General features: G+C 35.7%; 3 protein-coding genes and 1 pseudogene across 7 annotated transcripts; 1 reads left to right on the top strand and 3 right to left on the bottom strand.

The window, feature by feature from the left end:
* Positions 1–2,689: 2,689 nt before the first annotated feature.
* Positions 2,690–12,199, bottom strand: LOC113107019 (RNA-binding protein 47-like; annotated as a pseudogene).
* A 17,729-nt stretch (positions 12,200–29,928) lies between these two features.
* On the bottom strand, positions 29,929–35,813 carry LOC113107009 (cytosol aminopeptidase). The gene is made up of 13 exons (XM_026269131.1): positions 35,608–35,813; positions 35,382–35,497; positions 35,208–35,262; positions 35,013–35,118; positions 33,892–34,051; positions 33,583–33,747; positions 33,340–33,498; positions 33,130–33,254; positions 32,968–33,056; positions 32,533–32,635; positions 32,368–32,447; positions 32,139–32,251; positions 29,929–30,728 (listed from the first exon to the last, which is right to left on the bottom strand). Exons 1-13 carry the CDS (start codon positions 35,704–35,706, stop codon positions 30,542–30,544), a joined length of 1,557 nt encoding a protein of 518 aa, XP_026124916.1. The 5' UTR covers positions 35,707–35,813; the 3' UTR covers positions 29,929–30,541.
* A 694-nt stretch (positions 35,814–36,507) lies between these two features.
* Positions 36,508–50,623, top strand: LOC113106984 (circadian locomoter output cycles protein kaput-like). Of its 5 annotated transcripts, none has more exons than XM_026269098.1 (22): positions 36,508–36,598; positions 36,681–36,888; positions 37,905–38,003; positions 38,881–38,940; positions 39,812–39,960; positions 41,265–41,356; positions 41,550–41,639; positions 41,761–41,878; positions 43,022–43,135; positions 43,265–43,383; positions 43,531–43,613; positions 43,701–43,807; positions 43,897–44,044; positions 44,133–44,208; positions 45,016–45,160; positions 45,246–45,340; positions 45,457–45,555; positions 45,669–45,815; positions 45,884–46,078; positions 46,973–47,082; positions 47,189–47,441; positions 48,361–50,623. In XM_026269098.1, the coding sequence occupies exons 3-22, from the start codon at positions 37,993–37,995 to the stop codon at positions 48,547–48,549; spliced, it is 2,400 nt and encodes a 799-aa protein (XP_026124883.1). In that variant the 5' UTR covers positions 36,508–36,598; positions 36,681–36,888; positions 37,905–37,992; the 3' UTR covers positions 48,550–50,623. The 5 variants fall into 5 exon arrangements, with proteins under 5 accessions (XP_026124883.1, XP_026124874.1, XP_026124905.1 ...); XM_026269089.1 differs by having other exon boundaries at positions 36,508–36,603; XM_026269120.1 differs by having other exon boundaries at positions 36,519–36,888; positions 43,948–44,044.
* Positions 49,251–64,114, bottom strand: LOC113106976 (mast/stem cell growth factor receptor kita-like). Its single transcript, XM_026269076.1, has 21 exons — positions 63,953–64,114; positions 61,839–62,102; positions 61,135–61,419; positions 60,356–60,495; positions 60,098–60,266; positions 59,664–59,850; positions 58,198–58,313; positions 57,993–58,107; positions 57,579–57,763; positions 56,175–56,281; positions 55,964–56,090; positions 55,223–55,327; positions 54,969–55,079; positions 54,467–54,605; positions 54,308–54,369; positions 54,117–54,217; positions 53,814–53,936; positions 53,324–53,435; positions 53,106–53,205; positions 52,516–52,621; positions 49,251–52,441 (listed from the first exon to the last, which is right to left on the bottom strand). The coding sequence occupies exons 1-21, from the start codon at positions 64,005–64,007 to the stop codon at positions 52,277–52,279; spliced, it is 2,874 nt and encodes a 957-aa protein (XP_026124861.1). The 5' UTR covers positions 64,008–64,114; the 3' UTR covers positions 49,251–52,276.
* Between the last annotated feature and the right edge of the window lie 5,222 nt (positions 64,115–69,336).

Genomic DNA, 69,336 nt, shown 5'->3' with positions numbered 1-69,336 from the left:
TTAGTTAAAAAATGGTAAGCAAAGAAGAAAGCAAAGAAAGAAGAATAGGAAAGACAAGCACAAGATCTTACTTTTCCTTTTGAAAATGCTTTATTTAACTACCTCTATAAATACAACAATGCCAAAAAAGTTTTAAAACAAACAATGCAAGATAGAAAACAATTCTAAGTAGATCTAAAAAAAAAAAGAGAAGAAAAAAGAAAAGATAATAATATTATGGCAATAACATTTTGCATTATCTAAATGTCCTCAGCCGAGGTCACCTTGTCTTGTTCATTTGTCTTTTAGTAACAAGAAACAAGTCTAAAATGGAGAGAGAGAAAAACGCTACACATGTAGTGTTATGAAATGATTGCAAAATAAAGCGTGTTTTGTCAATGAACGTGTGATCAATTTGGGCCAGTATTATTCCACACTGGCAACTTACAGCCACATTTATATATCCACACATAAACACATTCGCATTAGTTGAACACTTTGGCAAAAAATATGTTTTGTTGGTGTTAAACTTAAAGATGGAAAAATCTTCTTAAAATATATTATAGCATTTCCTCTTACTTCATACACACAATGTACTGTATATATTAAATATATCCTGACTGCTTTACTCATAATAAAAGATTAGATAACAGACAGAGAAAAACTACTGGGGATGGTTCACTTTTCTCAAAACACACAGATATGCCATATCCTAGATGATCGCAGCAGTGAGTAAAAATGTGTTTCCTAGCTTACGTGATGTGACTTGCATGGATTGGTCATTTCTTTGTTTGGTATATTGTGAAGTTTTCCCCAAACTTTCACTCAGTCCTCTTCTTAAAAAAAAAAAAAAAAAACAGGCTATACTTAATAAACATCAACTCTGTTAGAGCATGAAAGCGTAATACAACATAAGCAGCACTCTAACACTCAGAGCCCCCATAGAAACAACAGCATAACACAAAAAAAGAAAGAAAAAATGCCTTTCTGAAAAGAAAATAGGACAGAAGAGGCACTGTGGTATCACAGACAGTGTTTAAGAGGTCACTTGACAGACAGCAGTCTGAATAAAGGCACATGTGACATACGCAGTCCTGCTGAAGGCACAGTGTTGGCATACAGGAGGACACTGATGTGACACACAGCAGTCATTGAAAAGACAATGAGGATACAGTATTAACAGGTTCTCTGAGCTCCCTGGTTTCAGTTTGGTCCAGTTCATTTCAGTTCTAGGAGTATCAAAATACCCCTAAATAGACAAAAAGTGCCTGCTCACACAGCATATACACACACAAGAACTTCTAACACCCTAAAATATTTAAGTGCACCTCAAAACAGTCATCGCTGCTAACACATACCATACTACAGTAGCACAACTTGGAGTGTGATCTATAAAAATGCAGGGTTAGATCTACAAAAACTAAAACAAAACTCAGTGGTCAGTCTTCTGTGTCTACACACATCTATAGAAGGTTTTCAGATGGGGGATTGAGAGTATTGCGCCATTAACCTGATTTTATTCTGCAACTCAAGGTCTGCAAGTCAAGACTGTTAATAAACAACATGAACATAATTGGTTCAGTGGTAAATGAGACAGTACTTCAGGTGTAATTTGTATTATGGCACAAAAGTGGTTAAGGGAACCTCTGTTCCCCTAATGAGCACATAAGACTTCACAGAACTGGATGCTGGGAATCACAGTAGTGGTCTGAAAAAATAAGGGTTGGTTATCAACTAACACAACCTGGGAAAGTAAGCAGAACTAAGTCATCATAAAAAATGCTGCTTTTTCAACCCAGCTACTTTTTTGTCAGTCTGGTTTGTGCATTTAAAACATATTAAAGGGATAGTTTACACAAAAACATCTTTAACTCATCCTCAAGTCATTCCAAATCTGTATGACTTTCTTTCTTCTGCAGATTACAAAATAATATATTTTGGTTACCATTGACTTGCATTGTATATATGAAAAACAAAGACTCAAAATACCTTCTCTCATGTTCCAATGAAGAAAGTAAGCTATACAGGTTTGAAACGATTTCATTTCTGGGTGAACTATACCTTTAACAGAGTACTAATGTTATCCAGTTTTTATCCAACTGACTGAAAAAACTTGAACACTCGAACTTATTTCGCCTCTGAGAATGCGAATGCGAATGAAAACAGTGTTTGTCTATCTTCTAGTTAAGAGAAGAAAAATATCTTCTAAACAAAAACAACCTCTTCAAACAAACTAAACAGTAGAATTTTAAAATGATCTAAATATAAAAACGCAAAAGCAATATTAGAAGTTAAGGAGGAAAACTTTGCATATAGACTCGCGTGCAGGAAACCCAGTGGACGGAAGATTATGCATTTGGACGTCTTCAATGCATTTATGTTATAAACTCAAAATACAGCATTTTCATGAAACACTTCAAATCTTCTACTTCTGTGGTTGTTGAAGTTCCTGCTCAGCAGTTGTTTGTTCATTTTACAGTTTTTTGCCAATTTTGTTTTTCTTCACAAACAAAAGTAAATGCACTAAAGCATAGAGAGGCATTAAATACGTTCTCATTAAAGTCCACAAATACTACAACGTTCCTTCAGTATTCTTGTGGCCGTGAATGCAGAGGATTGGTATTAGACGCTCTGGCTCACGATTCTCAGCAGGAGTGTGTGGGGAAGACGGTGATATGTCAGTAGGTCTGCCTTTGCAAGTCTTATTTGAAGTTTCTTCAATATGAACATATCACTCGGAATCAGTCCACAGCTGTACTGGGTATCAACTAATAAAATGAATGATAAAATACGCAAATGAGTGTTAACTTGTCATTCATTCAGTCGTGTGATGGCTTTGGAAATCAGCAAGAGTTGTCGATGCCTTTAAGAAGTCGAACTGACAGACTGTTTCCTATTAATCTAAAGGGATAATAGACGAGGTTGTGGTCACATTGCAGGATTTGAGTCCATAACATATAACACAAAAGTCTACCTGTCTTGATAAGCTAATCAGTAGCATATAAATATGGTTTTGGTCTAGGTCATATGTCTGGATTAATAAATGTGGGCCAGATGAAGATGTGAGATAATTTAGCTTTGCCAGCGTCTAATCTAAAGGCTTCCAGGGAGCTTCACACGAGTCAGAAGGTGTTAGTTTTGTTGTATGTCAGTTTCACTCTCCGTGGTTCAATTAACCAGCAGAACTCATACAGTGGTGTAGATGTCTGATGGCCTGTGGTGATGTGGTGTGTGTAAGTGTAAGTCATTGTGATCTCAGTAGGTCTGGTATACATCATGAATGGGCATCTGGAAGGTGGCGGTGGCAGGGAAGGCCTGAGGCATGTACCCAGCGTACCCTCCATAGGTTGCAGCGGCTGCCATAGCAGCGTTCTTCTGCAGCGCTGCCAGTGTGGCCGTGTTGGCGTGGGTAGCGATAGGCATATAGCTGGCTCCATACAGACTGGCAGCAGTCGGGATCCTCTGGATATTGTGAGCCATGGCATAGATGGGGGTTATCGAACGACCCTATGAGGTAAAGAGAGAGACAGACAAGATAAAACAGCAATCAAATAAAGTGTTTTTGACAACGACAGTGATGGTGGGTCACTTTGTTTTTATTTCTGCAGTCTCATTCTAGGTAGAGCTGTCTCGAGTGAAATCTCACTGGTCCAAAACAGAAGATACTGCATCTGTTCACAGATAAAATAAACCCCAACCCCACTACAGAGCTAAATTTGCATATTAAAGGCAGGCATACACATTGGAACGTCATGAGCCCTTGCACATGACATGATTGAGTTTATCCGAAAATCGTACAGAGGCAGTCACGCACAACACAAATTTACTACAATTTGACAAACTCTAATGTAATCATTACGTTTTGAGCCATTCATAAAAATATGGATTCTGAAGATGAAATAGTTTTCTTTGTGGCAGCTATGGCTTGTGATGTCAAACAACAAACAAAAACTAAAGACATGACAAAGAATGGCTGAAAAGCAGAGAAAATCATGGACTTTCTGTTCTTCATGAAGAACTTCAGGTGAGAAGGGTATTTCTGAATTTCTGTTTTTTTGCCGGAAATACAACAGGTAAAGCCTATTCATTAATAAAGTTGAAAGGCAAAATTTGGCACAATTCGGAGCTGTAATATTAACTACAATTACTTAATAGACTATTTATCTACATAAAATGTGGGTTTTGTCATCTTCTGATTGGTCAGCTTCAGTCTCGTTCACCCGCACAAATTTAGACCGACAGTGTCCGATTTTTTTTACATGTTTGGAAATTAACGGGAGGTCAGGAGGTGCTCGTAACATTCTGTAACATCGTTGTAACATCGGATCGGCCCGTAATTATTCTCACACGGTGCGAGCCGTGACCATGCAAGCATCTGCGATTTTCTCCAGAGAGAAAGAAATTGTCTGTGAGCTCATACGACAGCAAAAATCACACCGTATATGCCCGCCTTAGAGGGTAAGTTTGCTGATTTTCAACCAGCTTTGTATTGTTACAATGTCTGTAGTACTATTAGTAAATAAACACCAAGATATCCCTGTTTATTAGTACACTACTGACGTGTTTGACGTAGACTTTTGATAGCTCCAGAGCTCTGTAAAGTACATGTTTGTATCCACGCTCATGGATTATCTGATTGAACCCAGTGCATTATGGGTGTTGACATTTTTCTTCCTTTTTTCAACATATCTCTTTTTCTGTTTTCTCTAGTCATGTAATTTTTTTTTCTTTCTCATAATGACCGCATGAACACATGATCCATGCAGTTGTGAAGGTGATATTCAATATATGACAATAGGAGTCTGACCAGATTTTGTGTATTTTTAGAAAGCATTGGTATTATAATATTTTAACGTGGTCTTTTAACCAAGTTGTGAATTCTTTAATTATAAGCTGTAACATATTTAGTTGTCAGGATTCATATTTTAAGAACTAGACACCTTTCAAATCATGAGTTGGAATTTGAACTGAACAGAAAGTTTAATTGGAATCTGAACTGGAATTACAGGAAGTGGAATTTACTGAATTACAATTCAAAGATTGCACACAGATATATTTTTGTCCTTTTAATAAATTAAAAGACTTTTCAAAGTTTGTCTTGACAACAAACTTCCTTTTCTAGTTACATTTATTGTAGTTACGTGAACTTTTAAACGTCAGTTCTTTTAACTCTACTTCTTTTAATTAAAATATTGAATAACGGCTACAGCAAATCAGCAAGTACTAGATGGATCTTGAAGTGTAAGAAAACACTGATGCTCGAGGCATAATCATGCTCTACATAGCTGTATAATAATCAAAAATGTTTCATTGGCTGTTAATGTGTCATACAGCACAGCATTTTCGCTTTCAGTGTCAAGCCACAAATAAGCTCATGGTGTTAGGATTGAAGAAGAGTGTTATAATGACTGTAAACTGTCTCATGTACTCAGGTGTAGGTGAGTACCTGGAAAGGAGGTGGTGTGGAGACTGCAGGTATGACCGCTGCAGTGGCCGAGGCAGCTGTGGGGTCATGCTGGAGGGCCAAAGGGTTTATCAGGTGCTCCACTGAGTGCATCTTCCTTCATCCATTAACTTAGTTGCAGGGGCAGCAGAAAACACAGCAGGATACTGAGCACCAAGAGCTGGAAGAGCCACTGCACATATATACATACAATTAGAACAATATATATGGTGAACATTACACTATAGCACATTTTGTATATTACTATGTGAGGTAACTAAATATTTTCAATATGAAATGGGGCACTATTGAAATGCAGGTAAGTGAAAGATAAGTCAGAAAGTGCAAGAATGGAAAGACTGGGACTTACACAACCTGTCCTCTTTTACAAGTGTATGACTCAGCTTAAGATTAACAACAACAAAAGAACACACCCACACACAGCCACGTACGCATTGTCCTTCACACACACATACATTGTTTCCATGCACAAAAACTCTTTTCATTCCCCCCCATTAATTTAGACTTAGGATCAGACGGTTTAAGTGACGTCAGAAAACTCCAGTCAGGAGTTCGCAGATCTCAGATCAGAATTGTGCAAGATCAGTCAGTTTCGACATAGAGCAGCCGATTAGTAAGAAAATAAAAGTCATTAAGAACCTTGAACTCAATGCCCAAACAAACTCTCGCAAAGCATTGTTATTAGTGGTATTTAGTTCCTCTGTTATGTTAATATCCTTAATAACAGTCTATTCAGATGACTGTACATTTGTAATATTTAATCTGGAAGTATATACTCATTTGAGAGCTTTTTGAGAATTGTGTGAACATTGTATGTACTGTATAATTCAAAGAAGGCATTTAAGCAATAAAATCAAAGCTTGCTTACTGGAGTAAGCCGTGATGGCAATGAAAGCTGTTCCACTCCAGGCCAGTAGAGGCAGTGGAATCTAACAAATGTATCTTTACATATTTTTAAAGTAAACCCAGTTTACTTGACTGTAATTTTTAAATTTTAAGTGTAAAACTAACTGGTGGATACATGTCAGTACTAAATATCATTAGTAAATGAAACAGAATGAACAGGTTTTAGATTCTGTTTCTAGATCATTACAGATTCTGCCTCTACTGGATGGAGTGGAGAACAGCAGAACTTAATTCTGTATGCATGTGGTTTATTTTCACACTGACTTGTGCCAGGCTTGATGCCCACTGGGTTCACAGCTGCCAGCTCTAGATTGGGCATGATCTCGTAAGGTTTGTCCGGCAATTTGCCCTTTCCTTCATGGTAGCGGCTGTAAATGCCTCGGCCAGCTGAATAACCACCAAGGTATGAGCCGCGGGGCCCTGGGCCCCTATTACTGGCCCCAGCACGGCCACGGCCTCTTACAGTACCTGCTTAAGATAGAAATGAAAGGAGGCACTGTTCAGGTACAGAACCACAAGGAGGCACATACCTATATATACTGTAAGTACTGGTAACCCCATTGTTTGAGGTGCAGCAGACATTTGAAATAAAGTCATTAGCTTTCTCTGTCAGCTTTCTATTCATGTTGAATATACTGAGAAATGGGTGTGGGACTATCACTCTTCAGCATTCTGATTCAAACTGCTGTCAGTGTGAACGCCTTTGAGATATTTGTAATCACCCTCCATTCTTTAGGATGGGAATGGTGGTGGTGTTTGAGCAAAGTTGAAATTAAAAGTAAAGATAAAGTTTTGTTTTAATCAGATAAAGGATGACCAAACATGTCTCAGATTGAGTGTGCAATCACAGTTCTTTGATCAGTTTGAAACCCAACCCAAAACCACAAGCATTTGTTATTGATGGTTATGGGTTAGGAAATGTAATAATACCAGATTCCCATCATTAGTTTCAGTATCATACATTTTGGGGATCTCAGCTCTTAAGCCTAAAACAATCTCACAATTCATGCCATCTAGTGGCCATGCTAAAGATGTGATTAGCAACAAAGAGGGCAGAGCTTCTTATTTTGGGATGCTTTTTAAAAGCAGTTGCTCTCAGCTGGTTTCGTTTCTGGATTTTACTTTAGATTCAAAGCAGCCAACACAGTACCGAAGCTGTTTATTGTAGAAAAGTAAGAATATTATTTCATTAACATGAGAAAATATGCAAAATTATGACAAGGCTGCATAGGACAGTTGATTTAGGTTTCTAAATGTTTTTCGAAATTCAATGGAAGGCAACCTCTTGGAAGCCAATAATTTTTTTGTCCAACCAAACTATTTTTATCTTAATTTTATATTATACTCTATTGTGACAAATCATAAATTATGAAAAGTACAATTTTCCATTTTTACTGTGCTTTAAAAAAACAAAACATATTTGTAGCTCAGAAAGATGATTAAATATAAATGTAATCACTGTCAGAAATTCTCCAAAAGTACTTAATATGCACACTGTCAAAAATGAAACTAAGAAAATTATCACATGAATAATATAAGGTTATTGCATTAAAGTATTACAAGAAGATACTATTATTATTATTATTATTATTTAACTTCAAATCAGAAGGAAAATAGTTTTTAGTGTAATTGGTAATGAAGTACAAAAATGAAATTACCCTACACCCCTGAATGCAGTCTGGGTCATATTATTATTTTTATTATTTTACGTTGTGTAGTTCATGGCCTTTGCTTTTCATGACTTTTTGCATAGTTTTTCCCCACCAGTTGAGAAACACTGTTTTAAAGGAGGTTCCCATATGAAAGCTCTGGGTTAAAGGGCACAAAGTTTTAACATTAATTGTTTTGTACAGATCAAGTCTCATTACGTGTGTGAATACAGATTGTAATCCAAGAGAGTTGGAAAACAGTCTAGTTTCCCAACTATATTTAACAGCATGATACTCAAGGTCATCAAGAAAAATCACTTGTTACCAATGTCTACATGTAATTCTGATTTTATCAAATGGTATTGACTTTCCTGTAGATCCTATAGATCCTGTTTTTTCTAATCAAGAATCACATTTCTCCCAGCGTTCAATCTGATCTGAGAAAGTAAAGAGAAAATAAGGTTTCCAACCTTTGATGAAGTACTCTCGGTTGGGTCCAATGAGTGTGTTGTAGGGATAGCCATAATAGGTGAGTGTATACGGGTCACACTGATACACGTAACTTTGTTGGGTGTTTTCAGTAGTTGTCGGAGCCGCTGTTCCCTTCGATGCTTTCTGATAGCGGGTGTACTGCTCCTTATCCACAGGCTTGGCCAGGGTCACTTCAATACGGGAACCTTCGATCTCCGTGCCATTCAGGTTGTCCATCGCAACCACAGCATCTTCTCGACTGGCGAAGTGAACAAAGGCGTAGTCTCTGATTTTTTTGACACGTTCCACGCAGCCAGGGTTGAACTGGCCGAAGGTTTGGCGTAGAATGTCCTCACTGGTCTCTATCATCAGGTTCCGCACGTACAGAATCTTTACTGTTTCCATGACGTCCTCGTCAACATCAATCTCAGGTTCTGCCCAGTCAACTGCAATTTGATGACCCCAGAGCTGTACACACACACACACACACACACACACATACGAAGAAACAGATATGCACTCATCAGGTTTAAAGTAAGGGAGATGTATTTACTAAATGATATCAATAAAGGAATAATTAACCTAAAAATAACATGAAAATAAAAATAAAATGGCATAATTTTTTTTATTTTGAGTGAACAGTTCCTTTGATTGTAGTGGAAAATGGTGTTAACCTGAATTCGTCCTGGCATGAGCTTTCTTCTGGCCATAGCAGCAGCGCGGTGAGACTCATACTCTACAAAGGCAAAGCCACGATTCTTCATCTTATCCGCAGCACTTGCATACACAATCACATCCAGCACCCCTTCTGTCACCTTGGAAACTTCCTCCAGGATCTCCTCACGCTTCTTGGTTTTTGGGATTCCTCCAATGAAGAGGCGGCAGTTATCTACGCTACAGCACACACCTAACAACCTTCCCGGACGAATTTCGAAGTTATTGAGATCACGAACTGCTCGCTTAGCTTCATGCTTCTGCGTGTACATGACGAATGCATAACCACGGTTCTTCCCGTCAAAATCCATCATAAGACGCATCTCGTAGATCCGTCCAACAGTCTCAAATACTGGCACCAGCTCGTCCTCGTAAACGTCACGTGGGATTTTACCCACAAAGATTTCACAGCCACGTGGAGGGGAGGGCCCTTGCCAGCCAGGTGGTGGGCCGTATTTGCGCTGTCCATTTTCTTGCACCATACCATAACCTGACCGCTCCATCAAGGCCACAAGCGCAGCTTCATTTGGGGCCCCAGCCACTCCATCGGGGATATCGCTGTGATGCTGCGGAAGCCCAGACGAGGCCTTAGAAGAGGAGGAAGGGCTAGGGTTACTCATAGCAACGGCAGAGGCGGAGTCTTCTGCTGTCATTCTGAGATAAGCATCCAATCAGGATTGGAGTCTAAAAAGAGCCAAAAGATTTTCATCTGGTCAGTATGTGTATATTACCTGCATTGAAAACAAACTACAAGCATCACCACATAATTAACTAATAAATCTATCTCCATAAGCAATATAATTTCAAGCATTTTTCTTTTTCATGTTTTGTCTTTATTGAAAATGGATTTGAAGTAGGGATGTAGCAATATTACATTTAGATGATAGCAAAGATTATCTAAATGTAATATATATATATATATATATATATATATATATATATATATATATATATATATATATATATATATATACTTAATTATCAAATAGAATAAATTGTAAGTCCTTTTTTCTCTGTATAACACACACATGAAGAAAAAATATAAATCCTCTTCTACACTTAAAGCTTTCTAATAAACCTCACTAAGCCGCATCTACATTCTTTAGCATGGAAAAAAAAACTCCAAAATGCCTAAATCCTACAGTCTAGAATTTTCCATAAGCAGAACACAGATGCACTGAAGTAAACTACAAGATCTTTGACAAAGAAATCATGTTTGACATAAAGACACTATGTTTTGTTTTTTGTGGGGAATTGGTGTGTTTACTGAGTAGTGAAAATTATATAGTATACTGTACATATTCAATCACACTGTTTTGCTGTTTGTTGGCTCTAGTCAGTAATTTAGCAGTTAGCCGGACCTTGCTGCCTGCTTAGACTAAGGTACAGTAGTTAGGTTTCTTAGCAATGGAATCATGGTTACACACGCAGAGCATGCTGACCCACACACAGCTTATCCTAGAGAACACAACTAAGTTCAAACAGACAAAAAAATGCATGCAAACATAACAAATACAGGACATACAGTAACAACAAATGTATAAAGGTTACTAATTAGTTTTTTACTCCAGGAATAAAGTTCAAACAAATGAACAACTACACGCACCGTGATTAAGTAGGTACCTGGTGTTTTCATGATGAGTTCTAAGAGGCTTGCTGAAGGAGCATGTGACTCTGACTGTGAGGTTGGAATAACAGGCAACTCAGCAGTACTAAACCAGAGCTCTCACACACACATCCACAAACACTTCCTCATTCACACCCTTACACACATACATATACTGAAAATCAGTACATGTGTGGCTCAAGGCCAAACTGAAACAGGAAGAAAAGCAGACTGACTAATCAAAAAGCCATGAGGACAGGCCAAACATCTAATAAACATGATTTAAAAATATACATCTGCAGATGTTTCTATGATCACTCATTTGAAAAAGGGGAACAGTGGACCCAACAGCTAACACAGCCTGAAATTAAAGGGTTAATTTGATAAAACCTAATAGTACCAACAAAGAAAAAAAAAAACATTTTCTGGAGAACAACTTACTTCCTAAACTAACTGCTGGTTGTCAGTTCGTTAAATTGGGGATAGACTCTTAGTAGAAGTGGGGTCAATGGAAGTGTGTGGATGACAATAAAAGACGATTCAGCAGAATTCGGGAGGAAGGAGAGGTCGAGATCATGGATCTCTGCCAGAAACTAAACAAGTAAAGAGAGAAAGAAGGCAAAGTGAAAAATGTGATTCACCAAGTAGTAGCAGAGTATAATAATCTAAGCCGAGCTGTCAATTTTCATGTAGCTAATTAATTTTAAGTGTAACAAAACCAAGACATGAAGTAAAAAAAAAAAAAAAAACCCGCAATATGTCCAGACTTGTTTTAAAAATATATATTTTAACTTGTTCAGAAAATACGCAGTTCTTGCGCGAGACGTTAGCGCATTAAGCGCAACTGCCCAAAGCACCGAGACTACAGTACAGTGCCTTCCAGCCACTCCAACTGAAGCATCAATTTACACAGTTATGAATATAACCGAGGGGTTCAGATTATTACCTGTTTTGAAAACGCAGAGCTCATGCATCAGCTGCATCAAAACGGACGGATGTGGACTTCAGTGACAGGTTTTTCTTTTGATATGGCTAAGTTGTCAAGCTTTACCTAGCAAACTGGAAATCTCTCTCTCTCTATCTCTCTCTCTCTCAAGTCAGTTTCTGTGAAGTTATTAACATCATCCCTGTTGGGGTTCTTAATGAATTAATCGGCATATCATGTAATTAATTCAGTTAAAATATTGATTGAACGTTTTAACATTAAGGTAAATCACTGGGGACAAATAAAGACTTGGAGAAACATTCCTCATGTAGCCTTCCTGATTTTCTGGAAGTGAGACTTTTTTGGATGTTTCCTTGTTCCGTACAGATATACAGAAAACTGCAGGAACTGAAAACCAGTGGCAAGACAGAGAAAATGAACGATCCAGAGGGTGGAAAAAAGATTATTCATTTTCCAGCCAACATTAGGTTCCATATCTCATTGTACCTGCCTGGCAATGGTTGACCTTTATAAGTCAGTGTGTGTGTGTGTGTGTGTGTGTGTGTGTGTACTTGGTGCAAGGAAACCTGAGGCAGCAGCAGGTGGATGATTAACCAACACAAATCACTAGCTGCACACACACACACACACATACACACACACAGACACAGAGTGCAATTCATTTGAACAAAGCATTCAAATAAAAAATTCTCACAAAAAAATTATTTTCTTAAGATTTCGAACACAAACATAACCAGTAACACTTTACAATAAATATTCCATTTGTTAACATTAGTTATCTACATTAGAAACAATAAAAAAATACTTCTAAAACACATTAAAATTGTTAGTTCATGTTAATTTCAACATTTAAGAATGTCAAACTTGTGTTTTACTGACTTTCATATGAGTTGAACTACTGCTAGAAAATATGGAAAAATATTGCACATAGTTTTTCAAGTCTCCATAGCATAAAGAAAGATTAAACTGGATGATTAAACTCATGGTAAGAATAATACTTACAGTTTGAAAACAAAATATAACACTGTTAGTTAAATTCAATTAATATCCTAAATATATAATAATAATAATTATTATATTATTATTATTAATTATTATTATATTATATAATTATTATAAAATTTATTTAATAATAAATATATTAAATCTTAAACAAGATTGATAAACAGTAAGTAATAATTAAACACGTCAACTGATTTCCAAAGTTTATATATATATATATATATATATATATATATATATATATATATATATATATATATATATATATATATATATATATATATATATATATATATATATTGTGTGTGTGTGTGTTTATAATTTTTTATTAACTAACACAAAGATCAATAAATATTATAATGAATGTATTGCTTATTGTAAAGTGTTACCACACAAACAAGTGGTACTTACATTTTGAGAATGAGGCAAGATACTGTAAATATGGTTGATTTCATATATTTTAAGTGTGTGTGCGTGTGTGTGTGCGAGAGAGAGAGAGAATTTTTCTTATAAAGTTATTAAATAATTTGCTTGTTACTAAATAACAAGCGATCTAAATAAATTATAAAATGAAGGAGGACCATTCTTAAAAAGTGTGAGGGTTTTTGTGTGTGTGATCACAAGATAATATTTTGTGATTATCTAAGATACTGATTGACAGAAGTACCTGATCTTTGACTTCTTTAACTCACAGGACAATATTTGACAATCAGCATGTGTATACTGACACACACAAGGCTTTTGTATGCACACAGATCAATTAGTATCTCTTGGGTGAAACTCCTTCGATCTCGGTGAAAGAAAAGCGTGAAATGTAGAAGGGTAGACGTTATACACGCTTGCCTCCCAGAACTGACAGCAAACACACAAACACCTGCTGTACAAAGCTGGGTCACTGTGACTTGGAAAATGGATCAGCGCTGACATTTTGCATGGGGGAAAAAAGTGCAGAGCAAATACCTTACAAAAAAGTAATTCACTGAGATTCTCATCTAGGTTTTTTGTTTTAGTGTTTTTGCTTGCCTATAATCGTGCATGTGTTTGTTCTCCAGTTTGAAAAGATTGTAGATAGTAGTGTGGTTATGCGGCTGTGGTGTGAATGAATAACAAGGTTGTGATTTTCACTCAGTTGCAAGAATACATCCATAAAGTGCAAATACACACTCTCTCACAACAGATAATAAAGAGGCATTTGAGACAATGACAAAGATCAAGTGTACAAATCTAAATAACACATTTTCAATTATGTTTTTCAAGTTATAATCTAACTTTACACATTTGTAAATATTTGTCATTTTTGGGAAGTCGCACCAAATAACATTTCACAAGCTGAATTAACCTAGCTTTTATAAAAAGATGTGCAGTGGTCTTATCTATGATTACTCTATATAATTTCCAGGTTTATATAAAAATCAATCATATAATTTCCTGTTCTATGTTTCCTGACTGTGTTTGCATGTTGGTCACACCGGAAAACTTTGATTTAAAAGACAGTTTTTCAAATATTAAAAAACAGTGTGTATATGATTTCCCCTATTAAAAAACTTCAGAAAAGTAAGAATTAAGTAAGAATTTCATCCCTTTTAATCAGGCATAATGCTACCAGGACAGTTGAATCATTCTGAAATTTTTGACTTTATGCCCCCCCCCCCAAAAAAAAAAATATAAACAATTTTAGTTATGAAATTAAGTTATATAATAAATATAATTGCCTGTTTTATGTTTCCTGCATGGTTTTGCAACATAAAAGATGTGTAGAAGTTATTGCACGTATGAATTGCATTTTTCTTTTTTAGTGCATTTTGTTTGTGTCTTTCTTTTTGTTTATGTGTAGATGGCTCTTCAAACAATACACACTCCATAAAGCAACTAAGAGAGCGATGAAAGCCCTCACATATACACAAAAGCTCTGCTGCTGTCATGAAGGACTCTCAGGGGTGAAAGGTGGCTGAAAGACATGGGTGAGAGAGCACTTGTGTGTTTTTTACTGTGTCTGAATGTTGGGGTGCCAGCAAGGTTTAGATTAACTCAATTAACACCCAACGTCCATACAAGGTGACCAGACCATTAAGAGTCAAAGTTTGTGGCCATGCTAACAGATAATGAGTTAATGTTTATTGCTGAAGAGACTCAGCTCATTTTGAGAAACCACTCACATGACGGACCGAAAGGTGCAGAACCTTGTGTTCTTCTCATTGACTAAGCAAAAGATCTGTATAATGGCATCCTATAATTATTAAACCTCATCTCTGAGAAACATTGACCTTTGCAACACTTTATAATCACTATACAGATCATTAACATTAAAGGAACGCTCCATAAAAAAAAATAGGCTCATTTTCCAAACTCCCCTGGAGTTAAACAGTAGAGTTTTACCGTTTTTGAAACCATTCAGCCGATCTCCGAGACTGTTAGCACTTTTAGCTTAGCTTAGCATAAATCATTGAATCCGATTAGACCGTTACCATCTCGCTCAAAAATTACCAAAGCAAAGTTTCTTGATTATAAAAAAAAAAAAATAAATAAATAAATAAATTATTACACCAGAATGAGATTATAGTTTCTAGCCATATTGGCCTAGAAAATCACAACTTTTCATTTTCCGTCGGTCTTAGTACATGATGTAGCTACAGAAGGGTCACGTTTTTAATTGGAAAAATATTGAACTGCTGAAATAAAATGTATAATTTTTTCACAACATTTACTTAAAGTACACTAAATTTAACTTTCATTTTAAAGAGATTATCTGGTGAAAAAGCTGCTGGATGATTTTGAAAGTGACACGAGAGGGAACTACCACTTCTGTTATCCAGCCAAACAGTTAAAGTTAAAGGCCAAAGAGGCCTGATGTCAGTTAAAACAGATATCTGAGCTTTAGAATTACTTTAGCAGATAAATCGTGTTTTCTGGCACTCTGAACACTTCATGATGTGATCCGAACAGCTAATGCACTTATATCTTAATGTAGATGGAGAATAGACCTCCATATAACAATCAATCTGAAATACTGAAAGTGACAGAAATGTGAAAATATATGAGTGAATCTCTATAAAGAGCTATCAAGAACATGTCACATCTCACTCCACAATCAAAATTAAACAGATTTAAGCTCTTAGATTTCCTGACTGTGATATAAAACATTTTTGAATTCAGTGATGAGAAAGAATCTAACAAGAATCAGCACTGAGAATGTTAATTCAACTTAATTTAACTCAAAATTAAAAGGACTGCATGTCTGTATATGGTTCTATAAATATGCATTGCACATGATCAGGTGATGGCTTTATGATATTTCATAAAGAACACATTGTGGTTCCTTAAGACAACACTGGCGTCGAAAGATGTCAGACGTTGGTAACCATCATGCCCACAACACCATTCTCAATTCCTGAAATCCTCAGTTTCAATTCCCTATGAAAACATGCTGCAGTTAAACTTTCCTGAAGTCATTCATTTAAAACACACACAATGATTTAGTTCTCATGACTTGGAACTACACAAAAACAGGCATTAAATAATCCAAACTATAAGTGTTGTGTTAGTATTATTTATATACTAAGTGTTCATTAATATTTTGAATTAGCTTGTATGTTAGCTTGTATAAACTAAAAATGATTAAGGAAAAGTGAATACACACACACAATCAAACACAACATCGCATATTGGACATTTTAGTGATTCACACACACATAATGAAGTAGACGAAGCACAAATGCACACACACCTGACCGTGACCTAAAACACTTCAATTATTTTTACCACAGTATCTACACTGAACAAGTGAGAGCATTGGGATGAACCACAAATGCTGATGAAATCTTGAGGTTTCTTATCTTGCATTCTGAACTCTTCACTCCTGAAGTTAATTTACTTACTGCAACACAATGTGACGAGGCCTGATCAAACACAATCCGCTGATACACACACACACACGGCTGATGATCTGCTCAAAAATGCCTCCAGGAAGCACATCACTGAAGTCTCATCACTTTCTCTTGATAAGGTTTCTGTGAGAAATCTGCACATGGAGAATCAAGATATCTGCCACTGACTGGAGAAATACGGGAACCTTTCTGATAACAGTAACACGCGCAGGTCTGGGCTCACCCTATTAGCAAACATAAGGCTGAAGAAGTCGAGTCCAAAGACCAACAACCAGCACTGTGACGCACAATTACATTTTACGTTATTTAACGCTCACTTGCATAAACACACAATGCTGCTAGTCAAATTACTATTTGCATTTCAACAGTATTTGGTTTTTGTATTACAACTACTCTTGAGTATCCTTACAACAAAGCAAGCAAATATATATTTTCATTTTTTTTTTAAGTTCCTCTGAAGGTCATAAAAGGTCACTCAAAAAGTACGTAAAGTAAACAAATCAGCCAGGACTAAACAAGTGCCCACAACCAGAAAAACAAACACATGCTTCAGAATCTCAGCGGTCACACAGGTGAAAAAACCCCGCATGCGTTACCTGCTTTTTTTCAGGTGAATGGATGTGTGTCCGAGTGGCAGTGTAGCTGGTGTGTGTACCATTCACACAGTCTCACACACACACACACACACTCAGGCCTTCTGTCTTGTCTGGCGTCAGCGGTTACCCTCTTCTCTCTCTCGGTCACTCTCTCGCTCTCACACACACTGTCTGTGGGGTAGAGGAACGGAGTGTGTGATTGGAGGTGCAGTTGGTAAAAGAGTGTTTACTCAGTGCATGCAAGGGGTGGGGCAGAGCAATGGTGCCCCCTCCTACACCTCTCTCCTGTATGTCTTTCTTTCTTTCTTTCTTTTCATTGAACCTTTCTCTCTCAATTTTCTGGGAGCAAATGTGATGTCTGTGCAGGAGCGTGACTGTGTGTGGTGGGCTGTGAATGAGGTTGTCCACTGACTGAGCAAAAGTTCATTATAAGTGTCTAAAAGACTGAAAACTATTCAGTCTAACCTGAAATCAATTTCCTGAATTCCTGCAATCAAAAACATTTGAAAGTTTGAAGCCCAGTGGCCCTCATGCACATTCAAACCTGGAAAGGTCTGTGAAATCTTCTCATTCCTGTTCCTAACAAACAGGTACTTACACGTCGCAGGGTGTTTTACTTTGCTTTAGTTACTTTGATAAGGTGGAAATCATTGATTTGCAGATGGGTGTGTGTTTGCGTGTGTGCTTGAGTGCATGTATCAAAAACTAAGACAAAAACTCTCACTGGCTATGTTTCATTTACAAGGCACTTCTTGGACTAGCTCCTACTTAACAAGTAATCATGGCCATTATGGATTACGTTCAAATGATGTACTACACTTGTTGGTAACCCGTGTCAAAACTGAATTAGGAAAAAAAAGCCTTTGTGTTTTTGCAGCACCTTCTGCCTGGAACCTTCTTCAGAAATCATTGAAATTGACTAACTTTATTTCTTATAGACAGTTTGTTTCAACTCTGAAGAATGTGGAGCAGGTGAACATTGGTCAGTGTAATTGTTAATAAAGTTATATTAAGCCTTATGCAGCACTGGGTCTTGTGATAGATATGTATGTGTATTTTGATGTGGTTTTTTTTATATGTTGGAAATTGTTCCTTATGGGTTTTTTTTTATGCTGCATCTTGGCCAGGTCTCTCTTGTAAAAGAGTTTTTCATCTCAATGAGTTTCACCTGGTTAAATAAAGGATAAAAAAAAAGATGTGATGCTAAAGTTAACAGATGCGAAAATGTATGTTACTGAAAAAAACATTAGATTCATTTGGATTTTTCTATTTTATATATAATATTATACAAGTATATTTATGTTTTCAAATGTTTAAATTCTTCTATATAGCATTTATTTATAAAGCAATTTATTTAGTCAGAATACAGAATACAATTTTAGGCCGCCATAATAAAATAAATATCTGACTGTACACTACTCTTCAAACATTTAGGGTCTGTAAGTATGTTTATTTATTTATTTATTATAAATTGCAACTTTTTTTCAATGGATGCATTAAACTGTTGCATTAAACTGAAGACATGTATGATGTTACAAAATATTTCAAAATTAAATTAATGCTGCATTTAAAAAAAATGTGGAAACCATGATTAAAATAATCATGGTTTCCACAGAAATATTAAGCATCATTACTGTTTTCAGCTTATGATAATAATAAAGTGTGTTTCTTGAGCACCAAAACAGCAAATTAGAATGATTTCTGAAGGGTCATGTGACACTGAAGACTGATGCTGAAAACTCAGCTTTGCATCACAGGAATAAATTACATTTTAAAATATATTAAAATAGAAAACTGATATTTTAAATTGTAATAACATTTCACAATATTACTGTATTTTGATCTAATAAATGCAGCATTGGTGAACAAAAGATAGAGAAAAAAAAACTCAAACCCAAAACCTAAATTATAATAAAAAAGCCACACTTTCTTTTATAGCCCACATACTAAAACTAAAATCTTGAAACATTGAAAAAGCAAAGTTCATGGACATGTTATTCATTCACTACCCAATTATATTTTCCTGCAGAGTCAATAAGATGTCATATGATGATGGTCACTTGTTACACATTCAGCTGTAACTGCTAAACATCATGGTGGTGGGATGAGGGAGGGAAACGAGAGAAGTGCGACGGGGGACGAGCATAAACAGGAAATGACAGTGTGGTTAAGAGGCAAAACAATTTTTGTTCTAGGTGGTTGGCTGATCACAAGAACCTAGAAGCCACACAAAATAAACACACACACACACAAAAGGGTGGCAAACCAGTTAGATAGATCCCTCAAATGTCTACAGTCTTGAGCTCAGAATGCTAGTGTACACACATTAATTCCTATGGAAACATTTCTGAAGTTTATCCCCAACGCAACCTTGAGATGTAAAATAGCACCACCAGTTATCTTTTAAATCAGCAACATTATAAAACCAGGGCACATGATGCATTGTGGGTAGGTCATAAAGCAGGGGGAGGCTGTATAGAGAGTCAACATGCCTTGAGAGGGTGCAAAGTCTGCATTTACAACCTTATCAGCGCCTATTATACACATCTAAAACCTAAGACCTTTATTGAGTAAGTCTCTTACATTCATTTCTTCCTCAGGATGAGTGTGTTTGTTACAGAAAAAGAGGGACAGAGTGTTAGATACTGTAAATATGAACCATATTAAATATATCAACAAGTGACAGTGGATAGAAAAATGTGTATTTTAGTTTAGAACATATCATGTCACACATTGCCGGTGAAGGTAAGTGGCAAAACAGGTTTAACTCAAACTTCAACACTTAATACAATAAAGACACACACAGATACGCAAACAGACATGTAATCTGACTTTCTATTCTAGTAATACGTTTGACCTACAGTAGATCTCTGAGTCAAGGTCATCTGATGGTGACTGCGCCGAGAGCTTTAAATAACTCCAGACAGGAAGAGCCATATCCAAGTGTAATACACAGCGTGATTTCAAACCAATGAGATTTCACTGTAGGCAGGGCTACAAAGTGCAATGGTGCACCATAGCAACAAAATCTCAGATTTACAAAGAAGACAAAAGTTTGATATTGGACCAATGAAGGCTCTAAGCTTCATAGATTTAAAGAACACAAACTTCAAAGCTGTATTTGTTTTTTATTATTATTACAGCAAAATGGAAAAGATGGTATATTACCTCATTTTTTAATAATTAACTTTACAAAAATTTCATAGATATTGTAAAAGTAGTCAATTTGACTGCTTGCAGTTCCAAGTCTTCCAAAGAGTCTTTATTATTTTATATTGAGCAGATATAATTTAGGCTTTTATTCACATATAAACATCAATGAGGAGCAGATCAAATATGGTAAACAGAAGCTCAACCATACTACCATCCATTTACCCATATATTATGTGCTCTATAAGTCAATGTTTATTTATATGATCAATGCCTGTTTGTGAATAAAAGCCTAAATTATATCTGTTCGTCATCCAATACGACCACGCCTCTTCAGAAGACTTGGATTAAATGGTGATTCACATGGATTACTTTACTATGTATTTAAAAGAACGGACAGAAATCTCCCAGGTCAAATTAAAAATATCTTTATTCGTGTTTCAAAGATGAATTAAAGTCTTATGTGTTTGGAACAAAGGTGTGTAAAGGTCACACTTTAGTTTGGGGACAAATTCTTACTATTAATAACCATTAATTAGCTAACACTGTTGCCTCAATAAACTGTCTATTAATAGTTAGTAAGGTAGTAGTTAAATTTAGGTATGGAGTAAGATTACGGCATCTAAAATATGGTTATAATAAACAGCCAATATGCTAGTAAAATGCTAAATAATAAGCAACTAACTTATAGCGAGAATTGGCCCCCAACCTAAAATATTATCTGTGAAAATAATGATTTAAATAATTAAATTAATTTACCTACTTTAAACTACTGCAGACTGTCTCTGTTGCTAATATTGCCTCAGATTGTCAACTCTAAAAATGAGTAACAGCTTTTTCTCATTGCACATCGATTGAAGTCTCAGACAAAACTAAAACCAATTTTTGAGAGGTTCACACTTCATGTTAAACAATGATGCAATGCATTATTTATTAATGTTCAGAGAAAAGTGTTTAATTTTTGTACTAGTTTGTTTTTCTGCTTAAAATGCCAACGTTGAAGGTCTTAGGGGTAAGACAGGGTGTACTTACAGAAAAAGAAACATTTGTAAGTTTGTCACTATTCAATATCAGTGCAAGAGTTACATTGAAGACAGACTGCTAGGGACCATTACGTTCTCTCACACCTTCATTCCACACAAACACACACTATAGCAAATTTACTGTTAAGGTTATTAACATCCATGTACTATATATCAGTATTCACACAACATTAGTTAACTACTTGAGTTAACGTGAACTAAGAATGAACAATACTTCTACAGCATTTATTCATCTTAGTTAATGTTAATTTCAACATTTACTAATGTGTTATTAAAATCAAAAGATGTGCTTGTTAACAATAGATAATGCACTGTGAATTTACATGAACTAACAATGAATGACTGTATTTTCATTAACTAACATTAACAAAGATGAATAAATACTGTAATAAATGTATTGTTCATTGTTTGATCGTGTTAGTTAAAACATGAACTAATGCAACCTTATAGTAAAATGTGACTGGTTTAATGAACGGGGGTTTATTATTACTCTCTACAACAAAGAAAAGAAGAAAGGGGAGAGAGAGAAGTGTGTAATGAAGCGGCATAAAAGCATTAGCAAGACAGAGAGAAATTGAGCGACTTGATTCAGACATGCAGAACTTGTGTCACTAAGGAGACTAGTGTGTGTGTGTGTGTGTGTGTGTGTGTGGCACACGGTAGTATATCCCAAATTAAGTCTTAGGTCTAAAAGAGCTCCTCCCCTCAGGAGTCACTATTAATCAAAGTAGGAGAACCATGCACACACACACACACACGGCTCTAATAGTCCTTTCTATAGATACAGTGTAAGAATGCATTCATTGTGAAGTGCAGGTATTTGGTGTGTGTTAGGGAGAGAGATGGGAAGAAAAGCAGAAGGGAGAGAGAGGAGATCCTGTTTCACTCACTCTCTCACACACACACACACACACACACTTGTCCAGATGTCTGTCAGGGTTAAAGTCTTGCTGAGGAGGTCACATGATCAGTCATATGACTTTAAGAACACAGAAAGAGAGGTGGACTGTCTAGATCGTTCTCTTTTTCCTTCTTTATATTTAATAAGTCAGAAAGGCTGACTGAAGTGCTGAAGGTGGATGAATAAGATTTGTGTGTTTCCCACAAAGAGGAAACAAAACTACTGAGTCAATAAAAGATGTAGAATTGAGAAATGTCCCTAAGACCTACAATTCGATTTAATTTAGAGTTTTTGGGGATCAAGAAATGAAAGCAGCAGACTGATTTTAAGAGTTTGTTTGTTTTACAAATAAAGACATTTTGAGAATAAGACTGGATGATATAGCAAAAAAAAAAAAAAATTAATATTGACAGCTAAAAATTTTTGTCATCAAACAGAATTAATTTTTTATGCAGCAATGTAACAATAAACTAACAAAAAACTATAATTATGAACTTATATTTTTCTATATTAAATTATTTTTGAGAGATGACAGTTTGATTGAACTGATTAAGGGAAATTATCCAAATGCTGCAACTTTGCATGGATTTTTGCTCCTGTCTTAATGATATACCTACCAAATGTTCAAAATGTTAAATCAGTTCATTAAAACAGAAAGTTTGAATGGATTGACAGAAACTAACTAATCTCAGCAAGAGAGTTTAAGCCAGAGATACAAGTAAAGCATCTCTGTCTCAACGTTCACTCTAACAATTCATGAGACAAAAAGTATGAAGTCTTTAGGAATTTTTTATCACCAATATAAAAAGGAAATTTGAAATATTTGAATGTTTACTAAATGAATGAAAGTGAAATGCATATAAATTCACATAAAACACATATGGACCTAAACATGCTGCCTTCTAAGAAAGCAGCTGGAGTCAGTGAGAACTGGTTGAAGTCAGAGCCACACATCAGATTTCAAACACACACACACACACACACACAAGCCAAAGTGTATGCACTAGTGGGCCCCTAAAGGTCTGTCACCAAATAAACATGCCTACACATTTAACAGATGCGGTATTTAGAGTAATAACAGAGAATCACATGACCATGGAGACACGCAGACACAGAGGCAGGTTGTCTTTTCTTTTCTACTTCGTTTATTTCTTTTAAACTACATCCCCCACAATGCAAAGCCACAGCAGGTCGGCTCTCAAGACCACTGACCTCTTTACCCCCTACATGAAACAATCCATTCAAAGGCACTCATAGACATTTACCTAGATATCTAAACAGGGACATAGACTATGATCTCCATACAAAGATATAAAAATTACTACTGCTAACTAATAGAAAAAGTTTTAATAAATGAAAAATGGCTTATTTATGAATCATTTTTCCAATTGAAAAAGTCCCTAGTTGCCCACAAAGGGAGGTTTTATACGATTTAGCTCTCTTCTGCGGGCAAAATTATACCTCGAGTACAGTTAAGTAAACACTCCCACCCACACGCACGTTTAGCTAGTTATCTAGCTATTCTTCTTACATAAAGCTAATTACAATTGAAACAAACTAACTCTAACCCTAAAATATACATTTGTGCATGGCATACAGTATATGAGTCATTTTTACCTTTAAAGAATATTTTGGGCATTTCTAAAATGAGGTCTTTATCAGATGTAGCTACATTTGGCGATTATTTTAAAGACTAAGCTGAAGCTGAGGCACTTCCCTCTTACATGCATCAGGACTTCATTTCCACATATTGTTGGTAAAAAAAAAAAAAAAACATTCTACTGCTCTAGAAAAATTATTTGCTTATGAAACAGAGTTTAATCTTTAAAGTGAAGTGCGTGTCCTGTCCGTTCATGTTGTGCCATTCCCATCTGAAAAAAGTACACGTCTACACTTACAGCACGGGATATGCAAAGTCTTACTGTACACTGGCTAGAACGGGCCTTGACGTCTCTCAATAGATTTTATTTATTGTTTTTTCTCTTAGACTGAGCCATCTCATTGTCAGAAACCTGATTCTTTCACACACACTAAATTATAGCACACCCCCTGAGTGCAGTTACACAACACACACACACACACACAAAAGACCAGCAGAGCAACTTTCAACACAGTTTTCGCAACACCTTACAACTGTAAGATGGAAAAAAGAAAGAAAAATGGAGTGAGGGAAAGACAGAGAGAGATGTCAGTTTAACTCTATGAAAATAAATAAGGTCAGAGGGGAGAATGTGATCACTGGACCATCTGTGAGAAGATGACACACAGAGAACAAGGACGGAAAACAGACAAAACATAAGACACTGACGGAGAGAATCACAAAAAGACATGCCTGGGAATGTACGCACCTGTGCTTTTAAGTAGCTGTCAAAGAGAATCTGTGCGTTGCATTAATCAAAGGTACAGCAGATCAGCCACATTCATCCCTGATTCTCTGTACTTCACCCGATGCCGTGTCTGTTCACACAGGTCGTGACAGTCCACAGTGGTGAAAAAACGTTTAAGTTTCTCTTCTTTTTCTCTTTTGGTTTCTGTCTCCAAACTGTTTCACTTCCCCGTCCCTGCTGTTCATTCCCCTGCTTCTCTCCTTCACTGGCAAGGAGGAGGAGGGAGAGAAAACGAGGGAGACCGGGTGGAGAAAGAGAGAGAGAGAGAGAGAGAGAGAGAGAGAGAGAGAGAGAGAGAGAGTAATTAGCAGCCGTCTCTGTACCTGCCTCTCACTGACATAATCTTCACATTCCAGGAGGAAAAAATATTAACAAAAAAACCTGTAGAAATACTGAACCAGTCTGAAATGCCAAAGGTCAAAAACAAAATTTTCATTAACACTACATATGTAAGGACACTGATGAAAAGAAAGTGTGCGTGCGTGTATGTCTATGTCTACAGCAGTACCAGGAAATGTTTCGTCTCACATCTTTCTCACCGGTCTAGTCCGAGCAACCTGTTCCTCTCTCTGTGTGTGTGTCTGTGTATGTGTGTGTGTGTGTGCCTCTCAGAAACTCACCAAACCAGAATCCTTCCAGCCTCTCGGATTGGAAACGCTATCCCTCCCTTAACCTGGAAACCTGGAGACAGGCCAGAGCAGCATTCCACACACACACACACACACACACACACACACACACACACCTTACAAATATCAGAGCTTACCATCCCATTGAGTTTCTCTGATTTATGCAATAAAGACTTCAAAGTGACACAAAGATGAACACATACTCTGTTCCTCATAGAACTCTGGGAATGTTTGAATGAAATTGCCTCCAAAATAACAATTTCACCAGTTTACTGACCTCTAGCTGGTGTGTGTGTGTGTGCATTTCAAATTTAATGAATTCAGTTTTTTTAAATGGTCATGTCCACAATAAATTTGTTAGAAAGAAATAAAATAACTTATACATAACAATAACACTTTAATTTAACAAAGTTAAATTCTCATTTCTCATTAACTTGCAGATAACACTTAATTTTATTGTGACATAGTTGTTACATGCACTTGTAGTAATAAAGGTAAATTATGCATAATTAAAAGACATTAACCCAAAACCAAACCATAACCCTGTATTAAGTAGTTCTTTAATATTTAGTTAATTAAAATAACTGACTAAATTTATATATATATATATATATATATATATATATATATAAATATTTAAAATATATATATATATATATATATATATATATTTAAAATATATATATATATATATATTTAAAATATATATATATATATTTAATATATATATATATATATATATATATATATATATATATTTAAAATACTTCAAATATGAATATTTAATTATTTATTTACCTTTCAATAAAAATCGATACTTCTGAACTTGCGAAACATGGAAACATCTTTCCATCTTTTAGTCTTTGTAAATCTAAGATTATCGGAGTATGCTTCAACAAGAAAACAATATTTCAGTCTTTCTTTTTCAAAATTTCATATTCAGTGTCTAGTTCAAAGTGTACCATTTCTTTGTTTTTTATTAAAAGATAAAGATAAAAGATAAAATTTATTCTACACTATTTTTCTTCTTCATTTTTCAGTGTACAGAATTAAAACAACTTGAGAAGTCTCATTTTTTGGTGAACTGCCCCTTTCACTTATATATGCCATCATCTTCCCAGGCAAACAAATTATTCATCTAATAACCATAATCACTAATTAATAATTAAAATGGTTCAATAAACCATAGATTCCCTAAACTTGACTGTAAACAAAAATAAATGAACCAACCACAATGTGTGAAATACAAGTCTCTGAGAAGAGTTTATTCTATTTATTCTCACACACAGAAACACCTTTCATACAATCAATGCATTCAACACACCTTCTTCTTGCTCAACAGAGAGACAATGCAAAGAGAAAACAAGACAGACAGAGAGAGAGAGAGAGAGAGAGAGAGATCAGAAACACTTCCTCAATGCTGTGCATGACTTGCAGGTGAATTGCACATACCTGTAGGTAAAGCAGTAGGAGTGAACAAAATCACATTCCTCATCTCTGGTTGCAGAGTCATTATGCACTTAAGTGACACAGCAAAAATCAACATGAACTAGACCAAGAATGTTTATTATATTATTATATTTTTTTAATGATATTGCTATGAAAGCCTTTTCCAGCCTCAAAGTGAATAATAATAAAATAATAATAATATATACACATATGTATATAAACAAATGACATGTTAGTCTAGTATTGGACTTTTAATTTACTGTAATATGAGAGGGAAGTTGAAAGTTGCATTACAAAAATAAATTAATACAGTCAAACAGTTATCTTAAGCCGAATGTGTAGGCATGCTGCAGCTGAAACAAAATGATAACTAAGATATAAATGTGTGACTAAATATATACTCATCTGAACATAAAGGCCAGGTGGAGAGAAAAATAAAAGAAATATTCATAGGAAAAAGAGGGAACATGCGGTAGGGTCAGCATGCTTTAATGAGCAGTTTTTGTTCTTTGTTACCGGGTGGATTTGAGACTCTGACCGTTAGAATGTTAATCTGTTTAAAGCCAATCACAGTCCTGTCTGAAGAGGGGGAGTACGGTCACACACGCTCTCTCAAACACACACACACACATTAACATGCAACCCAAAAACATACACACAATAGGTAATTTGCAGGCCCAAAACATACATGCACAACCCCCTCAACCCAAAACACACACACACACCCAGAAATTTATATTATTGCTCTGAGGTTGTGCTTAAGTGGCCCAGGCTTAATGGAGTATTCATTCAAGTTGCATTTACTTTCAAATTGGTGGTCAGTAAGTGTTTTTAACATTTTTTAAAAAGAAATCTCAGGTTCAGCAAGGCTGCATTTATTACAATAAAAAAACATTGAAATTTATAATTTTGTAAAATATTAGCACATTTTACATTTATTTCTGTGATGCCAAAGATTTATGCTGATTAGTGCACAAGAAACAGTTGTTACTTACCACAGTAGAAAAACGCTTGTTTTTTTTTTGGGGGGGGGGGGGGGGGGGGGTATTTGATAAAAATAAAAAAAAGTTTAAAAGAACAGCAACTATTTTTAATAAAAATAAGACAAATCTAAAATATACAATATTGTAATGTTTATTATTTCATACAGTTCCCAAATTCACATTACAACACAGTTTAACATAAATAAATAAAAAAAGACACATTATTGTAACATTATAAATGTCCTTACTTTCAATTTTGATCAACTAAATGTATCTTTGATATTTAATAGTATTAATTTCTTTGGCAGGAGATGTTAAATGTTTTAATATTTTAAATATTGAAATCTCTGACATTTGATTGCAGAAACTGGTATTTTGGCATAACTTGAAATTTATGACATAGCAGAAATGTAAATGTAAAATCTAAGGTAAATTAACAACAACAACAAAAGATCTAGAGAGACTTTTACAAAATTGACAAATTTCTTTGTATTTAATAACAATGCTGTCTACAAAATATTTAGATATTTAGAAATACTGGACAACGTGTCTGTTGAATTATTAAATGTAAGCTATTTTTCAGTCCTCATCATTGCACATTTTCATAGTGTCATTAAAACAATTTAACATGTTGCAAACGATTTTGTGAGTTGGATATCAGCTCTACATTTATTACAAACCCTTCCCACTTTAAGAAAAGAAGAACAAAGTGGCAAAGAGTATATTTTGACTGTATGAGGGTGACCTTGTCCTCTGGCTGCACTTTTGAACAAAACTGTTATCAAAGCTGTTAGTGCTTTCTCTCTTCCTTCCACAGATCTCATGCATATAACTCTATACTCTCAAATACACATACACTGACTCTCCCAAGATGGGCATATCACAGAATCTCAATTCATCACCAAGAAACTTTGATGACTTAATATGATTCACACCTTAATGACTAAATGAAGTCTGATTTTGTCCACCAGACTATAAATCAACTACAAACTAAATGCAGTAAAATAGATGTCATCTGCAATACTGTCTAAAAAGTACATTTACAGAAATACTGCGAGTAAAAGTTACTTGACAATAAAAATTTTTATGTAGAAAGGTGACAGTGCTGTGCTGTTCATTAGAATCTGTAGGTAAGGATGGTGTATGCTTGTAAAGGGGATATTTGGGTTGTGTGTGTGTAGGGGGATTGTGGGGGTGCGTGCGCACTGTTAGAACAATCGTTCTCCTCTCTATCTCGACCCGCTTTTCAGATTAAGTTTATTGCACAAATTCCACATCAGCTTACAGCACAACTTCTGTTAAACCTGACTGAAAATAAAAATGAATTCCAACCAAAATTCTAAAAGACAATGATTTTTTTCTTTTAAAAACACCTTCACATTTTTGACATTTACTTTTATCTTTGAGGATGTGATCAAATTGTTTTTGTGAGATTTTGCCAATTTCTGGATGCATCTTTTAGTAACTTTTAGTGTCCCCAGATGATAGTTAGAATGTTCCTAAAGTTAGAAACACACACAGAGGCATGGTGTGACTGAGAGGGCTTCATTCCAGTAAATTGTCCTGTTTTGTGTGTAAATGAGTGCGCAGGCCCAGCTGACACAACACTGAACATTCTGAGATAACACAAGCCTTCCCTTTTTCCTCCATTCACTTTCACAAAGCCATCTAGTGGTGTGCACAGTGACTCACTTGTCTTTTTTTTTTTTTTTTTTTTGGACTTTTCCAGTTATTGAGTTCAAAAGTTTCAACATAATGACCAAAATCACATGAATAGCCTTTGTACAGATTTTTTTTTTTAAACATTACCTCTTCATAGGACACAGTGTCAATCTTAAGACATGGGTGGGAATATACTAGTAAGCAGCATTTAAAAGGATAGTTCGGCCCCAAATTTTAACTCTGTCATCATTTACCCACCCTCATGTCATTCTAATCCGGTTTGACTTTCTTTCTTCTAAAAATATATTTTAAGAAATGTTTTTTTAATCCATTTAATGGAAGTCAACGGTAACCAAAACTGTTCGGTTACCAACATTCTCCGAAGTCTTAAGTTCACGCAGAAGCCAGTCGTTCAAGTCTGGAACAACATGAGGGCGAGCAAATCCTGAAATAATGACACTTTTGAGTTCATTTCAACATTAATAAGGCAACACAAGGCGGCACATGTTTTAAGCATAAATGAAGTGTTTAATGAAAGATCAAATTAATGAAAAATGTTCATTTACATAATTCAACGTATGTTTTCAAGGTAAATAGAGTTTGGGCAGCACATCCAGACTCAATGCTAACACACCAGTCTTTCACCGTGACATTTATCACAGTCTTCATTGCCACATTACTTTACTGACCTTGTATTTTGTGCATTTATGCATGGTATAACACTGCTACCATGTAATCTTATTACACAAATATGCAGAATTTAAAAAAATTCCCAGAAACTTGCACCACCGGTTTATACAATACCATTTTAAAAAGGAAGTCCAGCAAACTGGTCTTTTCTATTCTACAGTTTCATTCCTTGCTATTCAAAGTAACTAGATTTTAGATACAGTGTGTTCTAGCAGTGCTTGTCCACAGTTTCCATTAGATATCGTTTTCTGTTCTTGGCACTGAAAGTTTCTTCTTGTGCCTCCAACATTGACTTTTTTGATTCTTTCACTGCGTTGATCACTTGTCTGCTAATTTCAGCAGCAAACATATTAATAACACAAACTATCATTTCGCTGAACATCATGGATATACTTCTGATGCAGCCAGGTCAAAGGTCACAATGTTCACATTAGGGTTCAGAAGCCAAACCAGCAACGAACTCCACCAGCGTACGTGTAGGTCTTCCAGACATTCCTTTTCTCAGGTATGGGATTTCATCCTTATTGGTCATGACCCCAGCAATGTCGAGATGAGCCCAATGATCAGCGGTCACAAACTCTCTCAGGAAGGCAGCGGCAGTGCAGGCTCCACCTGAGCTGTGAGGTCACAGACGGTTCAACATCACGGCACCCAAAAACAAATACAGTAATAACCACAGATTATAGAACAAACACACTGCTGTTCGAAATATTGGGGTCGGTGATAGATAGATCTCTAATGCTCACCAAAAATCCATTTATTTGATCAAAATTTAAGTAAAATGTTTTAACTGTATTGTACTAATGCATTATAAAAAGTCATTTATTCCTGTGATGAATTTATGGCAGCCATTACTGCAGTCTTAATTTTCACCTGATCCTTTAGAAATCAGACTAATATGTTAATATGGTGCTTGAGTAAAAAAAATTTTTTATTATGATCAAATTTGAAAATGGTTGTGATGCTTAATATTTGGCAAACATTACTGTTTTCAGGATTCTTCGACGAACAGAAAATTCAAAAGAACTACAATTATTTGAAGTATTATTTTTAAGGGATAGTTCACCCAAAAATGAAAATTCCATTCCAAAACACCTATTTTGGGGTGAACTATACTGTACCTTTAAACCTCTTTTACATTTTTTTGTTTTTGTTTATTTGTTTTTTTTTTTTACCAATTTAATGCATCCTTGCAGAATAAACATATTCTTAATAAAGTAAAAAATAAAATAAAAATGTAAAAAAAAATAAAGCTTAGATAACTCAATGGGCAAACGAGGATCGAAGAAACTGCATTTCTCTTACCGGTATAGACATTTTTTCTATTGAAACAAGTTGTTGGGGCAGGACATACTGAAAATTGCATTTGGTCCGAGTATGTAATATGCTACGCATTTAATATATAAACATTATAAATGCACTACAAAGTATAAGTGTGTTTTGTATAAATAAAATTTGGTCGTTAACATTGTCTTTTCACATACCGTATTTTTCTGACTATATGTCACACCTGAGTATAAGTCGCATTAGTCCAAAAATACGTCATGATGAGGAAAAAACATATACAAGTCGCACTGGACTATAAGTCGCATTTATTTAACCAAGAACCAAGAGAAAACATTACCATCTCCAGCCGCGAGAGGGCGCTCTATACTGCTCAGTGTAGACTACAGGAGAACTGAGCAGCATAGAGCGCCCTCTCGCGGCTGTAGACGGTAATGTTTTCTCTTGGTTCATGTCTCTTAGTTCATTTCTCTTGGTTCATGTCAAATTAATTTTGCTAAATAAGTCGCACCTGACTATAAGTCGCAGGACCAGCCAAACTATGAAAAAGAGTGTGACTTATAGTCCGGAAAATACGGTAACTTACATAGTGAAGTTGACATTAGGACTTCTTTGTTTTTGTTTTTTTATATCCTTTACTTCACATAACTAGTAGTAACTAGTCCAGTTGAATTTGAGGAAGGGAACATTTGAAGAAGAATAATACAATGTGTGAAACAGTATGTTTGAGTGTGCATACGTACCGGCTGTACTTTCCAACGTTGTTCAGATCTGCCAGAGCGCACTCAGTTATTTGTTTGGTGTAGTGCTGAAAGAGTGGCATCCTCCAAACCCTGTCACCAGTAACAATGCTTGCCTAGGAGAATACACAAAACACATATGACGACATTAGCTCACACAAAGCCTTCCAATCTGAAAGGATCACGTCAATGAAGAATAGTATTCAAGTCATTTTATGACGTTGCTAATTACCTTTTGCAGCCGCTCCCACAGCCAATCAGAGTTTGTAAACACTCCTGCAGCAGCAGAACCTAAGGCCACATCCACGGCACCTGCCAGAAGAACAAAGACAGAGAGAAACCATCAATAGGAGTCTATGTTTACTTAAAAGCATCAATGCAGCTTGTGTGTCGGTACCTGTAAGTGTAGCCGCATTGATTATTGCTCTGGGCTTGAAACTGTGAGCATAACACAGAGCATCAGCCAAAATCAGTCTGCCCTCCGCATCAGTGTTGTCAACCTACCAAAGAAAAAGAAACTAAATACTTATTCACCAAGGACACCAGAACGATAAAAGTAAAGAATTTGGAGATTGTCACAAAAACATTTTAAATAAACAATTAAATAAACTCTTTTGAACTTTCAATTAATCATATCAAAAATTTATCACAATTTCTGCAAACTTATTACACTTTTTTTTTCAACATTGCAAATAATAATAATAATAAAAAAAAGTATTGAGCACAGAATGATCTGAAAAATCAAATCTAATTTAACTCCAGATAATGTTGGCAACATTAGTTATGTAAAACAGTAATGCATATCGGTATTGTATGTGCGAGTGCAGAATACCTGAATGGTTTTGCCATTTTTGGCACGGACAACGTCACCCGGTTTGTTTGCTTTTCCACTTGGCATGTTTTCACAGAGTGGTGCCAAACCTGAAATAAGGAACATGAGATTAGTTTGTGTGTGAATGGTTGCAGTGGCTAGTGTCTAGTGCAGTGGACGGACCAATGATATTGATTGGGAGTTTGAGAGCGGCTGCCGTCACGAGAGCAGAGCACACAGTGGCTGCTCCGCCCATATCTGCTCGCATGGCATCCATGCCCGAAGACGGCTTCAGAGAGATACCACCACTGGAATTAAACAGACAATCAAAAATTATCTGAGATTCAAATTCCCAACTACTCATGTTTCTAGGTTCTCTACAGATGCAGTTACCTGTCAAAGGTGATTCCTTTTCCCACTAGCACAAGAGGAGGCTGTGCAGAGTCTAAACTGCCTTTGTAATGCAGCTCGAGAAAGACAGGGGGCTCCTCTGAGCCTTTAGACACACTGAGAAAAGCCCCCATTTGCTCACTCTCAATCCAAGACTGAGGCCTTCAAGAACGAGAGGGAAACGAACGCAGAAATGTGATGTGTCGAGTCAGCATTAATTAATAGAGCGATTGATTTTAAGACTACCTCTTGTGGACGGTCACTTTATGAGCAAAGGGTGAGAGTTTCTGTTCTATAGTGTTGGCGAATTCTGTGGGAGTGATGTGATTTGCTGGAGCTTCCATTAGTTGCCTGGCCAGGTTCTGCCCGTCCCCATACAGAACACCTTTCTGCCATGCTGCTGAATCCACACTGCAAAGAAACAGGAAAGAAGACAATAAAGAGCCAGAATTCTTAGGATGAGTGTGAGGTGCAGCATGTGTGTAACTTTATTACAATTCATGCTATAAATGTCCTAGGAATTTGTGAATATCTAAACATCTGCGTTTTATGTACCTCCCGTATGGTTGGGTCGTGACACGGACCTTCTTCTTGGTTTTGAACTCATCATACTCAAAAAGTCCGAGCACAGCGCCCTCTGCTGCTGACTGCCCATCTCCACAAGGGTCCACCTCCACATGAGCCACCTCCAGATCCTGAAGCTGCCTGCATCCCGCTGTACAAAACACAGGCAAACTTGTTTAGACAGGCAATTTGAAATAGTGCATTAAAAATCATGTTCTCAATTTCCAACACATGTATTATGAAAACACAAACTACTTCAATGAACTCAGAAAAAAAATGCTGTGGTCACTATTAGACATTTTTTAGCTTACTTTAGGACCATTTATGTAGATCTATATTTTTTATGACAGTTAAGCACATTGTGTCTATATAATTTACATTAGAAGTTTTTTTTGCAATTCAAATTCTTTTCAGAAATATTATACTATATTTTAATCATTAATTATAATATAAAAACACACATATGCACACACACATATATATATATATATATATATATATATTCTATATAAAAATTGTGATCTAGTTAAAAATATACATACAGACCATTTTGAATGATAAAACAATAGCATTTTAGCACAGAGGACCTAACGTATTTCCAGATTTATATTTATAACTTGTATAAGGTCTTAGAATCCAAAAAGTATTTTTGATAATTTTGATAAAAACTATTGAAAACTTGTTGAAATAGTTTCATGAATAGCAGGAAATAGTAATGGGTAAATGACATCATGACATTGAAATGGTCTACACACACACACACACACACACACACACACACACTAGTTTAAACACATTAACAAATAATAAAGCTATATAAACAGGGATTTTAATGACATTGCATTCTATATACAAAGAAATTAATATAGAGACGGTTCCACTTTGCAGCTATTAACAGCTTCCACTCTTCGTGGAAAGCTTTCCACAAGAATACAATTAAATTGTGCATTACAGTAATAGAGAGCAGAATAAACAACATTCCAAACACATTGATTCTTAATTTTCTTTAAGCAAAATCTAATTTCTTCTGATTTGGGGGCAAAATCCTAACCTGACATTATGTTCCTAACAGGGCCTTGTGAGATTTAGCCGAACAAAACAATGGCATTCACCTGATACAGCTGCACGGATGCTTTCCTTACAGTTGTCCCAGTTCTCTTTTCCACACACACCTGTGCCGCTCTTACCAAGACCAACAACAACCACACTAGGGAAGTCCTTTAAAAGAAAAAAAAGAGTCGACTGATATTAATCTTGTCATCAGTTATCTAAAGGACATCCAAGATCATTCAGATGTGGGGTCAGACCTGATGTAAACCATAGAAGATCCTACTTTTGCCTTTTTTCAGTGGAGGTCCAGATCTGCAGAACAGAGAAACAAATGAAAGAATAGATGGCGGGGGTGGGAGAACAGTAAATATGCTCTATAAGTCAAATCAGCACTTATATATGCTCTATAAGTCAATCATGTAAATGCTTACATCGTCAGCATTTCTGACAGTTTTCCTGAGATCGAGCTGTCAAACGAAGCAGCAGCCTCCGTCAAAAGTATCCCTTCATCGTCTGACTGTTTCTCATACACTCCAAGAACTAAACCCTGAATGAACCCATTCAGATATAACAATAAAAATAAAAAGAATGACTTGTTAAATACATGATGTGTGTAAATAAAGACATTTAGCTGATGATACGAGAACTGAAACCTACTTTTCTTGTATTAATGGAAGTGGCATGAGACTCCGAGAAAAATCTATAGTTGTGTTGTCGGACTGCCTTGAGTAAAACTCTTCTTAATGGTAACAACATCGTCTCTGAATTTCTAAAAACAGACTCAACCGTGATTCAGGAGATAATTCTGAGAGAGCCTCGTGTACACGTGACATTAGAAGGTTGAAAATCGCACACAGTCGCAGATACCGACGTCATCAAAAGACGACATTCTATTCCAAAATAAAAGTCTCGTTGACCTTAAAGGAACTTGTGACCTGCTTTGCCCTCTGTAACGATAAATATGAAAAGATTAATAATAATAAAGCAGTGGTGTAAGTAAGAGATAATCTCATGTTTATTTAAACTGAACCAAACTTATTTGTATTTAATATGAAATTGAAACAATAACTCCTCATACTGTCAATGAGAATAAAAACCAACATGTTTAGCTCTAACCTGTACACATTTTGATCTTGAATGATAAAACAACACATTTAAATGAAATGTTTAAAAAAAATTGTTTTCATAAAGAATGTTTATGGCCGACTTAAAATCAAGCCACATTTCTCACATTTCACATATCTTAAAAAAATCAGTATAAGACCAGTATTTGTGAATATGTGCAAACAAACTAATATGGGTTTATACATACATGGAATAAAAACTATAATATGAAAAATACATAATGAAAAAAAGTGTGATTAATCTCATCAAACATTATAATTTAAGGTACCACTGGAATAAAATGTCTTAAAACATAATGCAGAAAGTGTACAAAAATTAAGCATACAACACAGACCACTTGCAACACTATTTAGCTGTTGCACACAATTTTATAAGTTAACAGATTATAAGTTTAAGTTTATAAGTTAACTGATGTTTGTGCGTATGTTGCAGGTTACTGCGCATGACTTTTGGACTGCTCGCGAGAAGTAGGCTTGGCCTAAATGTTTTCATCCTGTTCGGAACCAAAATAGCACTCTCCGATGTAAGGTAAAATCTAAGAGAAGTCTGAACTGCCCATGTATATGGCGTTTTGAGTATCAACTGAATGCGTTTGGATTTTGCAGCGACCAGGAGGAGCTTCCGTTCGCCTCGCGTGACACTTTAGGCCCGTTGACCCACATTCATGAGAGCGCTCGAGGAAGTGCGCGCATGAAATTCAGCATTGCTTTTCTCGCTATTGCACTGCTTACTCAACCCAATGAATGACTGCACGGAACCGTAATCTCGGAATCACAGGGCACCTGTGTCTTTGAGTGTGAGAGTGTTTTTTTGGTAGGTACCAAATATGTTTATATTTTGATAAAGGCGGTAACATCAGTTTCCGGGAAACACATGCTGCTCCTGCTGTGCAGGAATACCCAAAGGAAACAGTGTAACATTTTGTCAAGTATTGAAAAGTAGTCTCTTTAAGTAGTTTAGATGTGACAGTTTATCCACTGACGTGACATTTCAATTTTCATTGCGACACACGTTTGATTTAATCAGGATGTTTTCGCACAACGTCAGCGTCCTTTTTAAGAGTCTTGACAGACTCGTGAAATTAATGGATGGTATGTTTTTTATAACAGCAGTTTGCATTGGTTTAACTAGAATGACCAGCATAATGTCAAGTCACCTTTATTTGTATAGCGCTTTATACAATACAAAAGCTTTACAGTGTCAAACAGGGAAACAGATTGTTAGGAATGCAAGAGGACAATAACAAAGTCATTTTTCATTGTTGATTCAGTGATGTCATCATCCAATAGTGTCTCTGCGATCAAGCCTACAATATTGCCCGAAATTAAACGTTCCCAAGTAAGGAATCCAAAGGAGACAGTTGTAGGGAACTATAGCTCTCATCAGTGACAGAGATAGAGGAAAAATCTTGGGACAAAATCAGACAGTTCTTCTCTGGCCAGATGAAACCAGCATGGCAAGGGTTAATTCCAGACTGCAGCACTGGTCAGATAGTGCAGAGGACTCGTCTGGTTCCCGTGGTCTTGAGGTGATGAGGTCTTCGCAGGGGATCTGTCTCTTTCAGTAGAGGCTTTTAAATTCTATAATGACCATGATTAGTTTGATGCATAGAACTGTGTGACTTTTTGAACCAGCAACAATTCCTATATATGTTTTGTAAATTAGAATATTTATGCTGAGTTAGTGGTCATGCGGCCTCATGCTCTATGTGCCCATTAATTAACCTATCACCTCTGACTTTAGCTACAGTGACCAAAAAGATTCAGAGAAGTAATATTTAACAACACTGTTAATTTGTCATTCAGTTATCTTCTGTTTTGTGTCTGCAGCCTTTCAGATTGGCAGGTCCTCTTCACCAATGTCTTCCCAATGCATCAGGTTTTTTAACCCCAGACTGATCCATGAGACGGCGTTATCATGAGCTCCAGGTACAGCTGAAATGATCTTCACATACAGTATCGTTAAAAAGAAGTGGGCTCAGTAAGATTTTATTGAAGGTTTTGAATGAATACTGTTATTCTCAACGAGGCTGTGTTTATGTGATTGAAAATACAGTCAAATCTGTAGTGTTGAGAGAAGTATCAGTACAGTTTAAAATAACCGCTTTCTATTGCAACATATTTTAAGCTGTAGTTTATTTCTGTGATGCAAAGCCGAATTGTCAGCATCATTACTCCATTCTTCAGTGTCACATGATCCTTCAGAAATCATCCAGATATACTGATTTGGTGATCAATGTTTAAAAAATTCTGTGCTGCTAATATTTTTGTGGAAACTGTGCTACTTTTTTCAGGATTCTTTGATGAATAGAAAGTTCAGCAAGAACAGCAATTAAGTTGAAATAGAAATCTTTAATTTCTGTAACATTATACATTTCTTTACTGCCACTGAACATATGCATCCTTGCTGAATTAAGATATTCTTTTAAAAAAAGATCTTACGGACCCAAAACTTTTAAACAGTGGTGTACTTCTTCAGAAATAATTCAGTAGCACAACAGAAAATGTGGTTTAATATAATTCATGCATGCATATGTCAACAACATCCCTATTAAAATGTAATTACAATTGTATATTTACATGCATTTTCAGTGTACCACATTCTGCATTTACATTTTAAAGGACTACAGAGGAGTTCATCTTCAGACTTAGTTAATTTTAGAAGTATATGGCTTCTCTGTTTCTCTCTCTCTCTCTCTCTCTGATATGCAAAAAACACATAATTCTATTAAATAGACATGTAATTGTTTTGGAGAAAATTCAAATGGTTTTCCATCACAAAGAATAAATGTGTGTCCTGTTTTAGGGATGATGATAGTGTCTTTGATGGGCTGATGGAGGAAGAGGGGAAAGATAAGGCCAAAAGGTGAGTTAAATTGCTGATGATTTTGTTCTGTTTAGGGCTGCACGGTTATGCCAAAAATCATAATTTTTGATTATTCCTTGAAATTGCAATCGCGATTATTATGATTATCACAATTTACATTGATTTTTATACCATTGTTTGAAGCAACCACATGCTATATTTTTAAGATGAAAACAAACAAGCTATAAAAACCCACACTAAAATTTTTTAATGCTTTTCAATAGTATTAAGCCTCAATACATGGGATTTCTTTAAATAATAAAAAAGTAAAAAATATGCATGGTATTGTACTATAACTAATATTAAAACCATGGAAAAACTCTAAAGATAACCTGTAGAGAGTAAAAAACACATCTTAATCACACACAATTACATAAGTGGACTTTGATCAAATCTGTTATTGTAATCACGATTAGAAATTGAAATAAATTTTGCAGCCCTACTTCCTTTTTATACTTATGAAATATTATCGTAGTAGAAGTGGGTACAAACATCATTCAGATCTTATAGTTGAATTGATGGAATGGTCCCAAATAGCAGATTACAATAAACATGTTTGGTTTACTTGTAGATTATTATGATTATTTGTATGTTAAAACCACATTTAACAGGGTTAAACTTTTCTTATTATGGCTTATGTTGTTCACTTTTCTCATGAACCATAAAAAGGATAACATAGAATGTCAACATCATAAACTCATCATAACTCACGCTAACTAGATTAAAAAGCACTGTTTTATGCTTCCACTGTTGGTCTAAAGGTTACTGTTTACAGTAGTAGTTTTCATCTGACAAGTCTGAAGTCATGAATAAGCATTTTCCAGCCTTGTGTAATGCTTTGTTTTCATGTGTTTATTATCTTCAACCACAGAGTTTCGAGAAATAAGTCAGAGAAGAAAAGAAGAGACCAGTTCAATGTCCTCATTAAAGAACTTGGCACCATGTTGCCTGGAAACACACGCAAGATGGACAAGACAACAATATTGCAGACAAGCATAGACCACCTGCGCAAGCACAAAGGTGAGGCAAAATAATTACTGGGAAAATTTCAGATCTGTGTTATTGTTTTGCCATTGCATCCATGTGCACAACAGATGTGTGATTGGTTTATAATGCTCAACTGCTGTTGCAAAAAATAAAAAAATGTTGCCATGTGATTTAGATGGTGGAAGTGGAATGCTGTATTCATCAATTTCATTATTAATTTATCACAGCAATAATTGTAATCTTGATTAAACCCTCTCAAGGCAGGCGTTGCTGATTTGCAACAGTTAAAAACTAAAAACCTTATTACTCCAGATACATATTTTATGTATCTGGAGTACTAAAAACTTTACTAAAGGTTACTAAAGTTACTAAGTTACTAAAACTTAATTTGAGCCTGAGAGGGTTAATTATACAGCTCTACCATCATGCAACTCATGCAGTTTCTGCAGTATGTGTATTGTGAGCTATATGCTAATTTTCTGTATGCATTGTATACCTGGTTGACCTAAAAAAAAATGCCAAAAGGGTGCTTTATAAATGCCATCGTACTACACAGAATCCCACAATGCAATGCTTAAACTCCCACTCCATATACATGGTTGTATCACCACTGTGTTTTTTGTTTTTCTTTCAGACATTTTAATATTCAAGTTAAATAAAAATGTATAGTTATACCTGGACTTAAAATGCAATGTAATGAGGTCATTTGACAGCAAAGCTGAATGCTACCACAGTATTTTCTATGCCACAGCACAGGATGTAATATTTCAAAAAAATACATACTGTATGAAGCATTGTACTCTTCCTTGATTATTATTATTATTGTTTTTGTATGGAATATTTAATTAGCTGAAGCTAATTTGCTATACTACTGTTCCATTCAATGATCCAGTTAAGTTTCAAGCGACTCAAGATACTATTAGAATTATTTCAGTTCTTTTATATGCAATACATTTGCAGTGTTATTTGCAGTTTTTTTTTTTTTTTTGCTTTGTCATTGCAGTGTATGAAATGTAGTTTGTAGTTAAAGCAGTTTTACATAGGGCTACAACATAAAATGTGGGAACAAAAGAGGTAATGATTACTTTTGCAAGCCAATGTTTCTTTTATAAGCCATTGAAACAGGAGACATTTATAATTTTAATAATATGTCACAATGTTACTGTTTTTGCTGTCTTTTTCGTCAAATAAGTGCAGCCTTGATGAGCAAAGAAACTTTTTTAGAGGTAATGTTTTACAGACCCAAATTTTTTCAAAGGATGTGAAGTCTCAAAGCAACTGAACCCTGCAGATCCTAGGGAAGCTGCTTACTGTCAGTTGTTTGTGTTCACATGCAGAAAGTGCTGCACAGTCTGAGTCGAGCGAGATCAAGCAGGATTGGAAACCCCCGTTTCTTAGCAATGAGGAGTTTACACAGCTGATGCTAGAGGTACGATTCTGCATTTTGCAATATATGTGTTTGTGTTTGTTTTACTCTTTCTGTTTCTTCCTGTTGTGAAAGATGTTTCCACTCCAAAAAAAATGTGTGCATCCTCAATCATGTTTAAAGTTGTTTTTTCATTTTACACCCACCACTTCTACATTTTCTAGCTGTTTTAGTAATATGTTTGAATGTTTTTAAGGCACTGGATGGGTTCTTCATAGTGATGCTGACAGACGGCAACATCATTTACATCTCAGAAAGCATAACCTCCCTGCTTGAGCATCTGCCTGTAAGTGAGAGAGGATGTGTGTTCAGGTGGCAGATCATTTGTAGGCCATTTAAAGATTTATTTTGGGTTTGGAGTCACATTTTATATCTGTGATGTTCATATATAATCATGTTTGTTTCAGTCGGACCTGGTGGATCAGAATCTTTTGAATTTTCTTCCATTGGGGGAACATGATGAAGTGTATAAAGCGCTGTCGTCACACCCGGACATTGAAAACCTCAACTCTGATAACCTCAAATGTGAGTGTCCAACCTCAACCCCCCTACCACGTATCTCTTCTGCTTTGGTATTTTTTTCACTGCTCAATATGGCTGGGCAATATACCAGTTATTCATGACGATAACGAAGCAGCATTGTGAATATTGCATTGCACTCTTCATATGGTCATTAATTGTTTATTTGATTAATTTGTCTGAGGCTAGTTGTGTGATCCTTTCTTGACTTTCATGTATGCGAGCATTAAAAAATGGTTTAAGTGCATTTCTCATCTACACTTCAGCAACAAAAAGAGCATTAGGAGTTTTACTGGTGGTCTTGTACCATTTTAAAATGTCTATGAATCGATTTGGGGGGAAAAAATTCATAAACACTTATGTCTCTGATTTTTTTTTTTTAAAGAAAAATGTTTTTCATCAAGGTATGTTTATAAGTATTGTTGTATTTTGTGTCAGTGTTGTATATTAATATTTTCAGTTTTCTTTCATATCATCATTTTTTTGTAATGTTTAGTAGTTTTATGAATTTTTCTGTTTACAAAGGCAGCATTTCTTAGTTTTATTCTTTATTTCAATTCAAGAAAACTTTTAAGTTTTAGTTTATTAAAAACGAATCTGTGTTTATTACATTTGTAAAATTAAAATTCTTCAGTTTTATTTCATATTTTTTCATATTCTTTTTTGTAGTTCATTTTTAGTAACTTTATGATTTTTTTCTGTTTGCAAAGGCAACATTTCTTATTTTTATTCTTTTATTTCAGTTCAAAAAAAATATTTTTAAGTTTTAGTTAATTAAAAACAATTCGGTGTATATTACATTTGTAAAATAATTAACATTCTTCCTTGTGTTTTGTATCTTTACTTGTTTTACTCTTTACTTGCGTATTTGTAGAATTTAATTTGTCATACTTTTTGGCATTTTGGCAATAGTTGTTGTTTGGTTGAAATGGTTCATTTAATAAAAAGAAATGTTTTATCACCCTTTAAGTTATTTTAGAGCAAATCAATGAGTATGAAGATATAGAGTGAATATTGTTAAAAGAGTGAAAGCTTTATCTCTCTATAGTACTGTCCTGCTTTCCACTGAAATGGTAAAAGATTACTCTTAATATTTACATTTTTATTATGTTTTTATTTATTTATGTTGTTGTTGTTTGTTTGTCTTAGCCAAGAGCCAGTTGGAGTTTTGTTGTCATATTCTCAGAGGTTCTGTGGATCCCAAGAAACCGCCAGTGTATGAATATGTCAAGTTTATTGGCAACTTTAAGTCCCTCATCAACAGTAAGTGTTTGTTTTTTAGACTGACTGAGTACTCGACCATATGTTAACTGCATTTGTTACTGCCCAAAGCACAGCGTGTGCTCTGCCACTCTCCTTTAACACAAATCTCCGCTTTGAATGCTCTCCCAGTGCCTCTTACAACCCGAAATGGCCTTGAGGGGATTTTGCAGCAATCGTTGCAGCCAGCCTTCGATGATAAAGTCTGCTTTATTGCGACTGTGCGGCTCGCCAAACCCCAGTTCATCAAAGTAAGCTGATAATCAATCAAGGAAAAATAGATCTGCATTACAAATACTCTCTCAGAAAGCAGACAGCCATGGGCGAGCATCATAACAAAGCATTACAGGCATTAACATTCTGATATTAACCTGTTTGTTGTTATTGATGGTGTGCAGGAGATGTGCATGGTGGAGGAGCCCAACGAAGAATTCACGTCTCGACATAGTCTGGAGTGGAAATTCCTCTTATTAGATCACAGGTTTTCATACTTCCTGACAGAATCACTTTCTCTGTGTTTGTAACTCATCGTCCAGTTTTCATTCAATTAGATGTCTGTGTGTTGCAGAGCACCTCCTATCATTGGCTATATGCCCTTTGAGGTGTTGGGAACATCAGGCTATGACTATTATCACGTAGACGACTTGCATTTACTAGCCAAATGCCATGAGCATTGTGAGTTTAAAACAAGCAAACATTTTTTTGAAACTTTCATTTGGCTCCATATCCTTCATATGTCTCTCATATTCTCTGTCTCCTTGAAGTAATGCAGTTTGGAAAAGGGAAATCTTGCTATTATCGCTTTTTAACTAAAGGGCAGCAGTGGATTTGGCTCCAGACTAGCTACTACATCACCTATCACCAGTGGAACTCGCGACCAGAGTTTATCGTGTGCACACACACCGTCGTGAGGTACGCCGAGGCACAGACACACCAAACAGAAAAAGACGAATTGTGACTTCAACAATGCTTTTTTTATTTTTATTCTTTTTGTCTCTAGTTACGCCGAGGTGCGAGCAGAGCAGAGGAGAGAGATGGGTATAAAAGAATCTCCCCCTGAGCTGACTGGAGACAAGGTGAGATGTTTCTGAGACAGTAACCTCTCAGAAAATGTTCACTGATGTGGTATAATGGTCAGTCTAATGGAGACTAAGTTTCTACAGCACTGCTGTGAAAATGACCATGTCCATTTATCATTGCAAGGTTGTCAGTGTTGGTGGTTAACTGTGACTGAATGATTAACAGATTCATGTGGGTCTCGTTTGTGATAAATTACATTTCTGTTGTAAAAACACAGATTATTTTTTTTTAAGAAATTAATACTTTTATTCAGCAAAAATGCATTAAATGAATCAAAAATCACATTTAAGACATTTACATTTTTAATTAATGTTGTTGTATTTTAACTTTGTATTCATCACAGCATCCTGAAAACAGTGAATCACGGTTTACACAAGTATTAAGAGCTACAACTGTTCTAATAAGAAAGTTTGAGCACCAAATCGACACATTAGAATGATTTCTGAAGAATCATGTGACCTGAAGACTGGATTTATTGGCTGCTGAAAATTCAGCTTTGCATCACAGGAATAAATTACATTTAAAAATGTATTAAAATAGAAATGCTCATTTTAAATTGTAATAATATTTCACAATATTACCGTATATTTGATCAGACAAATGCAGACTGGGTAAGCATAACAAACTACTTGAAATAATCTTACTAATTTTTTATTAGGTCTATCTATATCTGTGTGTGTAACAATAAAAATGATTTAAATAATATATCACAATTTCTCTCAATACATCATTCATTGCAAAACAGAAAGCATTGATCAACAGCTACACCACGGATGTTTCTTAATTCTCCTCTCTTTCTGCAGCAGTGTCAGATTTCTGGCTCTGAAGCACAGTTGAACTCGTCCAGACTGAAGGAGGTTCTGGAGCGTTTCAGTAACAGTCGCTCACCCTCCACCTCCTCGAGGAGCTCCCGCAAGTCCTCGCACACCGCCCTCTCTGACAGCACCTGTAAGCATGAAAAGCAGAACCAAACGTGTGCTTTTCTACTGTGTCTTCCGGTTTAAATCTCTTCATATCTATTTGATTTCCTCAGCGACTCCCTCTAAACTACAGATGGATGTGAGCACTCCACCCCGGCCCGCCACTGTTGATATGATATCCCAACGTCGTTCCTCTGTCAGCACCCAGGTGAGACTTGCATCGTCATCGACGTCAAGACTTGGCTTTAATTACAAAACATTCCCATCTCATGCTGGTGCCTCATAGCAGCTGGGTAATGACAGAGGTCTTACTTGTTTTTACAGTCCGTGAGTTCTCAAAACACAAATCTGACCGGATCTCCGATCCAAACCAGCCAACAACAACCACCTCCGGCACAGCAGCAGGTTCAACCCAACACCCTTGTGAGAATCATTTTGCTTTGTTTGTAGTGTGTTGTCCAATAGATCATTTAAGCCAGATTTTTTTTTTTTACTTGATGCCACAATGTTTATTGTTCTATGCTCTCTGAATGTAGTTCTCTGCGCAGTTGAACGCAATGCAGCACCTGAAGGATCAGTTGGAGCAGAGGACGCGCATGATCGAAGCTAACATTCAGAAACAGCAGGAGGAACTGAGGCAGATTCATGAGCAGCTCCAGAGAGTGCAGGGACAAGGCACTCAGGTACACACATGCACTCTTGGTAACTTAAACTGGAAACTAAAGCATGTGATTGAAATGGTGTCTTTTAGATGATACTGCAGCAGTCGGGTGGTGGACTGAACGTACAGTTGCCGCAAGCTGGAGGAGCACAGACTAACATTTTAGGGCTTGGAGCACAGACTGGGGTTGTAACTATACAGGGTCAAAATGTGACGAGTACAGCACAGAGTGGAACTGTCCCGCAGCATCAGCAGCAGAATGTACAGGGCTCCTCTGTTACACAGGTGAGCTTCAGTCATCTTTCCAGTTAGGGGTTGAAATATTTGCTCTGACAGCTATTTGATTTCTATTTTGATTCTTTATCAAACTGTGAAATGTGAATTTTGGTCACAGTTCAGTTTTCAGTTTTAGTCAACTGAAGTCTTTCTTTAAAATGTTTAGGTTGTGTGTACTACCATTCAAAGGTTTGAGGTTGGTAAAAGTTTATGAAAGAAGTCTCTTACGTTCACCAAGGTGTATTTATTTAATTAAAAACACAAATATTATTATTTATTATTTGATTATATTCTAATATGTAATTTATTCCTGTGATGTAAAGCTGAATTTTCAGCATCATTACTCCAGTCTTCAGTGTCACATGATCCTTTAGAAATCATTCTGATTTGCAGCTAAAGAAACTATTATTATTATTATTATCAATGTAAAAAAAAAAGAAAAGAAAAAAACGGTGGTGCTGCTTAATATTTTTGTGGAAACTGATGCATTTTTTTCAGGATTCTTTGATTTAATAGAAAGTTAAAAAGAACAGCATTCATTTTAGAAATGTAAGAATATTTATTGTCACTTTTGATCAGTTGAATAAAATTATTTCTTTAAGTCATACTGACTGGCAACGTTTGTATGGTAGTGTATATACATATAAAAAGTTAATTATATGATTTTTAAATCAAATCTATTGCAGTTGGATTTAAAATACAGCTTGATTGACAGTTGTTAACATTGTAACAGTACCTATACTTGTGTATTGCCTAGAAGTAAGTAATAAAAAAAGAACCCAGTGACATAATGTCTTGTTCTCCACTTCATATGGTGACATCATCTAAATGAATGACATCATTTTGTCTCTCTCTCTCTCTCTCTCTCTCTCTCTCTCTCTCTCTCTCATTCTTTTCCCTCAGCCTGGTCCTGTATATAACACCATGATGATCAGCCAGCCTGCCAATGCCAGTGTTGTGCAGATACCCAGCAGTCTGGCACCAAAAATCAGTCAGGGTAATGCAATAAACAGGTACATGTCTTTTTCCTCATCTCTCTTTCCCAGGACACCTTCTACAATATTAATATTGTTAATTAATGACTTACATTTTTTAATCGTCTTGCTCTGTCACATTCAGGTTTCCTGCCGGGCAGCAGTTGGTCACTAAGATTGTGACGGCTCCGATGGCGTGTGGTGCTGTCATGGTACCGACAACAATGTTTATGGGTCAGGTGGTGACCGCTTACAGCCCGTTTGCACAGCAACAAGGCCAGACACAGACCATAGCACTGCAGACTCAGTCAACAGCGCCTGCAGAGCAACAGGCTCAAGCTGCCACATTACAGTCGAGTCAACAGCAGGGGGCGATGCAGCAGCAGCCGTTTCTACAGGTAACAAAGCATGCACATAGTTTCATTTAGAGTCTAATCAGAACTGTGTTTCAGTGATAACCACTTTGATATGCATCGGCATGCTTCACCACGTGATATTTTACATAGTCTAGTTGACAAGCCTTAAGGAAGTTGACCAAGAAGACCACGAAGATACTGGGTCAAACTCCGTACTGTCAGCTGATAATCAATCTAAACAAGATTTTTGGCTCTATGCATAATTTATGTTATGTAACTCTTAAAAATAAATTTAAAAAATATATGTGTGTGTATATATATATATATATATATATATATATATATATATATATATATATATATATGTGTGTGTGTGTGTGTGTGTGTGTGTGTGTGTGTGTGTGTGTGTGTGTAAAGTTGTATATATTTATTTTTTGTCATTTTATATTATAAATTATTGTTAATATAACACTTTTTTTTTGTTACGTTTCAGAACATTTTGTTGAAACATTGATAATAAAATAACTGGTATTAATAAATAATCACCAGTATCATTTGATAGTAATTGAGCAGCAAATCAGAGTATTAAAATTATTTCTGTATGATCATGTGACGCTGAAGCCTAGAGCAGTTCAGCTTTGCATCACAGGAATAAATTACAGTTTAAAATTTTAAAATAGAAAAGAGTTAAATTTGAATAATATTTCACAATATTACTGTTATACATGATCAGCGTAAAGGGCTTCTTCAAAGAACAAAATAATTTTCATTCTCTATTTTTTTTTTCCTTGCCATGTGTATAACCATGGTATCTGACATTGCTTTAAATTATAAAGAAACTAACAAATAATTTTAAGAAATCGCTGATCCTAACAAACTAATGTCCATCTAGACACCATGTAAAACTGAAATATATATTTTTAAGTGTTTGACTTTTGATTGTCTGCTGTGTATTTGTCAGAGCACACGCCTTCTTCATGGCAACCAGTCCACACAACTGATCCTGCAGGCTTTCCCTATTCAGCAGCAAGGTACATTTCCTCCATCACAACAACAACAACAGCAGCAGCAACTCAAACCACTGACTCCGAAACAGCAGAAAACACCCCCCTCTCTTCAGACGGACAGCGCTAGTGCCCAATCTCAGTAACATGGATGAACACAACAGCCAGTTAGATGGAGGAGCCATCTATAATATTCGCTTCTAGGATTTTATCGGTGCATTATATCATTGGAAAGCTCTATGCTAAAACAGCTCTTTCTGGCAGCATTCCTGAAAGCCTTTATGACAAGGAACTCCCTCAACATGGCAGCTGCGTGGAACACAACACCACCAGATGGACTCTGTGGCAACCGTACGGAGCCTTTCACCCAACCAACAGGTGGTTGCCAAATTCATTATTTATTTCAGCAACCGAGAGCATAGGATTGCTAGCCTTTGCATGGTCTTTGCCAAACAGAAAACCCTGTTCTCAGTCTTTCACTGAAAGCAGCCCAAAGAACTGTGTTTATCTGTACAGTCCTGTGTACTGTAAAAGGTAAAAACACAACCGTAAAGACACAAGACAAGATACTGAATATTTGATATGCTGCATGAAAAGTGTAAACTTTCATTTGTTATTCCTGTTTTATGATATACATTTAAGTATTATTTTAATTTTAAGATTTTTATATTGTGCATATAGTGATGCTTTCCATGTTTAACCCTTACACGACAGTGGTCTCTTCATGTATAGTTAGTGTGCTGCACGTATAGATAGATAGTTTGTTCTGGAGGTTATTCTGAGGCACTAGTTTTTTGGGAAATCGTTATACCCCTTGTCTCTGACGTACAAAAGTACCCACTTAAAGTTTTTTTTTTTTTTTATTATCTTAGACATTTGATGCACAACAATCAAATTTGACCGTTTTTAATCAAATTATCTCAACTTTGGCACTTAAAAACGATCTACTTTTCAAATGTAGTTGAATGTTCATTTGCTTTTTAGTCACAGTAGTCGACTAAAAAGTTTTTGTGCACCTTTCCCCTTACTTGTAGCACTTACTGTGTTCATACACACTAAAATAGTCCATCCTTCTAATAATGGTCTTTTAAGTTTGTGTGCGTGGACGGTACATGTATATCTTGCACACCTTGAATAAGCTTTCAAATCCTCATTCATCGATGCTTTGTTCTCCCTTATAATTTTGGGAGCTATGCAAGAAGCCACATTCAGGGCACAGCATTTCTATAGGTGTGACTGTGAGGACGGTCTGGAGTACTGTGGAGCTTTTAAATCCCATTTTCAGGAAAATAATAATTATATCATCCTCTTCCTAGTCTGATTTCCAAAGTTGTAATTCAAACCGAACCAGGGTTATTGTGCAGCTGTAGAGTCTTAAAGTTAAGAGTGATCTTCCTTTTAAGTGTGTGTGTGTGTGTGTGTGTGTGTGTGTGAGAGAGAGAGAGAGAGAGAGAGAGAATTTAAAGTGCCAGTTATTATGTCAATAATAGTTTATGACTCTTCCAGTATCGCTGTGTAGGTTATTACTGTGTGTATTAACCCCAGCGATGGCCAATCAGTTCTTGCGTTGCAGTATCAAAGCATTCTAGATGTTTCCCCATTGACTTGTTCGCTATATACCTCAGAAATGGTTTTATATATGAAGTATTCAAAGCGAATTTATTTTCATATGGCAAAAGACTTCCTTGTTAAACAGTATTGCTGTGTATAGACCTGTAACACTGTTAAAAGACGAGTTCCAGCTGAAAATATTTTGATATTGTTGATTTTTTTTAGTTTAAATTCCCACAAAGTAGACGCCCACCTTTCCCTCATCTGTCCAATTCTCTTTCATAGTGTTGTTGTGCGATTCATAAGATTTTACGGTGTACTGAGACGCACAATTGTGATGTTGTTACTGAACCAGTTTTTGGCATAGTGTGTACAATCAAAAATTACTTAAAAATACATTTCCTACCCAAAAAAAGCTACTGACAGGTTGAAGAGAGAACTGAACTGATAAGGATGCTGAACATTTTAACCTTCTGTATCCATTTTTGTTGTTGTTTTTTCTGTATAAAAAAAATGAATTGCACTTTCAGAATATGATGGTTATGTGGTTGTAGCCCCAGACATTTGATTAGTGTTTGGCCTGATGAAAATCGGTTGAGTGAATGATGATAAAATAACGAATCATCAAAGGAGTAAAATAAACAAGTCTTAAGGTGTTTAACCATAAAATGTGTTCATTTTGTTCATTTTGAACTGCTGTGCACTTCAGTACAAAACCATGTTACCGCAAATAACTGCTTGCAGATCATATTACCTTCAGTGTTCATTTGTAGGAACCATCCTCTGTCAGTCATTTTCCCTCTACAATATTTAATCTTGAAACGAAGCAATTCGTGTTATTCACATTCTCTACTAAAATATCTGCTTCAAGAATTGTTTAAATCAGGTGACTTATTTAGGTGACTGATTACATTGCTGAATAGAATTGCCTAAATAATTACTTTTACAAACTAGTTTCTGAGTGCTCCTGTTGTCCGTCACTGGCCAGACAAAAAGGTAGTCCCACCCAAAACTTATGCCATTGGTTGAGCTAGTTCAGATGGTCCAAATTAGAAGGGGGACATTGAAACAAACGCCATTGTATTTTATTATCAAAACATTGCATAGCTTTTAAGGAATTGCACAATTAATCCATACAATAGATCCTTTAGACACTTTCGATTTTTTTTATTTCATTCCATATAAAAAGTCACATCATTCCCTACTGGCCTTTTTCTTCTGACATAACACTCTAAAAGTTGAAAAAATAGCTGACACATTAGATTTTTACAGAGTCGAATATAGTAGTTACTTGTCAATTATTCTTTTTTGAGGCCAACATTCCATCCTTCAAACATGGCTTAGTTGGCAGGATTCTTTTTGGAATAACTGGAATAATTAGCATGTTAATAGCAGATGTCTGATATGTTTATAATCTTTTAAGCATGCTTCGAGAACAAAATCTTATGTTTTATGCCAGCTAATGTAGCCAAATTAGCCACATTTGAAGTGGAACATAGTCAGTTATTACAAGAAACAATGTTCAATCCAAATATGATTATCTCATATTGCACAATAACAAACATTTAACTTGTGTGTATATATACATATTCAACCGCTCAAATGTTCAATTCAAAATAAAAATCAAAACAAAAAAACAATGTAAACACATCCTAGGTATCTTTTCTCTGCTATTAAATATGACTTTTATACCAGTAAACTTGAAGTTGAGATGGGGATCTCATAGATAAAACAATGCATTATAACATTCACTTAAGTGTTATCACATGCTGAAAACAGTACAGATGCATGAACAAGAACCTTCATTTATTGGTATTAAGTGCTTCAGATAGTGACACATTAAACAGGACTCACCTTGGGTTCATTATCAATACCATTAACTGTTCAGTCAAGCTGTTCTTGCAGTTGTTCACCCGGTCAAAGACAAAAGATGTACAACATCATCATCACAGAGTCACTACACGATGATGTCACCAGTAGAGCCGGTCATTTGTCTGATGAGGTAACATTAGGTTCTATATCTAAATGCTTGCCTGGCCATGGTAGCTGCTCATGCACTCAAAATACCATGCAGATCAATACCATATAATGGAGCCCTGCTGCATTTAGAAAAATACATTAACAGTTACATGGCTGGACATGCTGTATCTTGAGCAATTTGAAATATAATGGAAGACAAGGCTAATGGAGTTGCTTTGACCAAACAGAGAGCAGGAGGTGCCCTTAAATGCCACAGTTAAAGTTCAATGGAATATAAGGCTTTTAGGTCAAACATATTGAGATAATGGTGATTTTGAGGCAAAACAAAGAAGGAGACGTCATTTATATGCTCTGATGTTCCAGAAAAACATCATTTGTTGCCTGCAGGAGGGGTTGAGTTGAGGCTGTCGAGCTGCCCACAGAACTCAGCCTTTGTGCCCTCTGCAGGTCTGGAGGAACAAACACCTCACAGTCACAGCTGCCGCTAGTGCTGAGATTCAAGTAATCCTGCAAGACAATCACAAACCTGTATTAACTGAAGAAACTGGTTCAATGCAAGCCAAAACTGAGCCGAAACGTACGCGTTTGGTGATTTCCGACAGCAGGAGTTCAGTCCTTTCCACCAGTTTCTTGAAGGTTGGTCTCTTCAGAGGGTCAGCACTCCAACACCATCTCATCACCTCATAACTAAAAAAAAACATTTACACAAATGCCTCAAAAGTTTGGGGTCAGTATTTTTATTTTATTTTATTTTTTGCATTCAGTTTGTTTTTGTTATATTAAACTATGTTATATATTGAACTTTGAATTCATAAAAGAATAATAAAAAAAATAATGTAGAATGGTTTCCACAAAATGTTTTGCAGTACAATTGTTTACAACATTGATAATATCTGATAATTACTTGAGCACCAATTCGGCAATAAGAATGATTTCTGAAGGATCATGTGACACTGAAGACTGAAGCAAAGTCTGTTTTTGCCACATAACAGAAAAAAATACAAATTCTCACAATTTGGACTGCTCTTGTTATTCTGAGAAAATTGTGAGGGATACAGTAAACTCAGAATAAAAAATTTATTCTTGCAATACTAAGTTTACATCGCACAATTTTGACATGCCATTAATATAAAACACTGACTGCAGGCTTTTTATAGAAATATTATCTTACACTTCACTTGGGGCAAACTCCGGCTCACTCATTCTGTATCCATCCTGAATCATCTTATAGAATGTGGATCCAACTGGAATACCCGGATATGGCGTGTTACCTGCAGGCAGATTTTCATCTTAGAAGACCTTCATAATGAGTCACTTACAGGCACCGTTTAGGAGGTGTACTCTGAATACATCTGATATTTAATAGGCCTGATACTAGCTCATACAGACCCAGAGAGAAGATCTCCCACAATAAGATGCCGTAGGACCAGACGTCGCTCTCAAAAGTGTACACACAAGCAAACAGGCTCTCTGGGGACATCCATTTCACCGGTAAACGTGCCTAGAGAGAAAACCACAACATTCATGCTCGTTAACAATGCTTTAACTTTTCTTTTATATTGAGTTAAATGTTATTATGCAATATCATATACACTTAAAGGGACAGTTCATTAAAAAAATTACATTTGCTCATCATTTCCTAAACACAGAATATATTCTGAAAGTCCAAGTTTCAGTGTTGTTTTGGACTCCAAAATAACAAGACCGAAAGCCATGCAGGTTTGAAATGACGAAGGTTTACATTTGGGTTAAACTATTCCTTCAATTTAATGGCTCATTTACTACATGAAATCTAAACATGCTTAACATATTTGATATGAATAATATATCTCCTGGCAGTAGGTGTGAGTGTAGTAGAGGATAAACAGCACTTGCTCACATTTCCTCTCAGGACGTAGTTGGAATCTCTAGTGATGTCACGTGCCAAACCGAAATCACATATCTTTGCTACTCTACCCTGAGTCAGTAGTACGTTCCTGGCCGCCAGATCTCTGTGGATGCACTTAAAATACATGACAACACAGATATCAGCAATTTATTAGTCAAAAAATATGTTATGAAAGTACATGTTAACTACTGAGACAAAAAAAATCTGTGCTGATTCTGTATGAGAATCCATAAAGGATAACGTTACAAGGTCTGTCTGAAACTTGAGAGGCGAATAAACCTAATACACACTTACATTTTTGGACGTGAGGAAGTCCATGCCTTTAGCCACTTGATATGAGAAGCTGAGTAAATCCTCAGTATCCAAAGAGAGATCGTCTTTATCATCACACCATTCTGAGAGATACAGATTGAAAAGCATTAAATCATGGATATTGGTGGTAAAAGTGGCTGCATTTTGCTTTTATTCTTTGGAGATGAGTCTACCTGTCTGATTGGATCTCTTCTGATACGACCTCATAGGCATGTATCCATTATCAGTGCCCTCTCTGTGTGTGTGTGTGCATGCATATAATAGATAGTGTATTACATTACAAAAACCCAACAAATGACATCTATACATATTCACACACACACATATCTTACCTAGAAGGCTGAGTTTGGCTGAGCAGATTTTTGTAATATCCATCACCTGTTTTGGAACTGAAAAACGCATCCCGCTTTCTTCTGAGGAAGTTCAACAGGTCGCCATAGCAACAGTATTCTGTGATCACCAGAGTGGGGCCTGTTGGAAAATGTCACTTTGATAATCCTCAAAGAGAGACAACATTTCTAAGCTGCTCTTTTTCATACAACTACAAGGGATGATCATTTATCCTATGAAGCTCCCACTATAACAAAATGCACCAAAAAATGGTCTTATATGTTAAAATCAAAGATTTTCTGAAGCCTATGATATAGGCTATATACAATGCTATATCATATGTGCTATATATGTGTGTGAAAAATAGATCATAGCTACTTTTATTCTACTTTTGTGGTGCAGTATAACTCCCCTTCCACTTTTCTTGTTTGGAAAATAGCAGCACTTTTACCTAACATCTGTTGTGTTGTTTTAACCACTCTTGATTCAGTATTGATCACGTACCTCCTACTGTACAGGCACCAAGCAAATTGACGATGTTTATATGGTTGCCAATGAAGCTCAGAACTTTTAACTCCGACATTAGAGCCTCTTTCTCAGTGGAGTGAGCACTCGCTTTGGGAAAAATCCACATATACATACACAGTGAGAGATAAATACACATACACACATTAGATTAAAAACATACTGTAGGAAAACAACATAGTTTTATTTACTGACAACCAGTGATTGGAGTCCTTATAAACATAAATACTCACGTTTTAGCATTTTTACAGCAACCGTGGTCACTGTGTCAGCTGAGCAAAGTCCATACGCTGTAGCTGCCACCACTTTACCAAATGCTCCAGAGCCGAGGATTTTACCTTCATCATGATAAACAACAAACATTTATATGTTACACTATAGTATAACAATAGTACTGTTATATAGGATTATCTGATTTTTACATGCATAATCATGCAATTGTTAGGGTCCGGTAATATTTTTAAAGTCTTTTATACAAACCAGCACTGCTTTTTTTTTTATAAAAAATACAGTAAAAACAGTAATACTGTGAAATATAATTACAATTTAAAACAATTTTTTTCTATTTTAATATATTTTAAAATGCTATTAATTTCTGATGGCAAAACTGAATTTTCAGCAACATGCTGATTTGCTCAAGAAACATTTATTATTATTATTATTATTATCAATGCTGAAAACAGTTGTGATGATTAATAAGGAAACCAAATAATTTTTTTCAAAGCATTTATTTGAAACAAATCTTTTGTAACACAATGAATGTCTTTACTGTCACTTTTGTTTTTTTTAATGCATCCTTGCTGAATAATTATCTTGTATTTCTTTAAATGAATTCTTGATGACAATATAATATAATATAATAGAATTCAATATATGTAGTAATTTTAGTAAAGCTTGTGGAATTATGAAAGAAGCACTTTAGCTGCTTTTACTCCTATTAAATGATGTTTAAATTTTTGTGTGTATGCCTTTACCAAAGCGCAGTCTCTCCCGTGGAAACTCCCATTTGGGGTCATAAGGCAGCTGCGTTGGGTCTATGTAGGTATAATTGTTGCCATCAAAACTGTCAATCACTTTCCAATGGATCTCATATTTGGGTTTCTATGGCAGAAAATACAAGTGAAGTAAATAAAATGGATGTTGTGCTACTTTATAGTGTTTAGTCGGAGTGTTATGACTTAATACCTGCATGTATTTGTAGAGCAAAACCACCAAAAAGATGCTGAGCAGAACAGCAGTGGACACAACACAGGACAGCAGAGGTGTGAAGAGTTTATGGGGCACTGTTCTCTCTGGGGAGAGAAACACATCTCCAAACATCAATCAATATACACACACCTTCAAAGATATAGAAACATCGCATCTGTGTTTAAAACACAGAGAGTAATACTTCTTAATTCACTGTGCCATATTAATAAGGCTAGAGTTGTATGTGAGTGTTTTAAAGCTGTTGTTCAGAGGATTTTAAGAGCTTAGCATCAGTATCAATACCTAATGTGCACACGCTGCACAAAATAATAATCCCTCGTATCTGTCAACAAGCTCAGTGTGTGTCTGAGAACATTCAGGGATTATCTGTTACAGCTGTGTGTGTGTGTGTGTGTGTGTGTGACTACTGCTCCCAATAACACTGTAAGAACGGCCCACCTTGTTTTGGTAAGTCTGGAGAAATTAGCTAATAATTAGCTAAGAGCTAATAAGCTAAGCTAATTATAAACATTAACTGTACAATCTATTTTATATTGTTTGTGTTTTTTTCTCTTATGTTCACCAAGCCTGAATTGATCTGCCTTAATACAGTTAAAACAATAATAATTTGAAATATTTTTTACGATTGAACTGTTTTCTATTTTAATATATTTTGATATGAAATGTATTTCTGTAAAGCAAAGCTGAATTTTCAGCATCATTACTCTAGTCTGGTGTCACATGAAACTTGAGAAATCATTCTAATATGCTGATTTGCTGCTCAAGAAACATTTCTGAGTATTATCAACATTGAAAACATAAAGCTGAACATAAAGTTCAAAAGAAAAGCATTTAGTATAAACTATCATTTTTTGTCCAATATAATGTATCCTTAGCTGAATAAAATTACTAATAAAATAATTAGTATACTATATGCTAATTGGAAAAATTGAATAAAATTATTCTTTCTTTGAGGTCAAAGGATTGTGTGATATAACTACATTTCCAATCATTCTATACATCAAAATAAAGCATCTATTACAGACCTAATGCACATACTCTGCTTTTCATTTTGTTGCATTAGTGCGAAAAAAGCTTCCTGTCTTATCAGTAAGTGAAAAAAAATAGGACAATAAACATGAAATTGCATCCATTTTGTCCCACTAAAATCACTTGAAAACACATCACATTGTTATTATGACTTCTGAACTTGTAAACAGCAGTTTCCCAAAGGAGCTGAAAGCAGCTTTAGGGTTTGGGTAAAGTCTTGGGTAAAACGTCTTCTTTCTGGGCCTGAGGCTGTAACAACATGTGCTATCTCCCTGGTGTTTACTGCTATATTTGTGATTAGGTTTATAAAACATTAAAAAATATCCTCATTCAGATAGCAGGGAGTCTTACCTCTGATGGAAAAGAGAGTGTAGGCCTGTTCTCCCTGTGTTGTTGCCACACACTCAAGAGTGTGAAATTTTCCTTTGGTGACATTAAGTCGACTTTCCACCTCACTTCGTCCAAATTCTGGCCCTGACACTGTGACAAAGGTGAACTCCTCATCTGCCTGCGTCGCATTTAACAGGTTGGAGCACCTGTCAGAGTTTATAAATGCATACATTTTTTTTTATTATTACCATATTTCATTATGTAAGAAACACTTTTCTATTCCAAACGTTTTTGTGGCTTTTTGCAGTCTCATGAGATCATGACTAGGCAATAGTTTGTTTACTCTGGTTCTTACATAACGTACAGTACGTTAGACATGCACTCTATTGTACAGTTGTTGAGTGTGAGTGGCTTATAGTAGTCTGTGAGTCATACCGTGCATGTGGTGGCTCGCAGTAATACCAAGATATTTTTGGGACAGGATATCCTGAAGCAACACACCGCACCTGTCCATCAACAGGCCCCTCCTGGGAAACTATCACTGGTTTACCTAAATGAGAGATTTACTGTATTTATTTAAAGACTGTATTAAAATAAAAAAATTAAGGCCAGTTAAATCCCATCAGTCCTCTGAACTCACATATAACATGGACGGTGAATGACCGATTGACAGATGCATACATGTGATAGGCTGAGAAAGTGTAGATCCCGCCCTCTGATCCATGAACTCGAACCAGCCGTAGTTCACTCATGAACCTGCAACATTCAAACAAACACTACTCAATGTCTGAATACACTTCCTGCAGAAAGCATCTAATGGACATGTATGATTGGACATTATCGTTTTTAACATTCTGGTTTTATGTTAAACCTTAAACAGTTTTATAAGGGAAAGTAGGTGATGTATTAGATAATACTTTATTTTAAGGTGTCCTAGTCACATGTTACAATTAAAGTAGTAATAAAAGTAAACTGTGCATAGTACTAACTAACCACAATCCAAATCCTAAACCTAAACTTAACCCTGTAGTAGGTACATGTTGTTAATTAATATTTCTCAGTACTTATTTGTGTTATTAGACTGTAACAACATCACCTTAAAATAAAGTGTAACCCTTTATAAATGGAAATGGAAATAGTACACACAACATGAGTACAGGAATTCTGTAAAAAGAAACATTATTTACTAACTTACAAACTTAAAAGTCAGATTTTATGCAGGTTTTTTATTTATTTTTTATATCTATTTTTGCAACATTTGCAGTTGCAACATAAAAGATCTCCAACTGTTTACCCAGTTTATTTATTTATTTATTTTATGAATTTTGTTTTAGTGACTTCACAGGATTAATGTAAATTTAGTCTTGTTGTGATAATATGTACATTTATTTCATATTTGAAAGTAGACCACAACTAGATAATGCCAATAATATTATACCAGTATTTTTTGTATTAAAAATAATTTTTTTAATTAATATAAAAGAACATAAATTATTTTCATTGTTGATTTGATACATTTTATTGTCATTTCTCAGCTTATAGTAAGGCCGGTCAATTAGCAGGATAATTTCTACACTTTTCTTGAAACTGCAAAAAAGTATTTTAATAATAAACCTCAATATATTTATATTAATATATAAATATGTAAATGTGTGACCAGTCATATATTACATCATTTCAATATAGAAAAAAATAATTAATCAAAATCAAAAACTGAATTTCAGTTTTCTTTTTGATACATTTATGTATTAATCATTTCACAAATCAGCCAAACAGCAGTTTTGAACAATTTCAAAGTTTTAATTGAAACGATTGAAATTATACTGAACACATAATTTTATATTTATGGCCAATGTCTGCTGTCAAGCAAAATATAAAAATATGTGTTTCTGTATGTTTTCTGTGATGAAATGTCATGTCAGCTGCTCATATACTGGTTTTGTATTTGAATATAACAGCTTTAAAGAAACAGTAACATTTGAGGTCCAGCAATAAGATAATGGCAAAATGTTGTATACAAAAACAATGGTGGAGATAGTTTTGACTGACTGTGTGTGTTTGTGTGAGTGTGTGTGTGTGTGTGTGTGTGTGTGCAGGTGTGTGTACCTGTACTGCTGGTTGTGTAGTGTAATGACATGTTCAGATGTGTTTTTGAGCTGTTGGTTGTTATAGGTCCAGTAGACTTCTGTGGGTCTGGGGTATGAGGTCATTTCCACGCTGAGGGTCAGACTTTCTCCCTCTCTCACCTCCATCACACTGTCCTCTCCCTCCGTGAGGTTAATGAAACCATGCTCTGCCATACACACACACACACACAATCATACACAAACACACACACAGATAACAATGTAAGGTTAAAGTAAAATCCGTGCATCTAAGGCCATTTCAACACTCATCATATTGAATGTTGTTCTTTATCCTATTCATTTTCCTACAAGTGGCCCATCTTGCTCTTCTTGCTCTCTGATTTAAGTCAATAATATAGAAAATGACGGTTTGATATAGCTTCATTTCACATTTTACACATTGCACAATCTTACCGTAAACCTCCAGACTGACAGTTGCCTCAGAGACACCCTTCTCATTCCTCGCAACACAGCGATAGACTCCTGAGTCAGTCATCTTCACAGATTCGATCGACAGTCCTATTGAGAGTTTATATTCTCCAGAACCAGGCAGGATGTTTGATTTGTGGCTGTGATTTGCTATCTAAATCAGGATTGACGATAAAAGTATAGGTTAAGTAGTGTGCTTATAGGAAGTAATCTAAGATTATGCAACAGATGTGCGAATCTAACCGCTTCGGATGGGATACTCCAGCTCAGGCTGATATCATGGTTGATGTTGATGGTGTTACAATTGAGCACAAATTCCTGACCCTGGATCAGAACCACATTTTCGATTGTAGATAGGCTGATCACTGGCACTGTCTCTGGAACTGTATTACAAACAGCAAACATACAACAAAGCATATCATTATATATACACACAGAAATATATTGTGAAATATTATTACAATTTAAATGACTGTTTTCTATTTATTTATTTTAAAATTTAATTTATTCCTGTGATGCAAAGATGTATTTTCAGCATCATTACTCCAGTCTTCAGTGTCACATGATCCTTCAGAAATGTTTTCTAATATGCTGAATTGTTGCTTAATTATTATTAATTTTTAACAATGGTTCTTTTTATTATCAATGTTGAAAATAATGTTTGCTTCTTAATATTTTTGCGGAAACTGTAAGGATTCTTTGATGAATAGAAAGTATTTTTTTGCGGAAACTGTAAAGATTTTTTGATGAATAGAAAGTATAACGTTTTTACTCTCACTTTTTAAAATAAATTTAATGCATCTTTTCTGAATTATATATTATTGAAGAATTCCAATACTATGGAAATCAATAGGTACCAGCAGCTGTTTGTTTACCCATATTCTTCAAAACATATTGTGTGTTCAGCAGAATAAAGAAACTCATTCAGATTTGGAACAGCTTGAAGGTGAGTAAATGATGACAGAAATTTCATTTTTATGGTGAACTATCCCTTTAAGAATTGTTCTAACACACGTACACACCTAGCCGCACCCCCAAGTTATACTGGCTTGATTTCACAGGTTTTTCATCCATCTCTCCTGTACAAACGTAGCAGCCCTCAAAAGCTTTGGAGACGTTTCTGATGGTGATCCCTCTCTGAGGGTGTGCGATGTAAGTGAGTCCAGCTGGTAGAGCAGAGCCAGTACAGGGCAGAAGGGACAGGTGATTGACAGCTGGATCTGTTACTAAACAAGGAACAGTGCCATCCTCTCCTTCCCTCACCAAAAGGCCATCCAACATGGAGCGCACAAAAGGGTTCTCCAAATCTGCCAGATGAAGAGAGGAGGGAGATGAGAAAGGTGAACAAAGACATATAAATCAAAGGACAATAAGGAATGAAAGCCAAAACAATGAGAGTGCAAGACAAGGGGAGACATATTTAACACTGTAAGGATTTGTGTATGCGTAAATGAGTGTGTGCAGAAGGTTTTTCACACAATCGACTGTTCAAATACCTGTATCATTCAATGGCAGTTTACAATAATACAAATAAAAGAAATTAAACCAGATCCACTCTAAGGTGTGGTTTGCGTACACAGCTTAAGGACATGCATTTGTGCTTTAACAAAAAACCTATTCATGTTTTAACACTCCTTCAGGAGTGAAGTGTGGGAACTGAGGCTAACGGACAAACAAACCCCTCAGAGACAAAGGGAACTATGCAAACATGCGCACTGAAACCCACCTTTCACATAGATATAGATGGAGCTCTTCTCTTCCGTTTCTGTGTTTTCACAGGTGTAACGACCCATATGCTGGACCTGTGTGGAGGAGAGGAGGATGACACTGACTCCATCTTCTTTTAGCCCTCCATCGATTTTCCGATTTTTTTCCCGCTTCCATCGCACCTTGCTCATCTCTGCATCATCATGACACCTGAGTTCCAGCTGTCCACCTTTAGGTATCACCAGATGGGTAGCATTGGGAGTGATAACAGGTTTAAACCATCCTGGAATACAAACACACACAAATCAGTTCAATCTGCATTCAAAGTCAGATTTAATCAACGGCAGCATCTGGTTATCAGTTAACTTAGGAGGGATCAGATTAGGGACCCTTAGGAAGGTGAGGAGTTCTTTATCGTAGACATGGTGAATGTGATAACTCTTTAAAAGCCTGAAACCCGCAGCTGATGTTATCAAAGAAATATGGAACATCTGATCGGAACATTTTAATGATGAAAAACAGAATAAACAAGTCCTCCCAAAGTATGTAAACAAGTCCCACAATAAATAAATAAATACATTCATACATTTAAAAAGTCCAAAAAACGCTGCATTTTATTCCAAAAAAGGGAAAACGTATAAATTATATTTACCTTAATGTAAAAATATATAAAGTATATGTATATATATATATTATTTATTTATATTTATATATTATTATTATTTTTATTATTATTATTATTATTATTAATTATTATTATTTTTCTTCTTTTTTTTTTTTTTTTGCATGCCGTTCAAAAGTCAGGGGTCAGTAACACGTTTAATGTTTTGAAATAAGTTCTATGTGCTCACCTAGGCCGCATATAGTAACACATTAATATTGTGAAATATTATTACAGTTTTAAAATAATTTTAATATATCTTAAAGTTGTATTTATTCCTGTGATGGCACAGCCGAATTTGCAACAGCCAGTCTTCAGTGTCAGATGTGTCAGAAGAAATCATTCTAATATGCTAATTTTGGCCCAAAATAAACATTTCCTATTGTTTACATTATTGAAAACATTTTTGCAGCATAATATTTTTGTGATACATTTTTGGTCTGGATTTTTCGATGAACAGGAAATTCTAAAGAATAGCATTTATTTTAAATATAAATGTTTTTTTTAACATTACTAAAGTAGCCTACTTAGTGTCACTTAACAGTGCTGGATGTAATTCATTTCCTATATACTGACACATATTTTATTAATCAAAACATTACATTATAATGCGTTAATATTTCAAACAACAAAACTACCTCCTTTAACCGCGCTATGACTAATCTGTTACTTCACAGTGATTTATGGTCCAGATGAATCAAACGTTTACGAAGCGAAATGAATAGTGTTTTCACGGGGTGCATTAGTGACTAATTAGGAAGGCAATTTTTCAGGATAGCCGAAGACTGGATGCCATGTTTCAATCCCTCGCCCGATATTTACTCTCTCTCTCACACACACACACACACACACACACTGTAAAACATGTGAGCCTCCTACGGCATCTGTTGCTTTGCAGCTACTGTACGACAATCTCGAGCAGGTAACGGCAAACAAACCGACTAGTTAAGTTAATAACATTTAGTGACCACTGCCTGCAACTGATATTGTATTTCAGTAGTTGTTGTGGTCATTATGTTGCATTTTATTAGGTTGCTCGTTCAGCTCTGGATTTCTTTGAAGCGACTCTAATTACACGCTAATTAATTATTGACATTGTGCACAACACATTAGCGCGGTGTGTGAGTTAAATACTCCTAATAACTAATGAATCAATAGCTATCCGGCTCAGTGAGAGTATAGATAGCTTAAATAAATCAATCATGTAATTGACATCGCACTACTGTAATTATGGAATAGGCTCACTGTTAGAGAGAACAGATGGACAAAACGTCCTGTAACTCTTAACGGTCATCATCAGCATCTGTCATCAAAACAATTGGATAATTTTTGGGATTTTAGCCTAATCATCTGCTCATAATTAACAGTAGCCTGCACACATGGACTGCGTAGCCAACATAATGCAACATATTTGGAATCAAAATAATAAAAACAAGTTTAATCAGAACAATTGGAATGTTGTATGTTCTTACCTCCAGGTAAGACGAATAAAAGTAGAACTGTGCGTAGAAACCAAACGCGACCCATTCCTTCTGTGTGTGTTCGTGTGTCGGTACATTAGTATTACTGATCCACAACTGACTGTCTTCGAATCTCTCTCTCTCTCTCTCCCTCTCTCTCTCTCCCTCTCTCTCTCTCTCTCTCTCTCTCTCTCTCTGGCAAGCCATTTCAATATTTATTGAATTTTTTAAAACTGCCTCGTTCTGTGTTTGTTGTTAAGAGCTATTTTTTAATTACTTGTAAGGATTCCAATAGTTTTTTTTTTCACCAATAACGATTCAGCTGTTCATTTTATTTTATTTAATTTTATTTTTTATTTATTTTTTACCAATAATAATTCCCTACTGTCAAGGGGGACTAGCAGGAACATTACATGCTGTTACCTATTCCAGTTTTATTCTTAACTATCCATTAGGTGTACTAGTGCAGTTTCAGTTTAACTAGTCTGTATTATCTATATATCATTTTTACTAGTGCATGGGTGTCAAACTCAATTCCTGGAGTGAAGTTGCAACCCTGCTCCAACACACATACTTGATTAGTTGGTGTGTTTAATTAGGATTGAATCTAAACTCTGCAGGCTTCCGGCCCCACCAGGAATTGAGTTGACACCATTGATATATTACTTCTTATAACTGTATTCTTATATCACTTCTTATATCAACTGTAAAAACATTTTATTTGCCAATTTAAATTGACATATAAAAATTGCTATACTGCATAGCTCAGATAAATCTTAAATGGGATAGGTTTAAAATGTTTCTAACAATGGTCCCTTTTCACAGACATGTTCAACATCATTATAATAAATCTTGCAAGGTTTAAATGTTTTAAACAAGTGTGTACATTTACAACACCCATTGTAATGTGTGTATAATATATATATATATATATATATATATATATATATATATATATATATATATATATCTTTGCATAAAACACTATTGTGGAGTTTTTCTTGTGCTATTCAAGCAAATAGGAATGCAAATAATATATCTGATGTAGTCTCCCGTTTTTAGTTAGTTACTATTAACTAAATAATAAATAATAATAACTAATGAATAATTAGTGAACATGGGATAGGTGGCAGTAAAAATTAAGCAGTACATACTTTCCATTAGTGAATAAGTGATATCTGATCTATAGAATTCATAGAATTCAAATGCAAAAAAAAAAAAAGATATTGTTAAAGTGGCTTGCCATACTTTGTCTAAACTCTGCCTCTGTTTCCCAGCTGCTAATATCAAGGTTGTTTTGACCAAAGGTTTTAGGTATACAGGTTCTGGACATCCCCCAGTCCAGCTGACGTGTGTTTTACGAGAAATCCAAACATTGTTTGGATTAGAACTGCCCTTGTTAAGAGGACGAGTTGCAATATTCATTATCTTAAGTGGTGGATTTTGGACAATGTCACGTCTCTTGCAGCAATTCAGCAGTTCAGTCATTTCTACATTGCCAAGGACTACTGACATGAATTTAAAAGTATTGCTCTGCCTGCCCTCTCATGGACATGTTAATCAATAGAGTTTAAAATGTTGCAGTTCTTCAATGATGATGTGCTGTCTGCTGCATCAGAATCATCTTATGAGTAATGTATGTGCGCATGTGAGCATTGACCCGCCATAAACAGACACCCAATACACTCTTTCTAATGTTGTTTTTCTTCTTACAAAATTGTGGCAACCTTGGCCTTTCAAACCCTCAAGTAGTTATGCTTTTTCATTTTATTGTGAGAAATGTCCATGCAACACCTGTAGTCATGTGCTTGTTATGCAGGGGGTATGTATGTTGTGTCAGTGTAGCTGCCTTGTCTTTGATCAATTATTCATGAATCAGAGCAGGTTTTTGATACTGCGAGGTCCTTACTCATCATCTGCAGGCTGTTTGTGAGAGAGATAGAGATGCTGACTCACTGGTCTTTCTTTTTAGAAGTGACTCATTCCTTCTTTTATATGGACATATGAACACTTTGCCATTTTTAAAGAGAAACTGTAAAATATTCTGTTCTTGTATCTAGATAGATAGATAGATAGATAGATAGATAGATAGATAGATAGAAAGATAGATAGATAGATAGATAGATAGATAGATAGATAGATAGATAGATAGATAGATAGATAGATAGATAGATAGATAGATAGATAGATGGATCGATCTGTGGTTGGTTGATAACTGCGCAACATTCTAGAATAAGATTTATCAGTGTTAAAAAGGCCGTTAATAACAACGCCAACTGAAATCGAGAGAAGTCTAATGGACTAAGATTCCTACCTAATGAAGTTTGTCCACTGGATTTTTGCTGACCATGCAGAATACCTCATCTACTCAACCAAGTGACCATTAGGGTCTTCAATCCATAATAGTACAATCGGTGTGTGGTGGCGTGGGTTTTGTGGTGGTTTTTAAGTGTTCTTGTATGCCTACACATTGAGAGTACTTTTCTTTTGTGGACCATTTTATCTTTGTCCTTTTTAATATTGTATTAGTGCATACCCTAAACTGACATGAGCCTGATATGAAGGGATAGGTCAGTCAAAAATTAAAATGATGTGATATAATTTATTTACCCTCAATGTCATTCTAAACCCAAATGACTGAACTAAACATTAAAAAAAAGTTTCATTTTGGAGCTGTTCTGCTGGATTTTGTTTTGTTTTGTGCCAAGCGCCAAAGGTGCAAAGGCACCTATTGTATCCATTAGCATTCTTCTCTTTTTTTCTTCTTCCACTCTTGAGCCTATGTCAGGCCGGGCAGTTCTTGGGTGGGGTGCAACTGGTGTGTCTTTACTGGGACCCGTGCTTTACGGGGCTCCATGGCAAAAATTGATAACCTATTAAATAATTTTAGTTGTGGTTTTGTAAATGATTTTTCAGCCATTTATAAAAATAATTAATCTTAAAATGTCTTTAATTACTTATTTTTGGTCTGATACACCCCACCATGCTTAGCTCCTCATTTTGCACACAGCGTACAGAGGATTTTTTTCTTTGTTTTGTCCACACAGACTACAGTGAGGCAAAACAGCACTCCATTAGTCTATAGCGTAGTGTGTGACAGTGAGATGACCCTCCAGGACACATATTCATATAATCTCTTCCAGAACACCATTTTCACAATCTGTTAATCAGTTGAACATCTTAATGTTTTGAAATGCATAAGTTTGCTTATATAATAAATAAATAACAGTATACAGCAAATTGATGGTATCTTTAGGGGGCAATTTCATGCTATAGTCAGACATGACAGGAAATGCATGTTTAACTTGTTTGTGAGAATTCTAATGTGGACAGCAACAGAGTCAGTCTGAACATTATGCTCTACGTCTAACTGTTTCTGCAGAAAAACAAAGAGATTAAGAAATGTTAAGATGCTAAACTGGAGGTGTATAATCAAAACGATGAATCTGATTAACTGGTTACAGAGCACTTTAAATCTCATTAAGCTTATTGGTTTTGGGAAGAAAGAAAAAACAGAAAGGGAGAAGGAAGAAACTGTGAGGCTGAGAAACTTGAAGAGAGAGAGTAGATTTAGTAAAACATGGAAGCAGAGTGTTAGTTTGAAGTTAATAAAGTTAGGACTGAGCATAAAATGATAAATACTCTCTTTTTCAAAAAAAAAAAGAAAAGACAGAAAAGAAATAGGTGGATAATTATATATTAGCAAAAAAGTTTTTAGCTACATTAATAAAGGCAGCTGTCATAACTCATGTCCAGACATAACTGCATTATAAACATTTAAAACATTCCAGAATGCATTAAGTCCCAAAAGCCTGTCCAAAACCACAACAGTAGTCATTTGATATTCACAGCTGCCTCAATGAGCATCGCTACAGTTTAGCTGGTCATATTCTTCCTCCATTCTTCAATCAATATGACAATACTCTTTGACCACAAGGAACATACATTGTATATGTGCCTGACACTAAAGCTAACATTTTGTTTATGCAGTCAATTGGTGTTCTTCCCAAGTAGTTTTCATCAATACAGTTCAGTATGGATTGAAGACATGTTTTGAGATGAAGAGATCCTTGTAACCTTTCTTTCTCTCAGCATCAATCATATTGAATAGAAATGGCTAGTAAATAGCATAACCTCAGCTAAATGTTAAAAATCCTTTATATTTGAGAGACTGATTCATCTGTTTTATTTTGTGTTTGTTATGTGAGTATTTTAAATCATATAAGGAATAAAAGGATGGGAGAACCAAACTGCATGAAGATTAGAAATAGTGCTGCTCCTGTTGGGTCGCCCCAGTGGAAATATCTGCATAATTCATTGTGGCCAAATATTTGTAACCCAGATGCAGGGGCCACTCTCAACAGCACACCACTCACAACAGCAATTTTGTCTCTTTTTTCTTGACAAGAAATGCATTTATTAAGACGCGGAACCTCCATGTCTCTTCACGACCACAACAAACAGGAAGACTTTTCAGATGCCGCAGCTTCAGCTTCGCAAATCAAACGAGTGCGGAAAAGGGTACAGGTGCTAAATGAAGCTTCAGCAGAACAACAGTAAGCTGCAGTCTGAATAGATGTGTTAGTCTATAACTTCCTGGTCCTGTCAGCCGTTTGCTGTGCTTCCTGTCAGCCGAAACTGAGTAAGATCACTCCCTCTATGGCTGACAACTGTTTCATCTATAGAATTCTTGAACAGCTTGAGCTGTCCATGGTTCTGAAAAATCTGGCTGCTGTCCATGGTTTCTGAAGGCGGGATCCAACCTTCAAAAATGAAGGCATGGTTCTTTTATGGAACCCCCAGTTCTGCACCAAATGAAACATAATATGCATGCAGATTGGATATTTCGTCATTAGCCCATTTACTTATGTCTAAAAATGCCATTAGTTTTGTTTGAGGGATAATTTTATGTGTAGGGTTAGCGTAAGGGGATATAAAATGCCATTTGTACAGTATAAAATCATTGCGTATATGGAATATCCCCCATAAAACATACGTTGTGTGTGCCAGTGTGTGCTGATTTTTGAGACATATCAGGACACAAATTTGTATAATGACAAGGGGTATAACATAGGTATTACAAGGAGAAGGTCACTTTTTCAGGACATTACCCCATTTACCCACTTTCAAAAACAATATAAATCAGACAGAATGCTGTATTGAAAATCTGAAATAGCACAAAGTTTCCTGTGAGGAATAGGGTAGGTCCATTATATAATATACTGTTTGCACAGTATAAAAACCATTAAGCCTATGGGATGTCCCCATATTTCACAAAAACAAACCTGTGTGTGTGGGGGGGGGGGGGGCAACCAAAACGAAGCGAAGGCAGGTAAATTAAGTGATTAATAAAGTCAGCTGACCGCTTTAAATCTGGTTTCCGGTTCTTTCCCTAT

This window comes from Carassius auratus, chromosome 1 (genome assembly GCF_003368295.1).
Source record: "Carassius auratus strain Wakin chromosome 1, ASM336829v1, whole genome shotgun sequence".
In the NCBI taxonomy this organism is placed as follows: Eukaryota; Metazoa; Chordata; class Actinopteri; order Cypriniformes; family Cyprinidae; genus Carassius; species Carassius auratus.
Note: the sequence above shows the minus strand (reverse complement) of the source record. Positions and strands in the feature narration are given on the sequence as shown.

Excerpts from the sequence above, each read along its gene's own strand:
- LOC113107009 (XM_026269131.1), bottom strand. The coding sequence starts at position 35,706 with ATGTTGTTACCATTAAGAAGAGTTTTACTCAAGGCAGTCCGACAACAC. Across the intron at positions 33,255-33,339 it reads AAAGGAATCACCTTTGACAG|TGGTGGTATCTCTCTGAAGC; the intron begins GTAACTGCATCT and ends GTTTAATTCCAG. Across the intron at positions 30,729-32,138 it reads AACGTTGGAAAGTACAGCCG|CTCAGGTGGAGCCTGCACTG; the intron begins GTACGTATGCAC and ends GTGACCTCACAG.
- LOC113106976 (XM_026269076.1), bottom strand. The coding sequence starts at position 64,007 with ATGGGTCGCGTTTGGTTTCTACGCACAGTTCTACTTTTATTCGTCTTA. Across the intron at positions 62,103-63,952 it reads TTTATTCGTCTTACCTGGAG|GATGGTTTAAACCTGTTATC; the intron begins GTAAGAACATAC and ends TTTGTATTCCAG. Across the intron at positions 54,370-54,466 it reads AGCCAAACTCAGCCTTCTAG|AGAGGGCACTGATAATGGAT; the intron begins GTAAGATATGTG and ends ACACACACACAG.
- LOC113106984 (XM_026269098.1), top strand. Across the intron at positions 43,808-43,896 it reads AGCCAAATGCCATGAGCATT|TAATGCAGTTTGGAAAAGGG; the intron begins GTGAGTTTAAAA and ends GTCTCCTTGAAG. Across the intron at positions 45,341-45,456 it reads GTTCCTCTGTCAGCACCCAG|TCCGTGAGTTCTCAAAACAC; the intron begins GTGAGACTTGCA and ends TTGTTTTTACAG.